Source organism: Struthio camelus, chromosome 5 (genome assembly GCF_040807025.1).
Source record: "Struthio camelus isolate bStrCam1 chromosome 5, bStrCam1.hap1, whole genome shotgun sequence".
NCBI lineage: Eukaryota > Metazoa > Chordata > Aves > Struthioniformes > Struthionidae > Struthio > Struthio camelus.
In genome coordinates, this window is record NC_090946.1 from 72,035,317 (window position 1) to 72,096,264 (window position 60,948).

The following is a 60,948-nucleotide window of genomic DNA, read 5'->3' on the forward strand; positions in this document are numbered from 1 at the left end:
TGCATGCAGATAAAATAAAGACATCTTCACAGCCTCATTTCAGGAAGAAAATTGTTTTGGCCACCCATGGTCATGAGATACAAGCCACCACGTGGGCATCCTGCTCCCATGCACAAAACAGCTCTCAGATAGGAATATTAGAAACATATTAGAGCAACTGAGGGAAAATGTGTGAAATGAAATGCTGCATTCACAGTGTGTTTGATAGTTAAACACCTAGCGATGCATCTAGTAGGACAACCCCCGAGTTGGGAGCAGTAACTTTCAGTTTTGAAGAGGTCTTTACAGAAATCTCTAGTCTCAGTCCTTGTGGTAGGGCAAATTTTGTGGTAAGAGAGTCACACTGAAAAAAATGGTTCTGCTGGACTGGATTAAGGTCTTGGTCTCCATTGTCTTGTGTCTTGTCTTTCACAGGGGTCAACCCTTACTTTCCAAGTGAACTCCTATGAGCCTCAGGTGGGCTCCATCAGAATAACATACCATGAAAGACCTAATCCTTAGGCAGGTATTGACTGAGACAGGGACTTCCCAAGAAGGGAACTCCCCACTGAGGTCATATGCACCCTGGCACCGGGCCACCTCAACATCCCCCTGCTCGCTGGGCTGGCCACCCCAGGCTCCAATCAGTCATCCTTTCCCACTGAGAAAAGGAGCAAAAGCAGGGTGAACACACATACTAACAGTGGGTACAGGCCAAGGCATCAAAAGGTAGTTATTTTTACAGCCTTCACTGCAATTAAAATGCCAGCCTCTAGCGATTACAATCGCTAAAGAAACTGTAATCGGTGCGGCCAGCTTTGCAGAGAGCCTGAAACAGAGTCAAGATGTGACCTTCCCCATTAAACAGAGGATAACTTTCCATCATTCTCACTATTTGACATTCCATTTGACTGCAAGGGAACTGTCACTCTGAAACCCATCCAGGCTCCCCACAGCAGAAGAGCACCCCAAGGTGCAGGGCCTGGTTGTTAACAAGGCGCCATGAGGTGAGATCATCCAGTCTATGTCATTCCCACATGACCCTCTCTTAGATCTATTATTTAAATATTGCTACTAGCTACTAAAATTATAAACAAATCCTAAGAAATCACTATCCTATAGCTGCAACATAATCTCAAAAAAAGGTTCTGTATCAGTTCAGTGAGTGACTCGTATGAAAACCTTTAATATTCAGTATTGATTGTGTATCATTCTCAAGTACACAGGAAAAGATTAAAGGAGTGCTTTCACATGGAGCCTAATTTAATCTAGTTTGAACATGAGCCCTGCGAGAGAGACCTACCTGGTCTGTCCCCTGAGCAGTGACCTATCATGAGTATTGAGCTGATAACTTCCAGAGCCAACGTCCCATGGAAAGACTGTTTCCCTTCCTCAATTTTAAGTGTGCTGCCTTTCAGTCACATCACATGAGGCTGATTTTTTCTGATTTGCCTCCTCTGTACAGGCCAGCATTCACCTGTTTCCTGCACTCTTAGCCCATTTTCAGACTTGCCGTGTGAGATACGGAAACACCCTGGGACACAGGGCAGTCTTCCAGCACAGACCTTCACCACCTCTGGAGACATTGTTTTCTTCCACTCATGGTCTCCAGAGGCTGGGCCTGGAGGGAAAACCATTGTGAAGCAGACCTGAAATAAACCCTATTTACCTTCAGGCAGCTGGTTAAGGTGCTTTTTTAGAAAGCACAGTCACAGAACTGCACACGCAGTTGTAGGCAAATGCTGAATATGTGTTATTTAATAGCATGATTATAGTCTTACTCTCTGGGAGTGAGGTATTAGCTAACAGTCAGGGATTCATAGGGTTATTTCCTCATTGGAAAAACTGAGGATCCAACTCAGCTGCATCCCTAATGCAATTCTGTTCATTTGTGGTGATCGAGTACAAAGCCTAGTTTTGTCAAGCATGGAAGAAAACAATGGAAAAAGAGCGAGCAATTTTCTTGCTCACGTTTTCCAAAGGTGTTGTTTCCGTGGCAGCTTACAGCCATCTAAACGGAGGCTGCTGCCCCCTGCCTTCCCCCAATTTCAGTCCCTGCTTGTGCTGTCCTGCCCCCTCGGCAGGGCCGTGGTCTGACCAGGCTGTGAGGAGTTTGTGAAGGAGGTAGAAAGGGTGCCTGGATGCCACTGGGGCATCAGCTGCAGCTGTCGGAAACTGCACGCTGTTAGCAAGCCTGGGTTCCCATCAAGCCTAGCCGTGGTGGTCAACAGGATTGCTTCTTTGGCTTTCTATGTTGTTCAACCGCAAGAGGCTACAACCAATTAATCTCTCTGACCTCACACTTGCGATCCCAAAGAAAAGCCCTGCTACTCGCTGCTTGCCCAAGTTTAGGCTCCCACCTGCCTCTGATTGACTTGCCAGGTTGCTTCTACTGGTTCAGTCTCTGCATCCTATAACGGGGTGTAATTGCACCATGCATTCAGCGGGCAAAAAGGTGCTCAGACTTTCATGAGCTCTGCTGCTCTGTGGTTAAAGATCAAAGACCCACTTGATTGCAGCCATTATAAACCCTGCAGCGCAATATTTTTTCCAGCCTCATTTTCCACATTTCTTCAGCAGTTTAATATTCTACTCAATGTTTCCCTGTTACGGCTGCTCAGAGAGCAGGAGCAAGCTGTCCACAGCAATACTCTGTTCTGTTTCCTCCCTGGGCTGTCACAGTTAATTGGGAACCCAATAAAGTATAAACACCTTAAATTAATCTTCCGAAGAGCCATTAGTTAGCCTCTGTCAACACCGAAATTCATCCTAGTCTTATTTGGTTTCTAGCTAACCTAAGCGCGGAGCTTTGCCAGCTCTGTCCTTACCCTCCGTTGCAGGTCACAAATAAATGTGATGAATATGAGTCTGTGCAGCACCCGCTCTCACTCTCCTGCCATCCTGAGTGCCATCCGCTCGTTCTCGCTGTGTTCTCAGGCCAACCACACTCTCAGCCCTGATCTTCTGAGGGGAATTGCTGCTCACCTCCCCTATTAGCCTCTTGTACAGTGACTTTTTAGTTAGAGCAGGTCAAAAAAAATTATTCAGTGAACTATAAGTTTGACATATTATGCTGTTCCAAACCAAAAGATGCTGAGGTCAGTTGATAGTTCCAACTGGAAAAAATATATGTTTTTTAAAAATGCCAGAACTTTACATCAGCATTTCCAAAGAAAAAGCTTCAGAATGGCATTTTTAGTTTGAAACTGATTTTTTTTTTCCTCTTAACAGGAGAAAGTCAACAGGTGAATAACCAAATGGTCAGACAGAAGTTTTCCTCCCTCCATCTGTCTCCACATCATGCAGCCTACAGGAGGGAGACTGGAGAATCTGAGTTACGCGTAAAAACCAAAAATTAATCAAAAATTGACAAGGCACTTACAGGCTCATGAAGCATGACTTTCCCAGCAAATGCTTTATTACTAGCTGTGGCTATTAAGGTTTGTCTGGGAATATCTCTGTCAGCTCAGGACATGATTTCCCATCAAAACCAGAAGAGCCAAGAGCTCTTCTTCAGGAAACCCAAATATAAGTTGCCGTCCCAGCTTGGGCAGAGGAAGGATTTGCACTACAGCCTCCTGTATGGAAAATCCCCACCACAACCAGACTTCTATCTGAGGCCAGGCTCCTCTCAGAGCTTTCCAGTCATATCTGCCTTTAAAGGCCTTGATTTTGTTCCATAGGGGAACTGTTTTCTCCAAGCTAGATCTAGTGTACACATCAGCTCTGTATTTTGGAATAGTTATGTGCATTGCTCTTCCACTTGTAATTAGGATAGATGAGAGGAAGTTAATAGTGCAAAGGTTAATGATAATTCGATCTACAGAACAACATGGGCTGCACAATAGCAAACAGATTGATGTAGGCATGCAGTCATCCGTCGTCTCTTCCACCAACCAGCCTGTTCCCAGTGCAGACAGGCATGCCATGTGATGCCCCCTTCCCTTAACTGCTCTGAGGTGCCCAGACCAGAGGCAGAATTGCCCTACATTGCTTCGACAGCCAACAGAGAAAAGCAGAAGGCCTGAGTCACCCCTCAGGGGACCTCTCTCTCTTCGTTGACTATGCAAGGCAACTCTTCTACCTCTGAGACCTCAGCTTGGTGCCTGACCTCCACTTTTTCTCTTCTAGATGAAAGACTCTGTATATGGCCGCACTGACGTAAATAAATTACTTCTTCAGTCTAGTGTACCAAGAGGTTCCACTCAGTGCCGGGTACTCTTCATTATTTACCACTCCCCCAGCATCTGTAAACTGTCAAGATTTTCTTTGTAAGCTGTAGAGAATGTTAAATAAGATAGGGCAAAGCTCCATCCCTGCACAACTATACTCCTAATATAGTTATCAACATCATTTCCAGAGAATTTTCAACTTGAAGGTAGCAGCAGCCACTATCTACTTGCAACCTCCAACCAGCAAACTGGAGCTTCAGAGATAGCATCTCTGAAGAGAGTCTCTTCAAACTGCCTTCGTGGCAAGGAAGAACGGTCCCATCCCTTGTCTAAACTGTCATTCGGACAGTTTGAGGATTTTTTGCTTATGCTTCCCAAAGTAATGGAATATCTGGAAGAATCTGAATGTTCAGCCTCCAAGCCCTAGAGTGGAATCTAAGTTGTCATGGCACTGGTTTGGGAGGTGTGTCATGGCATGTTTGGCAGGCTATACTCACAGAAAAGGCTACAGGAAAAGTCTAGCTTGAAACAGGTCTCACATGGTGGGAACTTGAGGTCCCAGAGGGGTATTTGGGGAAGATGGGAAAGAGGAGGAGATGCTGATATTTCATTTTCTGATAGTAGAAGCACTGAGAATTAGAGATGTGCTCAATTCTGGGATGCTCCAGGTTTCTGCATTCCCTTGCTTACCTCATGCCGAAGCTTTCATTTTGCTTTGCAGCTTCTGAAGACGACCTCTCATGAGAGTTTGATGGCTTCCTGCTGCTTCTTTAAGAGTTGACGGGAAGCAGTAGTCTTCTTCACCCATCAGCCAAACACCTGTAGGCAGTAGCCCTGTGAGAGGACAGTAACATGACAAGGAGATTGGAAGGCCAGTCTATAAGCATGGATCATAGGCATCTCATTCAAAAAAGCCTCCTGTGACATCCCACAGGACCTCTAGAAACTGAAGAGGAAGAGGTGGGCCCATATCTTGCACAGAGCAGCTCCGGGTTATCTGAGACTGTCCCTGCAGCTTTGACTGAGCAGGGAGCGCCTGCACAGCAAAAGCTAGCAGAGTCCTTGCTCACCTGTGGCTATTAAAAGCTTGGAAGAGGTAACAGCATTCCTGGGAGCTATGCTCTTGCAGGTAAAGCAAGCTGTGGAAGAAACCTTCTGGGGGTCCTTTCTGCCATCTTGGCATTTACATTACCTACATGTAAATGAGAGTGGAAATTAATTTCTCCTGCTTGGTAGGGAGGAATAAAGCCTGGCTGCTCTTTGTGGCTAGGAGACTCCAGTGAAGTTTCCCAACTGATCAGCAGGTTTTGGGAAAAGCATTTCTAGACAGGAAAGAGAAGCAAAATAGGTTAAGAGAAAGAATATTCTTGGTTCCGTGTCACCAGCTCTGGCCTGGTGTGTGTGGAAGAAGTTCCCCTGCAGACTGTTTGGTGGCCCTGGCATGGGTATCACCCACACGCTAGCTGGGAGCTAATTCCACAGGGCTCACTCAATTGTCTCAGCCGGGACCTCACCCACAGGCTGGCCAGGAGCCAGGTCCCCAGAGCCTGCTCCATTTCCTTTGTGTGGACCTTGCCCACAGTCGAGTGAGGAACCCAGTTCCCAAGGCCTGGGTGCAGCTGATTTCGTCTCAGCACCAGCCTCTCCCATATGCTGGCAAGTAATTGCGGGACCCTCTGCCTGCCACCTCCCTACGTCTGTCTGTCCTTCCAGCCAACCTCGGAAAGCCTGACCGCACTCAGCTTCCGAGAAAAGCCTCCACACCCATGAATAATATGTTAAGCAGTCAATGGGCACACAAACATGGACTACAAAGGAGACTTGTAGTCTTTACTACAGGCTCATGGGAATGCTAGAGAGCTCATCCTGAGCTGTCAAAGAAAACATCTTGTTTGCTGCCACGTGCTCAGGAGCTTGGGAACATCCCAGTTCCGATGGCTGCTTAAAGAACAGAGTCGCATCAGAGACAGCCTTGATACTGCTCCTGCCAGAGAGCCATAGCAAGGCTGGTGGGTAGAACATGCAGCAGAGTGCCTTGATCGCCTCTGTGAGAGTACACATTGAGGAAATATGTACAGGGAAAAAAAATTGGACTCATGCCCTGCTCTGATTCTTTGTGTGCGAGAGGCTGGAAGTGTTTTGTTTTTTGCTTTTTCTTATATAAAAAAAATTATCAAACATCAAGTTATGTTTTGGCAGAGGTCTCCTCGGAAGATCTAAAGAAGCAGAGTGGGAGGTTTTGCAGCTTCTAGTGAACAGGGGAGAGGAGGAGGTGTTGAACTGCAAAGATTTTCTCTTCCAACTGTTGGTTAGGAATGGGAGTTAGATAAATGTTAGCTAAATACAGACTGCTTAAAACGTTCTCTAGGAAAAGCAGTTCTACTCGAAATTCGTCAGTTTTTACTTGCACTGTCATAATACTATTAGTTCTCCAGTGAGGAAAAAACAAACAGGGTAGACAAGACCTGAATTGCTAATGTAAAAACAAGAAATAAAACCATCCTCCCACAGTTAAGAAGGTGACCAAGTGCCCATTTCTTCTTAGCCTTGCATGTTCTTGGCCACTTCTTCCGCTTACTATAAGTGTAAGAGAAAGGAGCACACGGGACTTCCACTTTATTTAATCACTATGCATGAACCCCCACCCTCCTCACACTCTCAGTACCCCTAGGTACTGAGAAATCCACCCTAGGACCCAGGGGGGTTTCCAACATTGCTAGTGGCAGTGATCTGAGAGATAAAAGTGCACAGGTGAAACAAAACTGATTCCTCAGCTCAGAGCCTAGATAGAGGGCAAGGCTTCCAACTCAACCTATCAGAAGATATTACTAAGGCAGAGGAAGCAGCTTGCCAATGTTTATTTCCAATCTCTGGTCATGCTCTACTGACCCATTCTAATCAGACTTTGCCTTGGCCAGAAGTCAGGGTCTTGAAGAGCAAGCCTGGAGCATTAGACTCATTGCAGATAGGTTTCCAGACAGCACCTACAGAGACGCCAGCTGGAAAAATCAGCTCAAGTCATAGGAGAGATGGAAAGAGGACAGATATGCTCAGCATGAGAGTGCAGATGGCCAGGAGCAGATTGCATTAAACTGAAGAACAAGGAAGCGATGATCAGCCCAGGAAGCCCAGCTGGAGCAGGAGAGGGAACTGCCCTGACTCAGAGCCACACTCTGCAAAAAGCTGCAACGTGTGTAAGACTCCTGACATGGGTTATGCTGCCGAAAATCATCCAGCACCATCCCTGAATGACAAAGCACAAGGAAGATGATAGAGACAACTGTTAACATGTCCTCAGAGACTCTAATATAGCAAGGTTTACAATACAACACCTTTCAGGGGCAAGGTGGCTGTGCAAGCAAGGATAGACAAGGATGAAATAAGCAATGTCACTGGGCTGAAGGGAACTGGTCCGTGCATTAGAACTAGAGACCAGAACTTTGCCAACAAAATCAAGTTATGTTTAAAATAATTCTTACTACTCCTCAAGAGAAGTTAAAAATACAACATGCAGATCCCCAGGTCAACTTTTTTTCAAATATATAGTGTTTGTGTGGGCATAAGGCACCTCTGGGGAGTATTGCCAGAAACCCAAATGTTTCTCTTCTCCCCCAGTAATTTTTTATTCAAAACAAACAAAAAAAACTAGAACAAACCAGAAAACTTGAACTTCAACCACCAAACACCTTATTCAGATTGGATCCAGTTCTCGATAATATATGTCAAGCACACATATGTGAATACTGCAAACAGTGTATTATGATTTCCTGAGGATAGGGGAGAAAAAAAAACAGGGAAAAAAGTGTCAGCATACTATAAGAGAAGTCTTCATGAAAATAAGCAGGCTGCTCAGCATACCCTCACTACCAACAGATAAGAGAAGAAAAATCCTAACAAAAAATGTATACCAAAGGAACCTGCGAAAGACTGGCTAAAGACAACAGCTGAACATTATTAACAGGCCAGCCCAGGAACTGGAGGTGGCAAGCCAGAAAGCATGTATGAAATCACTACTAAACCACAAAGACTTCTAGGCTGTAACTTACAACAACAACTTATAGTTGCAATTACAGCAACTCAGTCAAAACTGACATCAAAATATTCTCTCCAGCTATGAATGACAAAGAGAATATTAAGCAGACTTCTTATTCTGTTAAACAGATATTGCTTGGAACAAAACTCACCTTTATCAGCAGAAAGATTTACTTTGATATTAATCACAAGCAAATATCACCTTAGAGGGTTTCAAAACAATTGTCAACGAACTAAAGGCTCGGAGCAAAAAACCAGGGTAAAATTACTACCTTTTGTTTTGAAGCAGTTCTGTAAAGAAAGCTCAGAACACGGCTATATCTCCTCAGATGAGCCTGGGAAAGGAATCTACCCCTAAGGATGGGAAAAAAGTTCAAAATTTCCTAAACAGTGATATTTAAACTACCGTTAACAAACAGGATGGAAACATGATGTTGCCTGTTCCAAGGCAATTCTTTTTGCGTAACAGCACTAAACAGAACCCACAGTGCTGTCAAGAACAGGCTTGCAATACAACTTGGGTTTTATTCTATTATTCTTGCATGGACCATATTTTCACATCATTCAAAGAAATGAAAAAATAGCAGTTGTCATGTGTCCGTATTGCACTAGCTTTTAGAAACTCTTTGACAAGGCAGACAGATTTCTACAGCAGCTATTCTCAGACTTCATAGCAGTCATACTGGTCCTGCAGCCACTAAAGGTCCATTTAACTCTATATTCTGGCTCCAATAGCAGACAACAGCAGATATTTAGGGTAAGAACGCAGGAACAGAGCATGCGTACAGTGATTTTTTTTTTCCCCTCCCAGTATACTTTCCTCACATTCCCCACCCCAAAGTCCTATGGCTCAAGGGCTTACTGAGCCAGGAGAGCATCTTTGTGTTTAGTTGTGCTCAATGGATTTGATTTTCCATGTCTCTCTACTCATTTTGTGAGCTGGGGTAAGTTTTTGTCAGCTACAACATCCCCGGCAATGAAATTCACAGCAGAAATGTGCGTTGTGAAAAAAGCTACCCTCTCCATCATTTTGAACCAGCCACGTGGTAATTACACTTGATGATCCTTAGTTCTTGTACCATAAGGAGCGAGTGATCAACTCATATTCAGCTTTTTCATTGCCTCTCATAACTTCCTACACCTCTCTCACATTTCCCTCGTTTATCTCTTTCAGGACGAAGGTTTTGTTCTGCTAGAAATCTTTAGTTATCTAAATCTTCTGGAGACCTCATACAAACACCAAATGCAGTCTCCATTCATGATTTAAGAAGTGTTCAGTTCTATCATTGGATATAAAAAACAAATGCTCCTCCTTCCCTGAGTTGGAACCGATATTCACTTCTTTAAGAGAACAAACCTTTGGCATGGGAACTACAGGTCCAGGTACTGACAGCATGGCCAGAAATGCGGGCTCATCTAACAGTTATCTCCCAAGTACCTTGATAAACAGAATGCAACAGCATACAGACAGCCTGGTTTGAATGAGTTAGCAGCAAATGGATCTTAAAAATCAGAGGAAATAAAACTCAGTATATCCTCAGATTCTACCATCTCCTAGAAATATGATCCTTGAGAACTCCTAATGGACTTACTTACCTAGACAGCAGCTTTCATAAATTTGGTGCCTTCATCCACAATATAGTGGATAACACCTTTTTGGAAGATCAGCAAGGAAATTCCAGCACCACCAGCATGAGACTACAGCTCTTAAGCATAGGTCAGAGTCTTAAAAGAGAGGTAAGTTCAGCCAACAGCAGTTAAAAAGCTTTTATTGTGAATGCCTGCACAGATGTTCAGAATAAAATGGCCAGACATAATGAAAAATGCTGTCCACCCACAGCTGTACAAACAGCAGAGGAGAGGAGAACTTATCTAGGGTACGCTCAACAAAAGCTGGACAACAAGATCTCTAAACAAACCACGTTTTAGGCAAACCCCAAAATAAAGTTAGCCTAATGTAATCCCTGCAATATGGAAACAACTGAAGCAGTGATCTTGAAAGGGAGCGGTTCATGATAATCCAAAGAATTATGGGGCCAGTTGGCAGGGATAAGTGCTACCTCCTGCACCCGGCCAGCAAGACATGCATCAGAATGACTACAAGACGGCCTGAAGCTTCCCAGGAGCATCAGGACCACGCTGCCTGGTTTTTCTGGCTTGCTATAACCTTCTTGTTACAGCTTTCGGACTTTGCCATGCCCCAGGCCTGTATCCCGTCTCACAACACTACCATTAGTGATGCTGTAATAAAAAGTCTTAGCTGTTCATGCAGCTACTTAACACACATAGTCAAAAAGCCTCATTTTATATTAAAAAAAGCAGTACATTAATTGTAGTCTTAAAAAGCAACCTTTTTGCCTTTGAATAAGTGCATTGATATTAATTTGATTTGCATCGCATGGTATAACATTACCCTTAGGAAAGCAAAGGGATACAAGTTTTAAGACATTTTCTATCTGAGGCTTATATAACTTCACAAGGTAACGTTGCTAGACAACTTTATGTAATAGTTTACAGACTTGTAAGCTTTTTTAATGGCAATCCAAAATTATTGTCTCTTAACATTTTTTGACTTTGGAGGAGCCTTGCCAGTTTACATCAGCCAGGAAATCTGTTCTTTAGGCTCATTCACAGAACGTTTTAAGAATCTCTGGCAAAACATTGACTTGAGCAAGAGAGGAAGAAGTTACTCAGAGTGAAATGAATTCGAAAGTAAACATAGAGACAGCAGTTAGAAAAATTTGAGGGTAATCCAATTTTCATGGAGAGGGGCAGGCATCAGCTGACCCACAACTTGACATTTCAGCCTCCTCGCATCTGTTGACACACACAGACACAAAACATCTCAGTCTTCTGCAAATAGCCCTGGGACTGATAGTTTCTTGGTCCGTGCAACAGGTCCATTGTAGCAGCCTGAATGGGACATAAATCAAAATGGTTCCAGCACCAAAAACAGATTGTTATTTTTTTTCCCTTGAATGATAAGACCTTGTTCTAAAATAGGTAGATAGTGCACTTGGCTTGACGTGTCTCACTCATAGCAGCACAGGGCCAGAAACCTACTACAGCCACATCTCTGCTGTTGGTTTTACAGACCTTTGGGAGAGAGGAAAATAATTGCACGAGGCTCTAGAGCACTACCTGCCTAAAGGGAGACCTCAAAGCCCAGTTATAAAAACTTGGGATTTTCTTACATGGTCTGACATGAAGGAAGCAAGTAGACCTGCGAGAGGAGCAACAAAGCCACCCCCGCAGTACCTGTTGCAGCATGTGAGCAAGTCTACAGCAAGCTGCAAGTGAGGGGCTACAGCTGAGACACAACCAGGTTTGAAGCACTTCTGTGCATCAAGTATAGCAATTCCAGTATTGCCAACCCGAGGAGTCCAAAAATCAAATCAGCAGATGAAAGAAAGAATAGGCTTCTCATAGTCTTGCCTAATAACTTCAGGCCCGCTCCAACTTCAGGTTGCCACAGGGAAGATGTTTTCCCAGCTGAAGAAGCTCCTGCAGCACCTTTGCCCCGGCAAGGCTGTCCGCAGACTAGGAGGCCAAGGCATGACTCAGCCTAGTGTCACTTTCTCAACCCAAGACACTTTGCTCCAGCTGCCCTGTTACGCATGAGGGCTTGAGCAGCTTGGTACACTTGTGCACACCCACACTTGATTTCAGTTCCCTTCTTTCCAGCTTTCCCTGCTCCTCCAGAGGGTGTTTGCCCAACCTCCAAAGCGAGGACCCTTTGGTGAGGGTCTTCCTTTAACCCGGCACTGCAGGCACATAAGGAGCTCAGATAAACTCATTGCTTACAGCAGTGAGTAATGCTCACTGCCCCATGCCCTCTGCTCCTCCTGTCAGCAGGACATACGGCTGCTGGGAGCAGGACAGCCCCAACCGCAGGAGAGATGCAAGAAATCCTCTTCCCCAAGGAGCCTGTACAGGTTTCACAGGGGAGCCCTGGAGTATCCTAAGGGCCTTCCAGCTTCTTCCTCCTTCCAAGAAATCAGAGCAAACCGCTCACCATCTCACCTCACCCCAGTGCCCTCCCAAACCACACATTAAACGATTCATAGGAGCCTCTCCGGCTGGTTTGCTTTAGCAATGCTGCACACAGCTGTGGAGAAAATAGCAGGCTCTGACCGTAATTAATGAGTTTTGTTAGACTGCATGCTTCAGCTGCAAATCATCAGCTGATCAGCAACATTTATTTATCATTAATACCAATTGAAAAATAACCCTAAGAAGCTGTCAGTGATACAGGGTAAATCCTGGAGGTATTTCACTTGTTCTGTGAAATAAAAATAATGTGGCTTTAATGCCCACATGTCCTCTTCAGCGGGGCCCTTGGTTGCCTGCTATCAGTTTGTACTGTGGCGTTTTAAGGGTGTCCCTTGCCATGAGAATAACAATTTCTTGTTGGGAAGAAATGAGGAGTGAAGTGCCTCAGCAGTGTTGTTTCACGGGTTACCTGCACAGCAGAGACCTTTGCCAGCAAATCAAGCCCTTCTGCTCCTTGTAGCCAGTCTCCATCTCAGAGGCCAGAAACGTCACCACCTTGCGTGACAGCTTTGGACACATCTGTGTTACATAGCCTGTTCCCTGCTCTGTGAGATGGAATAAATCACTAAACACAGAGAGTCAAACTTCCTTTGTTTGCCTCCCACATTGCTGCTTTGAATCACCGTCTGGATGGTGCGTCGTGCCTCTTAGCGCTGTAATGACATACCGAGCCGGGAACCTAAACCGGGATCACTGAGGAGCATTCACAAGTGGCGGAAGGAGGCACCGTTACTCAGATGAGTCATAGCTTAAGATTTTTTTCTTTGCATTACTATGTGATCCCTTAAAGAAATATAAAGAATTCTCTCTGTCTCTCTCTATTTTTTTAAGCCCACGTTTTTCCCAGGGAGAGAAGCCCCGCACAGTTGACCATTTCCCAGGCACTGACTGAGCCTGTGCTGGAGGTATTGCAGGTTTCCCCTCTCTTCTGCTAGTCTCTTCCCCTAACGATGCGGCTGGACTGGAGGCTCTCCACGTGCAAGCAGAGCTAATCCACGAATAACGCGGTGCTGCAAAGCACACAGCGGTCGTGAGAGGCAGGAGCACCTCACAGGTGCTGCCGCTGGTGAGGTGTCAAACCCTCGAGGTCTTGAAATAGATGCAGGCCGGAAATGGAGGCCGAGAGCCCTGCATTTGCAAATCTCATTCGGAAATGCTGAAGCAGCTCTCAAAAATCCTTCTTGCCTCAGAATTTCTTCAGAGACTGGAAAAAGAAACATAGGCAGGAAGGAGAGTTCACACAGTCACTGCTGTTGCCTTTTGCTAGCCTGTTTCTCCAGCACAGACAGAAAAGATCAAAAGGGAGCTCTATGGGAAAGAGATTTGCACTGAATAGTATTTTGGGGTCACTGATCAGTGAAGGAGAGAGCTTAGAGCTTGTTGCTCACTTTAAAGAAAAAAAAATGGACCATTGATTTTACTGGGACTCCTGTAGGCAAGGCAATTACCTAAAGTACAATATCTTTTTATTGTACCATTGAGGACTGGCTGCTAATGCTTATAAATCTTCTCTGGATGAGGTTATCATTCAGCTGCTTTAGATAGCTTTTTCTCATATGAGAACCCTTAAACCACACACCTCTCTCTTAATTTAAAAGACAGCTGCAGGGAGGAGAGGGGCCAAACTGTGGAAATACACCACGAAGTCTCAGGGGTGAGGCCCCCCTCCCCAACACGAGGCTTGGGATGAGTTGTCCCTTGGGAGATTCCCAGCCCTGTGGCCGCGGGAGACGGCAGCCGAGCACAGCTGAGGCGGGAGGTGAGCAGGGAGCCCCGGGGGTAAGTGCCTCGCCAGGCATGTAGAAATGCAGTAGTGCAAGGTTACCTGAACCAGGTTTCGTTTGCTGTTAGCTAGGCTACTTATAGGAACAGAGTTTACTAATTTAAAAATAACTAGGAAATCTCTGCATTCACTGTGCTCTCTTTGGGATTGCAACGCAGACGCGCTACTAGCAAGAGATAGCTGTGTTAAGGTAGTAACGGTCTCAGGCTGCGAGAGGGGTTGGGGCACAGGAGGATATAATTTATGCTATTCTACCTGCTGATGCGTTGGAAAAACTGGACAAACTCTGGCCCAGAAAGAGTTTGTGTACGCTACAACTTGTCTTTTTCAGCTGTGTTAATTTATCTGACAGGGGATGGAGCCTGCCGAGGCTGTTGAGTGCACTTGCCATTTGGTACTGCTTCAACTGTGGTGAATTAAAATGGCGTCTCTAAAGCAATGTAACCCATTTGTCAGGTAACTCTAGGCTATAAAGGTGTCTTTTGATATAGTTTTTCCCTGTACATCGAAGGACACATTCCTTGTCTCTTCCAGCACGGGAACTAGGGGCACCGAGTGAAGCTAGTACCAGGCAGCTTCAAAAGAAAGCAAAAGTGGTTTTTCAGACATCGGGTGGCCAATATGTGGAATGTTTTGCTGCATAGTGTTTTGGATGCTAAACATCCACACGCATCCAAGCGGGGACAAGTTAATGGAAAAGAAATCCCCTGAGGGTTTCTACACGCATGCTACAAACCACATTTAGCTCAGAAAGCCCCTGAGTTGAAAGTGGTTGAAGGCTGGAGGAGTATCTGATATGTCTACTTTCTTCTTACTCTCTTCTCTAGGCACCTGTTAATGACTGGCCTCAGAGACAGGACACGGGATTGGTTGGACCTCAGGCTATATCCTGTATCGCCACATTTGTGCTCTTTTAAAATAAGCCATGCTAATCCAAGTTGTATTTACACTTATATAACAGTGTCTGTTCATTGGGATCAAAATAAACCATGTGGGACCCATGTACAGTAAAGGCTGAAGAATACAGGGATTAAAAACAAGAAATGCGAAGAGCCAGCTCCCAAGAACAGTCACATCACAGAAAGCAAAGCTTTCTCTGGATGCTTCCCCCTGCCTCCTCTTTCCTCCCTGTGCCTCGACGAGGACAGCGGCAGCTGTCCCCTCACCAGTCTCTGAATGGGACTCATATGTGGGGACCAAAAAATATAGCTGGGAGAGGAACAATTCCGTTATGCGCTGTAGGCCCCTTGTTCCCCACTTGGCACAGGTAGGCTTGTTTGTTTGCACAGTGCGTTTTGTACTTGTTTCTCCTGGAGTACCAAACCCAGGGTAGAGAAGCAGCAAGGCAGATGGGTGCGCAGAGTCCAACCATACAGTTAATCCTCAGCCATAGACACTGTCAAAATAAAGTATCAAGCTGCTTTTCTGTATATTTTGAAAATGGGTAACAGCAAGCATTTTCCACCTTCTGTCTCCTGTCTTGCCCCTGCTTACTAAATACAGCTGTGCTCTCCCCATCTGGGCACTTAGCCCATGCAGAGCCCCAGAAGGAGCATCGCTTGATCTGTGCCTCCTCGAGGGGTCTGTCCTGCACAGGGAAGATGGACCCCACTTGTCTGTCCTCTATGGGCAGGGAACAGGCCAGGAGTGGGGGTTACTGGGGACTGCTGTGCCAGAAGCAGCCTCACTGGGATAACAGGATGCCTGGAGCATCCCCACAAGTATCTCGGGGTATCCCCAGCAGCCAGGGAGGGGAAAGCACTTCGCTCCCCAGCGCCCTGGGCTTGGGAGACACGGAACAGCCAGCCCCGGGGGAGAACAGCACGTCCCTGGCTTCTGCCAAACAGCCCTGAGTCCCGGCAGAAACGGCAGGAGGCAGTGGGGAAAGAAACCTCATGGGTAAGCTATGGGTGTGCTCAGGTCTCAGACCATTGATCCTCAGAGACTGTTCATCAAAACCAAAGAATAACGGTAATTAAATTCTAACCAGGGCAGGAGGACGTGATCAAGTAATGCTGACCTGAAGGGCATAGTGGAGGAAGCCAGGAAATACGTATTCTAGTGTCAGAGCTGTGCAGGTGTGTCCCTGCACTGCAGTGAGTCTCACCAAGGCCACCAGCCGTGAGCGAAGGCTCAGGGCGCTCAGCACGTCCTGGGAACAGGCTGCTCCATACAAAGAGATGAAAACCACTCGGCAATAGGCAGTCAGTCACAAGAAAGCATCTTCCTGGGGGCTGTTGACATTATTATTCTAGATCAAGAAGCAAATCCTACGTGTTAGTTACTTAGTAGATGAAGTTACCATGCCAACTCATATGCTACCTTTTTTTTTTATTATTATTATTGCAAGAGTAGGCAGCGCTCCCTTGAGATTTCACAAAAGGGGAGGAAAAATGTCAAAGTGCCAAGAATATAATGGAATTTCTAGTCTCAACCCTCTTCCCCATAGATCTGTTTTTCAGTGCACATCCCTCTCCTGCTCATGGCAGCAGCGAGCCTAAGCCAAGAGATTCTCTTAATGGTAATTTACTGGGCAACCCACAATATTGTGGTGCTACGCTTCAGTAATCCACAGCTCTCTACCCCCGCTCTGCACAATTTTCAGGGAACTAATACAAGGTAAAGATGCCAAATGATTGCATAGTCTTCTCCCAACCTCCCCTTGACTTCTCTGCACTTCTTTCTTTGCTCACTGTTTCTCTCCTGCCTTCTTATCTATCTTATTTTCCTCCACTGGAAAGCTTTTTATTTCTGCTAGCTACCTTAATTTATTTCTCCTTTGTCTTTGGCTTCTTTCCTTCCCAAAACATGTTATATTCCTGCCTTTTCCCTTATTTGGTTCTGCCCCTTCTGATCTCCCTTTCCTCCAAGCGTCCCAAGCGTAAGGACCCTACAGCGGAGCAGACATAGATGCCTGTGGCGTGATGCTGGGATGTGGTTAGTTGTCCATACCAATAGCAATTTCAGATAAGCACAAGTTCAGCATAAACACAAAAAAGCCTTTGTCTGCCAAAACAGGAGCGCTGCAGTGCCCAGCCTTGCTGGCTGCTGCAGGCAGAGCTGAAAGTTTGCCTAAATTTAGTGCACTTTGCTTTTTCCTTGGGGACTAAAAGCTACCCAGCTGCAAGAGGTGGGGGGTGTTTTCCCCCCTCTAGGGGAAATCAGGTCATGCTGGAAGTATGAAAAGATAGGGGTTGCTGGGAAGAGATTTGAGGAACAGAATGGGGCTCTGCAGCCTGCAGAAGGAGAGTGCCGAAATTTCACGTCCCCCAGGGTGTGAAGCCCCAGTGGCTGTACCAGTGCAGCGGCATAACCTGACCTTCCGCAGGGTCGGCTTGCAGCTGAGCCCTGACTCCCACATTGCTTACCTTGACCTTAAGTAGCCCCAAAATAATGTTCACTTACTGCAGGACTGGGGAGCACTGGGGACTTACAGGTGTGGAGGGGCAGAGGATGGGACAGGTACAAAGTCGTGCCCTTAGAAGTGGATGCCTGACAGTGCACAATTTGCCCCTTCCTGAAGTAAACACTCAAAACGTCTTGGCTTTTTCAAGGTTATTAATATCCAGCTCTCTGCAGCTCGGACATCCCTGGTCCTGCTGCTCCTTTTCCTCCTTGCTCCTCACCCAGACCCCCTGGGGCCAGGAGGTGGCACAGCCCGCAGCTGCGACGCTCGCTGGCCCCAGCGGCACCAATGCCCACAAGCTGCCGAGTCACCTTGTTTCCCTAGCCGTTCCCTTCCCAAGATAAAGCAGGTGGTGAGGGGTGGCATGCATCCCTTTCCAGGGCCCATGGGAGTGCCGGGCTTCCCAGAAAACACAGCGTGGGCTGCCGTGGTGGTGCAGCGCCGTGTCTGCTCCGGCATCTGCGAGGGCCAGCCCACCGTGGGGCAGAGGCTGAGGTGCTACATTAATCCATGGTCCAGGCTGTGGAGAGAGAGGATCCATCTGTGGTTCTCTGGGAACAGGGCAGGGTGTGACCTTCAGCTTTCCGCACCTCTTCTGGGGAGCTGCATACGAGCTTGTTTGTTGAGGATCACAGCATTTAAGAGTCTATGGAAAAAAAGGTACATTCAGATAAATGCAGTCACTCCTGGCATTGCCTCCTGGCATCAGCCCTTGAGTTTTTGGCACAGCTCTCAGCTGGAACGGTGCAGGAGTAACTTGTGCCCATACACTCGACTGTTCGTTGTGTCAACATTGCTGTTTATTTGGAATACGCACAGTGGCGACAAGGAAAGGAAGCAGGCACAGATGCTCTCCTGCTACAGGTGAGCGATGGGGAGGGCTGATGAGCCCCCAGCACTTGCCACGGCAGGGGAGCCCACAGGAGGTCTGCGCACTCACCTTCACGGTAGGAGACGTGCCCAGAGGGACGCCAGCCACTGCATTCAGTTCTTCATCTGGACCTCACATCTCTTGTTGTATGAGGTCATTTGGATCCAGGATGCACCTTCACTGCCTATGAGTTAACGCTACCTCACAATAAGTAAAAGAACAGATACCTGGACTAATTTTGAACCCCATTTTCCTGAAGATCCTCATGTGAACCAAAAAACATAGGCACAGACATTCGTATCAAGTAAAGGTTCCTTCAGGACTTACCCTGAAGCATTTTCTGCTGCTTATCTACTCTCAGTCCTGGTCAATTAAGTTAAAGGATATGATGTGAGTCATGACTCAACAGCAGGCTCCAGCCAGCACCAAACAGGATACATTAATTTGTCCTGGTCAACTTCCAGGGCCAAGTCCCTGTTCTTATCGTATTAACTATCTTGACTCTTGACCATTTTGTTCAAACATGGTCAAGTGTAATGAAGACTAGCTGTCGAAAGGTGCTCCGCAGTTTTTCACAGGTGGTGTAGAAGGTAAAGGTGAAGAGTTAAATGCAGTTCTAACATTATTCTATGTATGCTGATGCCTGGCTTTGGTGATCAATTCTCATATATCTGTTCGACCTTTCCTCTTACGTTTGGACCCTGCAACATCCACACATAAAAGTCTGAGTTAATGGTGCATAAGGGGGCTTCCAAGAGGTGCCCAGTGGTACCTGGCTGTGCTCCCACTGAGGTTGGTGGGCTTGAGATGACTCCTCACCGACTTCACACCATCTGCTCCCTCCAAAACGTAAGAGAAAGTTTAGAAGTAGCAAGCTCAAGCGGGAGTAATCCTTAGACTTTGGAGAGGTTACTCACAGAAATAAGGACTATCTCCATGTTTCAGTGCTGCCAAAAGGGTGGAGAGAAGGAGGCTGCAGTTCTAGAAATTACACAAGTGCAATTATTGATTTGCGTGGAATGACCCAAACTGTGGTTTGTGGGGGGTTTATTTTCATCTCTGCACAGTGTCATAGCATGATTGGTTGTACAATGCGATGCAGTGTGTAGTTCATCTGAAACTGAACTGCACTTGCACTGAATAACTCAGAGCTTGTAATCACAGCTTGGCAAGAGGGTGAACTGCATTTCAGAATGTGATGTTGAAAAAAAACTAACAAAACCCAGAGGAGTTTAATAGGGAAATTTGAAAAGGCTTGTTTATTATATTCTTTCAGTCAATAATAGAGTAGAAAAAAGAGTTTAATAAGTCAAAGAAGAGGGAAAAAATGATGTTCTTCTGTGATGTGGTACAAAGATAACCACCGGGAGGGCAAACATTTTTCAGCAGCAATTTAGCAGATGAAGCCAGAGAGAAAATTAAAATGCAGGAGACAAATCTGCAATAGCCTCAGAAGCAATACAAATTTGGCTTCATTGTTTATCGTTTGATTTTTATCAGGCTGGGGAAGGCATTTGCGTTTCGATTTAAAATGGGATTTACCAATTCAACGGCTGTTTTGAAGAAACACAGAGGGAGGATTTATACTCCTTTCTCCCTTAGTATCCTCTTTTCCCGTCTTTATTTTCCCCAAGAAAAGGACTCTCAAATGGCGGGCTGGAAGACAAGGAACGCAGGGAAACGGAAGAACGGTCTTGGAGTTTCGTTAGTTAAAACAAGCCTGCGTTTGTTTACTGGGCTTTGTTCTGCAGGTTTGCTACAAATGGCCTATGACCAAATTTTCTGCTTAAGAGAGGGCTGAAACCTCCTTCAGATCAGGATTGCATAGCTTCAGCACCTAGGGATTCCCGGAAAAACCTGAGCTGTGTGGAAAACCGGAAGAAGGAACTGTGAGCGGGACCGCGGCGCTGGTCCCTGCGCGCGCGAGGGCTGTGCGGGGCGTCCTCGGGGAACAGCCAGCCTGCTGGCGGGGCGAGCTGGACCACCGCCACAGTGCACGTGAGAGGAGAGGCTGTGTGTTTTGGTTTAGGTAACTAAACCGCTCAGCAAGGGCTGAGGAGGGGCCGGGTGCGCGACAGAGGTAAGTAAGCTCTCAGCAAAAGCCGAAGCCTCTGTTTTCCAAGTGGGAAGCGAGACGGTTTTGTCTCTGTAGGCCCAAAGCTACCTGAGTTTTGATGCTGATCCAGATACAAGCAATTAAGAAGATGGTTTACTTTCCGGGTTTGGTTCCAACGTAGCGAGGCTTTGGCAAGGGCACCTTGGGAGACGATGACACCCACACACCCAACGGTAGCTCTGGCACCCCCGGGGGCACAAACCCACGGCTGAGTTGAATACAAACAATATCACCTTGTTTCACCTCAGATAAGTTACGGCTGCATGCTAACACATGTGAAAATTCAGACCCAGAGCCAGCGCCAGGCTGCCCCAGGCACCCGAGGGCTCTGCACCCTCCCGCAGGCGCGAGGCTGCAGCGTTTCCCCGGGGGTTCGTCCAAGGCTGCGAAAAGCTGGTTCCCGTGGAGGGATCTGTATCTCCGGTCCCGGGCTTTATGTTTGCCCTGCAAGCTCAGCTCCTGCCACTCTTTGGACCGGGGCTGCTCCAGCAGCAGGGGGAGGCAGGCGCTGTTTGCATCGCCGGCAGCCACTATTTCTTTCTTACTCTTTTTCTTTATACCCGTTTCTGCAAGAGATAGAGAGAGGAGGGGCCAAAATCCGCCAGCGCATGTGAGCGATTCATTGTGTCCCTGTCACCACTTTAAATCAAATTAAACTCTGCAAAAAAGAAAGCTGCATTTTTACAACGGCACCTGTTATGCTACCGCAATTAGGGCTCCACTATAGCCCCCCACACTAAGAGGTTTCAAAACATGGCTGTATAAATTCCCTCTGACTAAAAAAGAAAAAAGAAAAAAGAAAAAAGAAAAAAATTGGCAGTCAACCAGTCTGTTTTGAAAGGGCTGGGAACAAACACAACTGACAGGTGCCTCTCTCAGGGCAGAGTACTTCGGGAGTGCTAAAATTATATACCTGAGCCACTGAAATATAAAGGTCAAATTCAGGCAGGGGTGAGCAAGAGCAGCTCCCGCTGGCTTGCTCGGGAGCTGCACGCGCTTCGGTCACTCTCCGGAGGGATCCTGGCACCGTTTAATCCTGGCCTGCCCTTTTCCGTGGGGATTATATGGAGCACTGAAGAAAAGAAAGGACACACTCCTAGGACTGGTCTACAACAGCAGAATTAAACTGACTCCACTCAGCCGGAGGAGCTGTACGGTGTTTTGCATCAGCAGAAAGTGTTTACAAATGCTCTAATAACCAGCTAGAGCAGACAGCCTTCAGCGCCTTTAATAAGCAGATAAAGCTTAACCAGTTCACTCCGAACAAAACAGTATCATGATTTCAGTATTATCCCAATGCAGACAAGCCAAAAAGGTCCAAGTAGCCTCGCCACCAGTGCAGACGCTTTGCTGGCCAGGCAGAAATGATGCAGGACTCGCCACGAACTACGGGAAAGACGGAAACAGGCTGACGGATTGCAGCCGAAACGGTTTAGGGCAATTCAGCCGGAGAGCATGGCCGGACTTTGACGGCTGCACTGAATGTGGCTCAGTTATAAACCCTGCCGCTGTCTCGCCTCGGCCAGGCTCCCCTGCCATCGCAGGCCAGCAGCCCTTGCTGCCGCAGATTGCTAAGGGAATAATCCCCCCGCACCGGCAAGCCCCTGCAGGTATTCATTGACACAACAGACTGTAACAGTTTCAAAAGATTTATGGATTTAGGGTTTATGGAGTCACTGATATATGAATTAAGCACTGACTGACTGAGACTAACTCTTCAAAAGGAGTCATTATAATCTCTATAGAGATATAATGATTTCAGTGACAACATCTTCAGCAAAGCTTCAAAAACACTTATTTTAAAAAAAATTAAGTACAAAAATATACATTTAAATAAAGTGCTAGTTCTCAGGTTTTTCCCAGCCCCCAAAGGTAAGGAAATCTCAGCATTCAAGTGGTTCAGTCCTGGGAAAAGACATTCGTGCTTCATCTAGGGGTGACATCTAGGAAAAGCAGCTTCTCCCTTCCTGAGCACCACAGCTGCACTGGGCACTGCTACGGGTGTGCTGGGCACCACAGCTCCCATGTGGCGTAGGCAACCCCAAGATGTGACACCTGCTTCCACCAGTGACGGGAGAAAGCTGTGGACTCATGCTGTTATGTCAATAAGAGCCAGCCTGTGCCTTTCTCCCTTCTCCATCAAACCAAGCTTGATATTAACCTGGAAAAAAAAGTTCATTCAGGAGAAAGAAGAGGCCTATGAGGTTTCTTACAAGGCTGCTTTAAAGCTCTGCGGGTTTTTTTCCAAGGTCCTTATGCTTAAGAGTACCCTGAAGCAACTTAGCAAGTTCCCGGGATGGGGAGCTCAGAGGATGAGGAGGGCTGGCGTCTGCCCCTGCAACGTGTGACTTGGGACCGGGGAGCTGCCTGCCCTCCCTTCGCCTCGCCCTGGGACGGGGACTCTGCTGCTCTAGTACTTCAGATCTGCTTTCTGAAAGGTGCTGAATGCTGCCATGGAAGCAGCGAGGCCCCACATTTATCCAATCCATTATTTTCCCCTTTTTTTTCTTAAAAAACAAGACTACAGAGCTAGGCTGCAAATCCCATATGACAGCATTGCATGGGAATGCAATGAAATATTAACCTGGTATTGGTAGCCAATTTCCAAGCACAGCAGGCTGGAAGTTTTGGTGCAGTAAGACAAACCTTCACAATCAGAAAGGAGAAGCTCTTGCAGGCGATGACTTTGCCAGCTCTGCAGCAGGGGCAGCACAGAGCACTCCCAGCACTCGGGCTTTGGCCCCAGACGACACATTTGCCACACCAGCCATCTAGCTATGGTGACATACCCAGCAAGTAGGTGCCTTTGCTCTTAGCCACCTAATTTAAATAACAGAGTGGTCTAATTTTGCTTGAATTGCTAAGCACAGCTTTATTCCAGAGCACAGGCTGCTGGCCGTGGGGGAGCAATGAGCCTGCCACCACCTTAAGGAGGAAAACCTCTAGTGCCAAATGCGACGCCCCATCTCTAGGCATTGGCACTGCTTTTCCACCCCTGGCACTGGTGGACATCAGGCTCAATCCCCCCGAGGCCAGTGAGGCTGCACCACAGTGGAAAGCCGTAGTGTCAAGCCAGTATTTTTACAACACATAGGGCAAATTATGAAGGCGAGCACAATAATTTTGGCAATCTGCAATCACTGTAACTCATAAAGTGCTTCTGCTCTTAAAGCTGTGTTGGCAGCTCCTGTGATGAATGTGATGAAGGCACTTTGCTTGGTGGCAGAGCAGAATCTTTCTGGAGTCAATAAATGGACATTGAAATCTTGAGGGTGCTCCCAGGGCAGGGCCATGGACTCCCACCCCAACCTAACTGACCTGGGCTGCAGGTTAATGGCTAGCAGCAACAGAACGATAATCACTAGTTTCTGCGCTGCCATGACAAGCAATTACAGTCCAGTTACTCATCATCTTGCCGCTACTTAAAAACAAACATAAGAACATGCTCTGCTGACAGCACCACGATGTGTCTCTGATGGACCAGCTGAGTGTCGCCGTGAGCAGAGCTGCTCCACGGGGATGCGCAGGGGCAGCCGTGCCTCTGTCCGAGTGCAGCATCCCGTCCCATGTCCGGGCCGCACAGCAGCTTTGTTCAGGGGAGGCCTGGGAAAAGCTGGGCAGCGCCTGTCCTCATTCACCTTCTAAGCAGTATCAGCACTTGCTGACTTTTTGAAGAAATGGATGGTTTGCTTTTCATGCAACTAGGCTTGGCAAGTCCTTGCCATGCTAGTAAAACTTGCTTGCCGAGCTGTTTAATGGCCACAGATTTAGGTGAGGCTAAGAGGGGCCATCAGCCAGGAGCAGTCCCCCTCTGCAGTTTTCCAGGCGTTGAGCTGGGAGGGGAGGGTGGGAACCGAGCTCTTTTTTTAATGCGATATATTCGGAAAACATAGAAACACTCCTCCATTTGGCCACTGTTCAGTAACCGTACCAGAGTGGGAGATGCAATAGTTACAGTGCTCAGGGTTCAGGCTTTTGTGCAGATAAGCAGTCTTCCACCTACGCAGACAAAAACCAGAAACCCGCATGGGCTCCCCATGTCCTGCAAGCAGGATTTAGCCGCAGGGACGGGGGGATTGCCCCACCGGAGCATTGCTGCCTCGCGCTGGTGAAACACAGCAGCGGCGCTGCGCAGGGCAGGCTGCTGGTGAGAAACCCCCGTCCTGGCCTCGTGCTCGGTGATCCTGTCTGCTCCGGGCCGGATGCTGGACTTGGAGCGGATGGTACCTGCACGATCTGTAGGTGAAAAGGCCAGAACTGGGCAACTGCAGAAACCTTAGGCACGTAAAGGCAAAGCTGTAAGAAGAGGGTTAGGCTGGGTGATGCTCGGGTATCATCCCAGCCAGAAAGGGTTTTTGTGCTTTTTTCCCATCCATACCCTGGTGTTCCTAGAGATATCAGCACTCAGCTTTCTCTCATGCCAGCCTCACACAGGCCTATTTCAGATCATTCCTGGGAGAAAGGAAAGTAAATGTTGATGTTGGTCCTTGACAGGTGTGTAGGAAGGGTTTCACAGCACTAGGAGCTCTCATGAAAAATCCTCCTGGCCTACCTTTTGGGGACAAAACGAGTACATATATGTTCGTTCCTCAGAAGCAGTTGAGATGTGATGTTTATTAGTCATAGTGGCCTCCTTCTATGGCTGTAGAGAAACTGTGCAAGCCCCCTGTTGCACCCCCCGCCCCCGCAGTGGCTGTCAGCACCCTCCCCTCCCAGGCAATGCTCTCACGCTTTGCAGAAATGCATCTTTCAAACACCTCCGCTCAAGCCCAGAGCCAGAATCCCCCTTTCAAAAGCCAATCTCCAAATCACAAAATTGCCTCTTTCCTGGTAAAAGACTTTTCAGTTGAATGGACAGCTGCCCCCCACGTCCCCCCCACACGCTCCCTAAAAACAAGAAGAAAAGCATTGCAGGTGAACCAAAATATTTCACTTGACTGCAGACCACCCCCCCAGGAGGCAATATTTACACAGGCACACACAGCCTGAAGCGTACCGCTGTCTCATCCATCACCAGTGATGCTGTTATGAATACCATGCTGGCTTCTCTGCTGGAATAAATCACTGCAGCTCTGGGGTCCTCTCTGCCTGCGCCAGCTGCAATTTCGGCCCCCACACCTCACCTCGGGGTAGATGAAACCAGCGGTGAGGGAGTGGGTGGCAGCACATCCAGCTAAGCCGTGTCTCCAGGTGCTCCGAGCAGCTGGGATAGCAGGCTGCCGTGAGTGCTGGCACGCGGCAGCTCTCCCCGGCAGCCTCAGCTGTGGGTTTTTCTCCCAGCATTTGGGACTGAGGGAAGGATCAGGGCGGCAGCGGGGATGCAGGAGCTGTGCAGGGTACCAGGCTCAGCACTGATCTCCCTGTGTCACCCTCCCTGCCCTTCATCCTAGACCAATGATCACTGCACTTCTGGAGCCTTTTCGAAGTGCTCAACGTATGTCAACTGCAAGAAGTAAGCAGAATACAATCAGATGGCAATAAACACGAGTAATAAAGGTGGAGGGCGGGAGAGGGAGTAAGTAAGCCCCAAGCCAAATATTCAGAAGGGTAAGGACATAAAGCAGTAATGTGAAAGGCTTACAGAGATTAGTGGACACAGGCCACTACTGGCAGGTATTGGCCAGGAACATCACTGCAATTTTGGACCGCAGCTGCCCGTCATGCTGTGGCCAAAGGAATAAGAAACCCCTAGAAATACTCTCGTAGCTAGAGATCATCCAGCACAGATCATCCAACATAGCTAGAGTTATCTACAGGACGTGGGTCAGTTCACAAATGAACCACTCCATTTCACAGAGGGGGAAACTGAGGCACGGGGCACAGCAAGTCTGAGGAGTTAGCAAACGCGCTCCGGCCGGATCGTTTGCTCGGCACAGGGAGGGCGCGGGCTGGCAGGCTGCGTGGGGCGCACAGGCTCCACCACAGCCAGCACTGGCCTCCTCTGCTTTCTCGAGCTTTCTGCGACCTTTTGTCAGCACTGTTCTTTCCCTTTCACAATTACATCTCTGCGAGAGGACAAAGTCTACAGCTTTGTTTCCAGCTTATCTATCCTGCTGCACAATGAAGTTCAAGAGCACTTGTCAGCACTTGTCAGGATTTTCTTTGTTATTAGCACAGGACTGGCTTAAATTAAGAAGTTCTCCATTTTCGTCTGGGATTGGAGCTCTGCAATTTTGCCTATGCTTGGCTTTCCACTGGGGAGCGTTTCCCCGATGCCAGTGAGATTGCTGCAAGCCAGCCCTGGCAGTTGCAGCTGAGTCGTGCAATGGATGGTTTTTTTGAGTTCCAGCTTTGGGAGTCAGCTAATCACATGAGATTATGAGCTTTCTTCCTTTTTCTTTCCTGAATAGCTTTGCAGTTCTAGAAAGAAAACTCGGTAATGTGACCTGTGAGAATCGACAAGCTTTAAAAAAAGGGGAAAAGGAAATGTAGGCAGTGTTCCCCGCAACATTCAACCTCATTTCATAACGATAGAAAACTTTCATATGATTTTAAGCTGCACTTTAGTAATTGAATGTGCCTGAACACTTGTCCAGCCACCCCACTTCCAATAACTTTTGTGACTTTTGGTCATTTTCAGTGCCCCCAAACACTGGGGTTTGCTGGTGTGGAGCAGAGGTTGCGCTGCCTCCAGGCCAGGCTGCAGCTGGAGACCTGCTGCCTTGGCTTCCTCCATGGGTCCAAGGAAGTTGGCCCCGGGGACCTCCACAGGGTCACTACCGCTAAACACACAGCAGCCGGGAGCCGTCCATCCCAGCAGCTGCTCACAGATACTTGTCCAAATCTACCTTAAAGATCTTCAGTGACACAGATTTGACAGGTGGAAAATCACTATCCTCTCCCCATCGCAGATGGAGGACAATTTATTCCCTGCCTTTTTTCAGCAGAAATCTTTGGAGCTGAAACCTGTTGTGTGTCTTCTCTTCTGAAAATTTAAGCAGCTCTTCCCAGGCCACATTTTCTAGACGTTTGTAAAGCTAATCTGACCCCCTGCATGACTGCAGGACTGTGAATTTTTCTGCAAAATAAAACCCCTGCCATTCCTCTCCAGTCCTGTTTATAATTTTTTTACAGACTTGCAGGTTTGAAAAACTCTGTAAAAGCCATGTGGATAAACATGCTTGCACATGGGGGGATTTCACTGTTGCAAGACTCAAAGAGCATCATGGGTAAAAAGAAAATACTTTTATCTTGCTTGCACAGGGCATTCAGGAACACCAATAAGTTAGAGATTCTTGCAGCTTCAGTCGGGCCTTTCTTTCAACTGGGCAGACCTTTTGGACATGTCCACATGCTGCCACCTGAAGAAACTCAAAATATTACAGACCAGGAAGGAACTTAGTATTTATGTCTGCCAACAGCTCTGGGCCAGGGAAGAGGGAATCCAAATGACATGTGAAAAGGCACTTTGCGCTGCCAGCTGGCTCAAACAGCACCCCTGGAAGGACTGTGGTTGCAAGTGAGCTTCTAGCAAGTGATAGTTAAAGATTAGTAGCAATCATTTTTTTAGATGACCAGATTTCTTACTCTTCTCTTCTAGTAATCTCAGTGAAAAACTTTGGTTTGAGGAGGATCAGTTACATTTTCATTAAAAACTCACCCCAGCTACACACTTGAGTCCTATTTTACTGGAGTAAGGGGTGATCCACCATGTGAGGAGGAGTTGCTTTTGCGCTGCAGGGAAATTTCAGTGCTTTTGATCCCATGAGCCCTGCCACAGCAGGACAGTTACTAAGGGCTCTGCTTGTGGCCAGCATGGGATACCCGGGAGCGCTGGCGTGGGTCCTGCCCACGTGGCCCACAGCAAGCTTATCCAGAACAGTTCTGCAGCACCACGGTACGATCAGCGGTGGGTGACCTCCAAAGTTTTGGATCCCCTTAACACGTCGAGCTACAAAGGGTGGTGGGGAAGCAGTCACGAGCCATTGCTACAGTGGGACTGGAAACCTCAGTAGCCATGGGAACCCTTTCGTTGGTGACGTCGTGTGAAGCAGGAAGAAACATGCTTGACTTGAGGATGGATTTGCTGCGAGAAGGAAAAAAGAAAAATCGCTTTTCTTGCAAACTGAGCAAATTGGATCTGGAATCAGGCTGGGTCACCATGGAAACCCCCGAGACCCACTTGATTGTCACTTTTTGCAACAGCACCATACTTTGTAACAGGAAAGCCATACGTGTTTGAAAGCCTGTCAAGTGGGAGCGCCAATTGTGTTTACAAAGTCCTCCAGAAAGTGCACAAAGAACCTCCGTTCTGCCCCAGTCCTGGCCAGGCTCCCACCTTCTGCCAACATTTATAGAAATATCCAGGTATTTAGGGACATGCAGCTCGTATGTCATTCTCTGTTTCCTACCTGATGCCTGGATCTCTCCCACCACCGCAGCATGCCCATCATCCTGGCATCTGGACGTCAGCAATTCCTCACCATTAGCAGCTCCCAGTAATTGAGCTAACTTTAATAAGCTAGAGTGAAAACACTTTGATACCTCTGCATGATGAAGCAAGAGTCAGAACAAAGGAGCCAAGTTCATACAGCCGAGCAGCTGGAGAACAAGTCTGGTTTTCCATTAAAACCATGCTGCAAGTTTCTCATGGGACCTAGCTTGCAAATACTGGCTACTAGGTTGTGGCAGCTGCTTGCCACAAGATCCCTGGCCCTACTGCATTGGTGCTTTCACTGGATTTGCTAGCTTCTGTCTGACTCATTAGTTCTCACTCTATTTTTACCTCCTTTTCTTTGAGTTATCTTGGTGGGAAAGGCCAAGTTAAAGCCTGGTCACTCCAACCTGCTGCAAGAGGCCACTTACCTTAGACAGGCAGCACCCATATTTGAACCTCCAGACACGCTATTGATTAATCTGTTCTCATGACTGTGCCTGGAGGCCCAAAAGGAAATTAGGCTGGTGCTGCCGGGAGGAAGGTAATTTCACAATGCTTCCTCCAGATGGCAACATCTTTTTGAGAACGTTTGTTCCTGTGGACTGCAGGGCTGAGCAACAGTACGGAGAGCCACATGCTGGCTGGGGTATGAAGGCTGGCACAGCCAGGATGCTGTGCTGTTCTTACTATATCAATGAGTGGATTAGCAAAAGAGGAAGAGGAAACAACTTGGGGAGAACCGTCCGTGGCCATCTACCACAGGATCTGCTTTTCCTTTCAGTTCACTCATCCACTTCAAAGTAAGAGCATGGTTGTGAGCTCGGCAGCAAAGGACTGCACCTTCCTTGTGGCCAGGAGGCAAGCAAGAGTCTCGCAGGTCCGCTAAATCTTGCGGGGGTAGCTTGAATGCTCCATGGCTCATTGGGGATGGGGTTGTATGCATGTGGTACCCGTGCCACTAAGGACCGTGAGCTCTTCAGTGCAAAGTCCTCTGAACACTTACCAGCTCCAATGTGGGACTGCTGAGAGAAAATGTGTGTAAAAACAAAGGGCTGTTAATGAAGGCTTGTGAGGAAGCCAAACTTCTCAAGCAATTTTTTCTCTAGGTGCTAGGGAGAGTAGGAAGGGGTAAATGTGTTGCAGCATTACCAGGCTTCACCATTTTATTGACCCTTCCAACAGTCCTTCTCCTTTGAAGCTCCAGCTCCTGGAGTCAGGAGAGTTCAGAAACCCTCAAATTTCACTTGTAAACAACATTAACCCTCGTAGCTAGCTTGAGGTTTATGACCTTCTACCAAAGCTGAAGGCGAATGGAAAACAACTCCATACCGTAGTAAATTTTTAAACTCTTATGACTTTCTGGGGCCAAGCTCGTGGAGTCAGTCTTGCTACAGCCCCTGAAGGCATTTCCAGGAGCAGACAGGTTTGCGAGCCAGCAGCAGGGGGGAGCGATGGGAAGCAACCTGAGTCGTGGGGTGCAGAGCTCCCCCAGGGCTTGTTTTTTTAGCAGTCCCACAGGCCCTGCCACTAGCTGTATTTCAAGGGTAGTCGATGGCTCCTAGGAAGTCCAGGTCAGCTGGCACTGGCACCCCGGTAAGGCAAACCTGCTGCAGCGGATAAGCAGGATGGCTGCTGGGCTGTGGCAAGCCTGGCAGTGTACAGCAAAGCCCAGTAAATGGCTAGTGGGGGAGGAAATTAGAGCGCTGGTTGGAAAGAGGATTACTTGGATTTTGTGTCGCAAGGGGTTTTCCACACCACACCATACCCTCTGGTTATACACACACCAGCGTGCCTCTTTGTAAAAGGCTACCTGCCCTCCTTCTGTGCATGTTGTCACCTTGCCAGGGTGGCTGAAGCATAACCAATTGCAATTTTCCTTAGCATAGCAGGGGTGTCTCCTATTTAAACATGAATTTGAAAAGCTTGGCACTGGGTCCTGCAGCCTGGGGCCATGCAGCTGAGAGAGGCTGCTAGGCAGGAGCCCCTCTGCGCCTTCGTGTGAGCATCCCAGGTGATGGTCTGCCCGGTCTCTGTTTCACCATCAGTGAAACCTCCTTGTTTCTACTTATCATGATTATTCCCATCCCATGCTCTTTCTGTCTCCTGACATAAAGGCTCTCCCAGCCTCGGGTAAGTTTTTAAGCCAGCTGTTCTTCTCTGTGCAGCACAAAGTCCAAACAGCATAGGTTTTTATTGAATTGTCATACTAACTCCTTACTAAATCTACCCCCCTGCCCTCTCACACTGATAGGTAGAGTGTTGGCAGGCTCATAAAGCAAAAAAACACGCATTGCCTTTGGCCCTATGGTTATGTGGCACCTCCTGATTGCTCTTCTTGCTGTATGCTGGTGCCTCTGCTACCTGGAAGTGCCCAGTCTGCCCAGTCTGGTGCTCAACCACATGGGCACCGCAGGCTCCCAAGGGTTAAATCACTTAAATTGCTCAGTAACTAGCCAAGCGACTGTGTTTAATGCAGTTTAAACCTTCCAGGCACCTGCACATTTTTGTTCCTCTGATTTCAGTTCCCTCTGATGTGCCCAAATGCTCCTGGGATGGAGGAATCCAGGACCAATGTCCCTGTGGAAATAAGTGCCATCAGACAAGTAGACAGTGGAGAGGTGAATATGTAACAGCGAGACACACAGCGCTCCTGGTTCCTCACCCAAGTCTGTCAATCATTACATGGACCGAGCCGTCCGTGACCTCTGAAAATGGGGCAGAATGGTGTTGATGGGAGTTGAAATGCAGCAGTTTCCATGCAGCAGCTCTAAGCTGCTTTTGAACCCTCATATTCAAACTCCGTTGGCCTTCACATGAAGCAGGGCAAAACCAGGTGCTGAATTTCTTCTCCTTGTGGCTGACCTGGGACTGCTGAGCTGCAGCAGCAGAGCTCAGTGCCTGACCGAGGAGGAGTGTGGCTCCCCCCTGTGCGCTCTCGTCCGTCAAGAGTCCCTCATTTCCCCTTCAGTGCTGAGGTTACCTTGCCAGCTATACGGTAAATAATTAACCTGAAATCCTGGAACTCCCCTGGTGTTTCTCCCTCCCCCCCCCCCCCCCCCCGCCTCTTCCCTTTGTTTAAATACCCAGGACATAATGAAAGTGAAACAGTGCGTGAGCCCCTGTGGGGAGCACAGGGGGGAGGTTGCTGGAGAAGAGGAGTGGATGGGCCCTTCATCCATCTCCAACAAACCCTTTTCCAGGAGGCCAAGGAGAATGGAGGGAGGCTTCCTGCCCAGAGAAGGACCCTCTGCAGGTGCTGGCGTGCAGCCAGGAGCTCCTGCGAGCTGAGGCAGGTGAGTTTGTCTCGGAGCCGCTTGGCTGGGCTTCCCAGCTCCTTGCAAACCGGGGCAGCCTTTCTGCCAGGAAGCGCTCTTGGGGGGACTTCTGCTCAGCCCCTCTCTGGTGCCCACCACCTGAAGTCTCTCACAGGACTTCAGAGGGCTTTGTGCTGGCAGAGCCTTGGGAAAGCCGAACTGGACTACGTAGTACCCTGGGATTTCTTGCACAATTTCAGTTTCTTCGTTTCTGTGGCTCACGTATGGGTTATCCTGGCTTCCTGTGTAGATCAGTTGGGTCATCACCTGGGTCTGTATCTCCTCTTCCCCTGTCCTGTGGGTTAATTCCTCCTTCTCTGACTTCCTCCCTCAAATAACTTACATGCTTAATTGCTGCTCTTGTTCCACTTAGGCCACAGACCCACTGTGCAAAATTTGAACTAACCAGTCCCTTTCCTACTGAAGTCCCTGGAAAATGGGGTGCCCTTCTACCCATTCCCATGCTGCTGCATTGACTCTGATGAGGTAGGCTTCTGAGGCAGGCAAGCCAAGAGATAAGAATAATTCAGTACTTCCTCTGAGAAGCTGTGACACAGGATCTGAGCCCTGCTTTGCAAGGAACTCATCAAACTGATAGGAAGACACAATCTTTGCAGTTTATAACCTGGGGAATAAACGTGCACAAGAGGGTAAAAATCTGGCCAAACTCTGATCGGGGAGGCCTGTTTCCAGAGTCCCAGCATGTCTGTTCAGTATAACCCTATTTCAATCCCCTGCTCTTGCAGGCTGGACAGAACTGAGACAGGCAGCTCCTAGGTGACCTCAAGGAATAACTACTTAATGATTTAAACTGATTGCTGAGCTGCCTTGAGCTTGCTGTGGGGAAACGTGGCGTTTACCATTGTTACAGCTCTGCAACGCGCAGCGTTCCCCAGACCAGGCTACTTTAGCTGCCGACCTGGTTTCAGCCCTCGTGCAAGGGAGGGGAAAGGAGGCAAAACCTCTCCCACTGCCCTTCTTCCCAAAAACCCAGGCCAGAGCTCAGGGTGGGGAGTCAGCTGGTCTGTTTACAGCAGATGAGGAGCTGAGGAAGCCTAGGGGACCTAACTGCCACCCTAGGTGCGTACAGGGGCACAGTCATTTGTAGAAACCTGAATGCACGCACCTCTCCAGGGAAGCACTGGGCTCCTAGGTGCACAGGGTCCCGTGGCATCCCCCACCGCTCATGCAGGGGTTTCCTTGGGCCTTGAGGTAGCCGTTCACAGCATTATGTGACGGAGCAATCTATGGAAAGGCACCAGGCAACACTGGAGCCTGTTAACACAATGACGGGAAGTTGTTTGCAATATACTTGGAGTGGATAAGGGTCTGTGAAAGCCTGCAACAAAGAGTCAGGCTGTTGTCAGGGTCTCCTCTGTTTGCCCTTGAAGTGCTCTGAAGAAGGATAAGTGATGAATTTCTGCTGCATCGTGAAGCTTCCCTCACTGTAACCATAACAATTCGGAGTACAGAGATCGCTTTGATTTGGGGTGGAAGGGGCTAGAGGCGACCGGGGAGGCTTTGCTCAGCCCCCTGTGTCAGTGCAGTGCAATGGCTGTGACGGACTGTCTGCCCTGTGAACCTCGTTCCAGCAGCAGCGGGTCGGGGCTGACCTTGGCAGAAGCAGCAGCGTGGCTGTGGCAGAGCACAACTCCTCCTCCTCTGATCTCAAGCCTAGAGTGTAGCGGAGTGCAGCTCCCTTATCTCAGGCTCCAGCTGACTGCAAATAGCTGATAGGGCCCACGGCTGACCAGGAGGAACTAGGCAATACTGGTCGCAAATGGTGAGGCCAGAAACGGGCATGAGATCAGCCAAAAGGGCTATATTTTGCCCTACATGGCATGAAATCAGCAAAAGAGGGTATGTTTTCCCCTACCCAGCATGAGATCGGCAAAACAGATATCTTTTCTTCACACCAAGCATTGTATGACTATGAGTGAACCATCTTACCCCATAGATAGGGGGCAGCCCAAAGCCCATTGATCTCTCCTGCACGGCCACTGGCTGCATGGAAGAGATTCTCCCCTTGAGTTGAGATGCCTCTGAAGGTAACTCCTTGAGGTCGAGAGATTCCTTACCCATGACAGCTTCTCGATAAGAGACTAATAGCACGCTGAAACTTTGCAAACTGCTAAGTTGTGTCTCTGATTCATTGTGCACATAACCCTTTAGACATAAACCATTGACTACGTCTGGGACTAAGATTGAATCCACCTGCAGCTAGACTTCTCTGAGAAGGAGTTTGGAAAGCAAGAGGGTCCACTCTGAACCTCACAGCTCACCGTGAGGGTCTCCTCGACGATTTTATCTGACCTTGTCCTCCATGCAGTAAATAACCTAGTCTACCTTGCCATCAACCCTTGTTAAACCACTGTCTTATTTACCATTGAACTTTGTTTAATCACTATCTTATATCAATAAAACATATTACTGCTTCTCTCTTGCATGTGAAGTGCATCACTCATCCGCACCAACAGCCCAAAGTTGCCATGTCTGCATTAGAAAGTGGGAACACCCCAGGGGGTGTTCCCTTCAGGGTGGGAACACCCTCTGACCTTCAGGGATTCCTTGATGCTGGAAAAATAGCTGGTCACTCGCCTGATTTAAGGAGCTAGACTAGAGCCTTCCAGAGCTAAAAGCTGGCCAGCACCTAGTTTCTGTGGGTAGAGGTGCTGTTTCAGTAGCTACAGGCTGTAACAGACTTGCTTTGTCCTTGGATTAGGCATGGAAGCAGAGTGGACCAAGACTTTCAGTCCAAGACTGACTTTGGAAACACAGTAATAGTCTGTTAGGGTTCTCTCTTCTAATCCTGCTGTTTTCTTCATTTTAGTGATTACCATCAACATTTTTGGAAAACCTGTTGTTGAAAGACAAGAAGAATAAAAATAAGGAGTTACATCCAACAAGTGTAACATCAGAACCAGCCTCTCCAACAAACAGTATTGAAAAGGAAAAGATGGATGTTTCTTCAGAATTGAATGGCTCAACTTCACACAACCATGACATAGGGCTCTTTGAAAGAGGAATTAAAACAATGATAAGCATCCGGAAATCAAAACAGAACTTGAACAAAGATAAAGAAAAGGAATCTACTGGTGCTTTGAGAGGCATACGACTTTCTTTTAGATCCTCCAAGAGCTATGAGCAGCACAAAACCACAATCTGTAATGGCGTGGAGGAGATTGGAAAGACGATAGAATTAGAGCCCATTAAAGGAAAACCTCTTTCAGGTAAGAAGAGAAAACAACTAATTTGCTTGGCAGGACAAATGCAACCTCCGAGCAAATTGCACTTCGCAAATCTTGGGCCCAACAGAGGTGCTAAAAAAATGAGCCATCCCATTAAAGACACTTGGTCTCAGCCTGAGGGCAGGTCACCTCTCATTGTATAGGCCTCCAGTTCTGTAGCCTCCAGTATATTATCATAACTATATCAATCAGCCTACCTGCCATTAGCATATCAATGAGTCAGTCCATAAACGTATCAGTCACCAATCTGCTTAGCACAGTTTGGGAACTGTTGGTCTGAGAAAAAGAAACTGGCAGAAGTGCAATGTGGGCTATTCTTATACTATTGTTGGCATTGCACTTTTGGACAATTTCTGCTCTTCAGCTGTCAGGCTGATGGTCCGCAGATGGTACTCTGTAGATTACTGCAAGTGGTCCCATTGAGTAATGTTTTTAAATCAAAAATACAGATAGTACGCACATGGGCTGGCCATGAGAAATGCAGTGAATCAACCATATTCACAGATCCAAAATGACTGGGAGTTACTTTTGCTGAATACAAACTATTTATAAATAAGTGTTGTCAATTAGTCTAGTTAGATTTGGGAGGAAGGGTTCCTCCATGATGGGAAATTATTTGGTTGCTTGAGTGCAGTCTGAGCCAGTTTAGATCCTTATTTCCTAATCTGAGAGACTGACTCGCAAAGGGACCTCCACAGATGCTTTTGCTCTCTTACACTTTCTTTCCATCTATTTGTCTCACAACAGTGGTGTTGCAAGTATTGTTTTCCCTGCTTTCTCCCAAGCTGGGTCACTGTCATGCATTTTGTCAGCATTAGATTATAGGTCGTGGTCAAATCATAATAACTACCATCGGCTTAGCTATCACCTTTCCCCAAGTGCGAATATAGTGCAATGATGTTGAGTTTGATATGAGCAATGTTCTCATCTTCTTTTTCAAGTATTACAATTTTCAAGACGTATTACAATGCATCCAGGGGATAGACTGAGAAGAGTCAGTATGGCTTGACCTGTTGTCAGCCTAAATTCCTAGAGGAGAAGAGCTCTGGGTCTACTATGTGGCATGCTATGGGGATTAGATAGAATGGCTGATGTTGTCCCATTGCTGTAACATGCTCCTCTGTGCCGTAAAGTTATTTATAGCTTCACACTGATACCCTGTTGAGGTCAGCAAGCTGGATCTGAGCCCATCAGCTTTGCCAGTCCATTCAAAAGGTCATAGATCAGGAGCAACAGGAAATGCTAGGAGAAACTCTTTTTTATCTCCAAAATACACAAGCTGGTGAATTGCATGAATAAGACCTGTCCTGTGCCCAATAGCTAGTGACTGGCCTAGACTAGAGCAACTCTGTCAGAAGCACACCCCATCCTGAGATAAATATGGCAAGAGTTGGAGACTCCAGCATATGGCCCATTAAGCTGTATAATGGTTAATTGCCTTTCAATTGTTTTTCTTCAATTACCAGCTGGCTGATCTTGTATTACTAAATTAAAGATCCATTTAGCACCCAATATCATCTCCTTGAATAATTATCCTAGATGGTGATTAAATGGCATTTTCACTTTGATAAGCTGAACAGAATGTATTCCTTTAGTCTCTCACTGCAGGCACTTGGGCAAAAACAGGTTTTATATTTATTTATCCAGAAGAGATTAAGTTAATTGGCACAATCTCTCTTCCCTCTGAGTGTAGTGCAGCTGTAGCTCCATATAGGCACTCACAAACTCTATGCATTATATACTACGCCAATAGTTGGGTTATCTGGTGTTCTTCTCTCTTCATAAGATTATCCACACACTGTACATGGTGCATTTGGTATAAAATTTGTGTGCAGATAAACCCAAAAGCATAAATTCCGGGCTGTGAACCGTTCCTTCATCTCTTCTTTAAGTGCTCTCCAACCTTTCCGTATCATTTTATATGTGTCCACACATGCCTAAATAATAGCCCTTCCCTTCTCTTTAACATTTGTTTTACACACAGTATCGCAGTGGGATCTCCTGATCAGAGCATCTGTTACCGTGCAGGAGATGATGAGGGCTTCCTATGGCCTCTCAGAAGCTAACAGTGCTCTTGGATCCCCTCAAGCCACAGCAAATACCTCTTACGTTTCTGGCAGAGAGGCTGTGGGTCTTGCTGCAGCGAGATTTTGGAAAAGAAGTGGGAAACTCAGTAGATCTCAGCTGCTTTGGGGGCTGGAGGTGCTCCTCCCCCAGCCTCAGCCAACAACCAGTCAATACCCTTTGGTTCAACACTTGCCAGCAGTCTGGCCGGAGGAGGCACAACGTCAGCTCCAGCACAACCCGTCACTCTCTGAAGGCTGATGGGGGGGATTTATCAAGGCAAGTCAAACAAAGGAAGTGCCCAGGCCCCACACGAGACCTGACCACCAGGAAAAAGCACACGTGTTTGGATCCCCCTCTCCCAGTGCACACATCTTCACATGCAGGGAAAACAATGTCCACCAATTGGAAAACAAATGCTACTGGTGAGAGGCAGTACCTGGCATTTATCTGTAGGTTTATACTCGGGCTATAAATGATCAGCTCACAAGATTCAGAACTGCCCTAGGCCAGTGAACTCTACACACCACGCGTACTTTGATAATTCTCCATTTCCTCCCACTGACTTCCTGGGCTTTGCATTCCTGTCACCTCGGGGACTTCCTGACACCTTGGCTACCCCTACATCGCCTCCTTAGTGTCCTCCCACATAAGGGCACAGAATGCTTTTCTATTCCTACCTCTCCCTCTTTCTACTTCCCAAGACATAGCTTCTTTATGCCATGCTGCCCTTTTTCTTCATATACGGAGATGCTTGGGCCTTGGGCACCATCTCAGAGCCTCTTTTCTCTTCCCAGCTAAGGGGAGATTGCAGGCAACAATAACTGCAAAGCTGAGAACCTGTGGCTTCTCGTCCTTCACTCCCTCTTTTGGTTGAGAGCTGCTGAGGACCACAGCCATTTGCAGGACATCCTGAAATGTCTGGAACTGTTAAGAGGCATCATTCAGAAGCTATTTGCTGGGTTAGCCATGGACTGGAAATGCCCTTTCTAGCCCGTTTGCTGGAAAATCACTAATCTAATCAGTGATTTGGGCCCTGGGCTGGAAAGGGCAGCCAGCCACATATGGGCCAGTCACTGTTTTCTTACCTTAGCTCAAGGAAGCGCTTGAGCAATTTGGCACCTGCATCCCAAGGAGTCCTTGTAATACAAATCACTAATGATAACCTCTGCAGGAATCCAGGAGCCGGTTAGTCATGACTTGAGTCAGAAATGTCTCTCAAAAGAACTCAGAGTGGATAAGGTAGAAGGTACAAAATCAGTAGAGAAGGGGAGCGCAGGGTTTGCCCGAGGTTACATCTGAACTGCAGACGTTCCCAGTGTGTATCAGAAGCATCCCCACAGCAGCATCTACTTTCCTAGGCCCTTGGTCTCTGTGGAGGATGTCCTGGTGGGTGGACTGGGAGCAGGGATATGCGCTGCTGTGTTCCCTCCAGCTAGACCCCTGGCCACCCTTCCTACCTTCTCCAACAACATGCAGAAATGCTTTTGTAGCCAGAGAAAGCAGGGGCCAGCAGGAGCAGTACCGTGCAAGGCACACTGGTATGCTGAGAAACAAGAGTATTACAGCTAGTAGAAATCCCCGGTGGGAAAGTATATCAGCATCTGCCTCAGCTGCCAATTCCACTTCAGCCCCAAAATAAAAGAGGAGCAGAGCCAGACCCAGTTTTATGCTGCCTGAGACCCCGATGCCCTCTGTGCAGCCCTCATAGATATTGTGTGAGGTTTTCTTTCAGGGCTATGATTTTTTTTTTTTTTTGAATATTTCCTATCTCCAAAACCAGCCTTTTAAAGACATGTGGCTTTGACTTTACGGTGATTTTATATCCACTGCTTTCCTCTTCTGTGTCAAACTTGGACACAGAGAGATATGTCACTTGGAGATATCAGAGAGGATCAATCTTGCATGCACTGCTGGGATCTACCTACTCAGACCAGTCCTGCAAGCCCCCCTGTTTGGGATCTTCTGCTGTTACAGGCCTGTCAAGCACCTAATACCTACTTTGTCTTCTTTTTTTCTACAGTGATGGAAATAAATGAACTTATTCAAAAGCGGCAACTTTTGGAAGCATTTGCTAGCATCAAGTACCTGGAAGATGAGGTGATAGCTGAAAGGGATGCTGACAGATACAAAGATAATCCCCAAGAGTTTGCCAGGAAATCCAAGGATGTTAATTTGCTTTACAATTCCATCACGAGTACAATCCAGTCCATCGTGGTAGGAACACTGGAGCATCCCACTGTAGAGGAGACCATGCTGGCATCCTTGGTGACTTTAATTGCCAATGAAGAAGCAGCTCATCCTAATCCAAGGGACACCTCTGGTTCTGGGTCAGACGTGCTTGGCACACCCAGAAAGTGGAGGGAGGAGTGGAGGGAAGCTGTCAATGAGAGCGCTAGAAAGAGAGTCCTGAGCGTGCCCATGGCATCGAAGGAAGAAGACAATTCTTGGCTTGATCTCCACCTTGGTTTCCTCAGGAAACAGCTGAGTGAAGATTTACTGAAAGTCAAGTTTGCAGTAAAAAAGTGCTATCCGGAGGACTACAGAGTGTGTGACGTGTATGTGGAGGCTTTTCACAAGGCCATTGCCTCCCACTTGCAAGATCTCTCCCAGAGACCCTTGGAATTCAATGAGTTCTATGCCTTGCTTGACTGGCTTGCTAACACCTACCTGAGGTAAGTTGCTGTTATTCACTGCACTGTCTTGGCCACCTCCAGAGAATAACAGAGCCCCAGGGTGCTTGGTTTCCTGTGTGAGCAAAAGAGATGCAATCACTTGTACAGTAGAGCCTGATAACTAATCTACTAATGGATGGGGACAAAGGTTTGTGGATAAAGCACATGCTGTGTTTCACAGATGTCAATTACCCCCTTTCTCCTTCCCTTTCTAACTTGCTCATCTCATAAACCGGGAAGCTCCCCCTTCAAGTGCTGCATTGCAACTCTAATTTAAATTCCTGCTCCCTCTGTGGAAATGTTTTGCAAGGTACAACAGCTGCTCGGTGACTTTTCCGGGCGCGGTAAGTAGCCTGTGGGGGAGCCCTCTGTCCTTCCCGTTTCATTAAAACAGTGACGCATTTGGAAACAAGACACTTTACCCCCCCCCATCCGCGGTCACTGGTCGCAGTCAACTTAAGGAGGTGCCAAGGCATCTCTGTATGAAATTAGCACATTAAAACAAAGGTTCTGGCTCAGAAGTGCCCACAAGTTGAATGAGAGATAAGTATTTTAGGACCTCTTAAAGCTCCCTGTAATTCACTGATGACCAAAATATTCTAGCAACTGGATTGGACAGATGTATCAAAAATTGGGGCACTCTGTGTGTGTGGGTGTAAAGGCAGGAAATTTTCACAATAGCAAAAAACTTGTGCTGCTGGTCATTGCCTCCTTTTAGAGCCAAAGAAAATACCTAAGATAGGCACCTGTAGAAGATCCAGACGCTGTGTGTCCTAAATTGTTCACTGGTTGCTTGTGTTTAGTTACTAAGGCCTACACCGCAGCCCCAGCCCCAAAGAGCTCACAGAGAAAAATCCAGCAGAAATACACAATAGGAGGGAAGGAGGAGAGAGACAACATCCACAGGAGGTGGATTTGTTCATAAGCACACGAGAACAACCATAGCAGGCCAAAATCACATCTAGCTCTGCAGCTAGTCTCCAGGAACGGCCCAAATCAGATGCCTAAAGAAGAGACAAGCACAAGCCAGCCAACATCCCTCAGACAAGGGAAGAAGTAAGTGAACGCAGGCATATCAATGCCGTGTCAAACCAAAGATCTATCTCAGAGGACAGTGGTCAAAAATGGACTGTGAGGGAAGAGTGGTGAAATAGGGCACCCAGTAGCAGTACTTCCTTGGGACACTCCTAGCCTGCAGTAACTTTTGGCTCCATCACGTACATCTATCTTGTGAGTTTATTGAGAGCTTACAGCAATTTGGGGCACAGCATCCGATCATCTTGCCAGGTTGGGACATTTTCATTTCTTTTTTCTATTCTAAAAAGCTCTATCCCCTCTTGGAATCCTTCCCAAAAAAGGAGGAATTGCCTGGCCCAAACTTATTATCAATGCTGCAGTTCAAACGAAAGGAAGAAAGAAAGAAAGAGGAATAAGCTGCTTAAATATACATTTGAGTTGGTCCTCTCAGCCATAGCAGACAGTTGATCTTTAATTTTGTGCAATCCTTTTAAATGAACAGCAGATTCACGCAGCAGCTGGACTATATAATGCTCCCTATGTACAGATGTACCCCTATGGAAAATGTAAGCCGTGACCACAAGAACATCGACTCCGGGACACTATCAGCAGGCTGAGCTTTTTTCTGCTGAGCTGCCACTCTGCACCTGCCTGACCTTTTGCAGTACAATCCTCATTTACCTTGGATCTGAACCTAGCCGCGTGCTTGGTGGTGGTTTGAAGATGGGAACCCTGTGGGTGGTTGAGTGAAAGAAAAGGCTGTTTATAGGATACTGCCTTTGCAGCTCTCTTCCTTGCTAACCAGGTGACTGCTTGCAATTTATGTCCCACATTCATCAAATTCATGAATATTTTCCATTTTCTCCCCTCAGCATTCATCACACTGAAAGACGCAATGCTTCGGTAGTCCGCGGGCAGGTTGCGGGGTAGCACATGCCATCAGTTGTACAGGCTAATAGCGGGTTTCTTGCTATAGAGCGAGAAACACAAGCATTCCTTCTCTTTCCCTGCCTCCCCACTAATCAGCTGTCCTGGTTTCCTGGTAATCCAGGGGAAAGTGAGTGGTGAAGTCGCGTGTCAGCTGAGCGCGCTTTGGAGTTAGACTCTGTAGCTGAACGTCCACCCACCACTTCCATATGCGGAGGAAACCATATGCGGAGTTGCACTGCAGTTCCCCCTGTCCCAAGCACGTGAGCGCTTTCCAGACGCTACCCTTCACACTATGACCTGCTCCGGGATCTCACCTTGTTATGGATAACACACAGGAAAATATAGTGGACTAACAGAAGCTGTAATGTGATACATGAGCAGAGCAAGGGAGAGCAGCTAACTCCAAAGAAACACACTGTTAGAGGAATTACCTTGAAAGGCATTTCAGGCTCATAGTCAAATGAATCAGCTTCATGTTGTTTATTTAAAAAAGTAAATTCTCATAGCACTTTTCATGTCCAAACAACTCAGAAGTCTCATGATTTCTAAGGTGGGCTGGAACCTTAGATCATTTTGATTTTGAATAATTAGGATTTTGAATAGCGAGGAAAGATTTTCTTGTTAAAGCTTGAAAACAAGCATCGCAATTTAAGCTTTAAGTATATTTCTCACAGCTTAATAATTATGTAGCTCATACCACATGAATATTCCAGCAGTTTACTCATACTCCAAGGCAACATAATTTGTTCGTTTGAATCTTTCCAGTGAACTCCTTCTGGGTCATCCTGATCTCAAACCAGAAGTTAAAACAGAAAACCTTTCCCTGTTGTTAACACCAGCTGATTGGGATAAACTGAAAAATGACTACATTAATTCTATAAAGGTAAGATTTTTGACCACACTATCACCATGTGCCTGTGACACAGGAGGCAGGAACTGCAGCCTCCAAGATGGAGGTTCCTGATTGCTGTATTATGTTTTCTGGCCCTGTGAGATGTTGAGTCCTGTTAGCTCCCACTGGTGTTGAGCACTCAGCACCATGCAGGGGGACCTTTTATTCAAAAGCAGAGAAGTCCTGAACAATGCGTTTTGGACCAAAGCAGCCATCTAAATGCTGGGCCTAAACCTGATAGTTGTAGGCAGAGAGATCCAAAGTTAATTGTTTCAGGCTCATACAGTTACGGCCTAGGTCTACCAAAAGTTCAGAGCTGTGCTTTATCAGATCAAACCCAGTGAGGATATTTGTAGCAAAATATTAAGTTAGAAATATTAGCTGCTAGTTTTAGAGCATGTGAGGTTCTTTGGCACATCTGAACCATGATGTGTGCTATGAGCAGACAGTTTTGGGTACAGCTGGGCATCTCTCCACCAGAGAACATCCCTGTGGTCCAGGGCCTTGGAGGAAGCCCCATCAGCAGATGTCTTTCTGCCTATCCTTGGCTAGGGTAAGGCTGTCTAAGGGCCGTGCTAACAGCTGTAGTTCCTTTCCAACACTACAAAGCGTAGCTGCTTTCCCGGGTCCTTGAAGGGCTCAGACGTATTCTTGAAAATCATTTCTGAAACAAGACACTTTTCAAAGTGAGCTCACGGTATTCAGATCCATAAAATTGGTATTGCTCCATCATGCTGGAAAGGAGCATTTTGTTTCACCATCAACAAGACTGATTTATCAGCTGGGACTGAATAGTGCTCCCACTTACACAAGTAGCTGTAGAGCCAGAAAGGACCGGTTGGGTCTTTTAGCCTGACCTTGTGCATAACGCGTGCTGGAGGACTTTGCAACCAAGCAGCGAAACAGCTGACTGAGCCAGAGTGTAGCTGTAGACAGGCAGTCCAGATCTGCGGAAGTAAATTACTCTGAGAATTAAATACCTTCCCTGTAAAGGAATAGCACACATTTTCCTGCTGAGGGAGCTATTCTCCCTTGATTTGGGAGTAATATGTCCTTACACAGTACAGCTCTCCTGATTTTTCCCTGAGATCCTGTGTAGTCCAGAAGAGTCTGGAACAAGACCTTTGGTTCCGCTTATCTTTTTGCACTGCACACACGAGTCTTGCATGTGTGGCAGTTAAGCAAAATGCTGGATGCCAGCTCCATGTCTGTAGCTTTGGGCATGCTGCAGGCCCTCATTTGCCTCCCACGGAGCCATCAGCAGGGGGAAGCCCAGAGGAAAGGAAAAGTCCTCGGTTACAACATGCCAAACTCAACGTCAGAGAGCACACAGCCCACAGAGAGTCTGGCGGAAGCCAAGGGTATTTTGCACCACCACCAGTGTCTGCTGCTGCTCCTGCAGCAGCACGATGCAGTCATCCAAGGACTCCCCTGTGGACCCACCTCTGCTTTCCCATGCACTGTTTTACATGGTGTAGCCTTACTCATGCTTGTTTTTTATCCTGAGCTGCGTGTTTTCTTCCTACGTTTAACATTTAGGGGAAAATCAAAAGCTATTTTGGAAACATCCTGAAACTGGAGATCACAGAAAAGTGGGAGAAGCAAGTTCAGCCGGAAGTGAGGGAAAACCTATACAACTCATCGCTGTCCTTTGATATTCAAACGGTATTTAATTAACTTGTGCAAAGTGTACGGTTCTCTTTGATTCCAAGGAAACTGAAACGTTACCTTCTGGTATGTAGGTACTGCCTCCTGTGATAATTTATGTTAGTCACGCACTCGTAGAATACATTAGCAGAGAAAATGCCATTTATTACAACTTTTAGCTCTACCGTTTGCCTTCTAGCTGCAAATTAAACCTGCTGTCAATTGTGTCAGCAACATAATAGGCAACTGATTTTAAAGTCTTTAAATCTCTTTGATTAGAAAGAATAAATAAAGAAAAAAAGACAGAAAGAAAAGGTTTGTTAGAAAAGCCCCTTCATTGAAAGAGCGACTTTGCCCGAGGCGGTGGCAGCCTCAGAAAGGCTGTAGGCAGTGACAGCCACTCCAGTTTAAACAGAACAAAAAACCAAAAGCTCCTACTAGCTTTAGGGACTACAGGGTAATAAATCCAGGAGGGGTTTGTACTGAGTCATTTCAATTAAATAATACCTCCCCCCCCCAAAAAAAAAAAGAGGGAGAAAAAGAAGGAAAGAAAATCAAAGAGTTTTGCCTGCTGCCATGACTCATTTTCCAATATTATACGTTTTCTGATCACTCAGAAGGCAGATCTGAATTGGATTAGCAGATGGGAAGGATGTCACAGAAAACACAGGAACGAGATCGTAACTGGACCAACTTTTCAGCGGCAGACGAAGCGGTGTGGTTGGGATTGGGAAGGGCTGGGGTGGAAGGGCTGCAGAAGTGTGAGTGGGAAGCGGTCTGGGTGCTAGCAAGATTGCAGGGATCTCTTGTGGGATTGCTACAGAGCTCCTGAGCAGGGGCAGCATGGCCACGAGTAGTTGTGCAAGACCCCAGTGGGGCAGCGGTTATACACACCCACAGCACAGGTGTCCGGGAGAGAGCGGATACAGGTCCCCCTCATTTGCCCCAGGTACCCTCTAGGCATTATTTTGGGGATTGGGCCCTCTCGCAAATCTCCAGGAAGAAAATGACTGCATCAGGACAGCTCAGGGCTCCAGCTGACACCGCTTATAACTCACTCTCAGACAGCACAAGGCTACTGGTACATTAGACATGCATGATTAAGCCACAAATCAGTTTGTGCCCCTTGGCCCATTCTGGATTATTATTTTTAAAACTGCCATAGAATAATGAAAAATGCAGGCAACAAGCCTGCTTTTCCGCCTTTGTTAGGCGAGTCATTAATGTTTTTATTAACCAAAGCTGCAAAGGAGGTTTCTTCCAAGCTTGTGCCATTCACTGGAGTCTTGCCTTGCCCTTTTCTAGATCATCGCAGAGCACATGAAGGCATCCAGAGCGATCAGCAGAAGCCTGGAAATGAAAACACTTGACCTCTGCCTTGCGGAACTGCACGAATTCATACCAAGGTCATCACTGCTCTGGGCAGCACATTCCTTCCAAATGGGTACCATATTTGTAAAAAAAAACCAAGGAAAAGGTCCGTGCACTGGGCCAAATGCTGGCATTGAGCAGGCATGGGCCTGCTCCTAGGAGAATTAGAGATCACAATAAGCCCAATAAGGAGCAAGCTGCAAAACAACTTAGACAGAGTCATAAACGGACCCAGAGGGGAGTCTTGTGAGTTGTGAAGTCTGGGGCCAGAGCTCCAGGAAAGAGCTGCTGGCTGGAGAGGGATATCTGCCACCTCTGTTTAGGAAATTCGCTGTGCTGGACGCTGGTCACTCACTGTGCCAGCCATGAGCAAGCAGCACTTGATGAGGACACAGGCCCAGGGACTGCTCTGGAGACTAAATGTCCCCTTCTGAGGCTGCCGGTTTAGGAACTAAGTCCTACCTAGAGGGTTGTCTTGCAGATCCTGTGACTATAGGCAGAGAAATGGCTACTCAGACCTTTGTCCTTAACTCTCTGTTGCACCCAGGTCCAGAATGCAAATTATGTATCGAGACTGCCTTCTGAATCTTTTCAAAATTTACTCAGTTCCAGAAGGACACGTTACCTCTTTGCTGAAATAATATTTTTCAGCTTGGGACTCGTCCCTGAGTTACTGCTCCAGACCTTAAACCTAGTCAGATACTTTGGGGATGCTCCCAGGAAAGGTTTTTGGCTTGTAGATGAAATAATCCTGTCCTCATCTTGAGACAGCTACAAACTGCCTCCTCCACAGCTGCTTCGTTGTGTTTCGAGGGGGGTTGTACCTGCTCTCTGGAGCCGCACTTTGCAGAGAAGAAAGGACATTCAGCATGAATCAACTCCGAAGCGAGACTAAAAATAATTTTGCATTAACCTTTGAAATTTCACACCTCCGGAAGGCGCTGAGTGGGTAGTTTGCTAATAGACGTTTTACAGAATCGAGCGTGGGGGAGAATGAACACGGCTTTCTGAGAACGTGAAGTTATGGAATGACAGGTATTTAAGATATGTGAAAGGCAATGCTTTCCTGTTTAAAAGTTCACCTTTAATATCCAGACTAGCTAAGCTTTTCTCAAGTATCCTGGGTGAACAGGGCAGTTCAAACCAGCTCTTTGGCTTTGAAGCCTTCTTGGTTTTTTAGAAGAAATGCAATACTTATCAATGTTCCTTTCTTTCCTTTTTGTATAACAAAATTGGTGTAAAGTACAAGCCTTCTACAAGGGCAGCAAAAACACCCGGGTGAAAGGGTCACGGAAACTTAAACTTTCTCTTAAACAACAAACACAAGGGCAAGTGGCTGAAGCCAGTCCGAGCAGATTGCTTTGGATCAATAGAGAAACCGAGCACCAGAGACTCAAAAAACCCCTGCCAGAACATGCCCCCTCCTGAGGTCTGTATGGACCTGGCTATAAGACGACTGTCAAAACCATAAAAGCTGCAGCACACAGAAAACGGGTACCTAATATATCATGCTGGGAATAAAGGAGGAAAGTGTAGGTGTGTTGCCTCATTCATATTCAGCTTCTATTGTAAAAGGAGCCCTGAATTAAATCTCCTTCTTGTGAGCCTAAGAGGGCATGCATTACATCACCCCAAAAGCCAGAGAAATGGCTGGTCAAACTTATGAGACTGAGTATCACTAATGCACTTAATCGCGCAGAGTGAAGAAAGTCAGACATTTCACCCAGGAGCTTTCATGTATAAAGATTACTGGAATCTCTCCAAAACTGTGCTGCTTACACATTCAAGCAAGCACATACTAAACCGATAATTATCTACTATATATTCCCCTCTAATGCACATGCATGTTAAGACAACTGAAAAAAAATGTCCGCATACACCGAAGACAGATTGGGCCAGCACTGAATGTCTTTTGACATTCCCATGTACACAGAATATGAATAATTATGTTCTGGCTTGTTTCTGGTCTTGCCACAGTTAGTCTTACCTGCATTTCTGTTGCAGATTTGGGGAGGAATTTATGGAGTGGAACGCTTCCCAAGACAGTCCAATATTTGCTCCCTATTTTGCTGCCTACATCAACAGCTTCCATGACCTAGTGTAAGTCTGTCTTCCCTTGTTAAGCTGCTCTGTTTCTGGGGAGGAATTTGGATGGGTCTCAGCGTATCACAAGGAAAAGCCAAACAGTGCCATGCTGGAGTCGGCAGAAAAGAATGTCCTTCAGTGTAATTGCAGGGAAAGAACTGAGTTGTACCAAGGATGCATTTGGCTTTTTAGAGATGGGTCTGTGTTGCTGGCTAAGCGCAGATCAGAGCTCATTTTCTAGTCCGCCCTCATCTACCACTTAAATGTGCCCTGCAGCCCCATCTGCCAGCAATACCCCAAGCTCATGTAATCCTAGGTGCGGTGTGGATGCTTTGGGCAGCCTGCGGTGGGAACAGGAGGCTTGGGAACCATCGGGTACTGCATGCAGAGGCTCTGTCTCTAGCCCATGCTTCACCTCACGGTGGGGATGTTCCCTAAGAGATTCAGAGTAAAAAAGAAACAAAAAATTCATTCTGGGAATAAGGATGAAGAAGCAGAAGTAGGGAAGGATCTAGTGCTTGAATGAAAACTTTCAACTCATTTTCAGCCTGTCTTTTTCAGCTTCAGAGGGAGTTCTCTCATTTCTTGTTTTTGAGGTGAGCAATACAAAACCAGCAGCACAGTCTGGCTGCTGTTTTTGGCACTGAGCTGGAGGAAATTCTGTGAAAGCACTCAACCTGCAAATAAACCCTTGCCGTAACTGCTGGCAGTAGCAATTTCTAGGGCTTTGCATATGTTAAGAATTAGCTATTTAATGCTATGCTTTCAAAAGGCCTGTGATACATGGGTATGCCCACTAGCTCTAGCTAAAGAGTGCCTACTTCCAGGAGAGGGCAGCTCTCCCCATATACAGGAAGGTACCAGGCAGTGAGTGTCCAGGGGTCTGGTCCTTCAGCCCAGTGCCGTGGCACAAGGCAACCCTGCATCCTCTCACCCACAGCTGCTACTGCCCAGGGTCTGCTGGCACAGCTGCCAAGGCCCTTCAGTGCCAATGCCATAAGGAACAGAGGACATTGATATAGTAGCTGCCCTAGGAAGAGGGTGTGCAGAGATGCCAGGACACAGCACGCTGAGGCTGCCTGGGTAGCTTTGCACCAGCCCTATCTACAGCTACAAATGGTTTATGCAAATCTACCCCAGAGGGCCTTTGAAAACAGGGCCAAGGTCGCATCCCCATTTACCCAATGCCTCAGAAAAGCTTCAGTGCCACTGCCCCAGAGGTGACAAAAGATGGGGGCACGTCAAATCCCAGCAGGTCTATGTGGTGTCCCTGGGACCACAACAGGTCAGGAGGGTTACCACCAGCTACATGTGGCAGCTGGGCTGTGAGAGAGTTGAGGAGCAAGCCCAGGGGTGCTTCAGCCTCCAGGGCAGTCCCAGCCATGCAGATGTGCCGCTTCCGTGGCGGACCTGGCCAGCGAACATGATGTTAATTCATGGGATCACATGCTGCTCCAGGCCCCAGGAAATGATTTTTTGCTGAACCTCTGAAAAAGGTAGTCATCTCCACTCAGGAGGTGCTTCCTCCAGGGGATGAGCCAGCAGCTCCCAGAGGGATCTGCAGCCAGTTACCCAGACCCAGGGCTGGCCACTGGCAGGACCAGCCTTCTGCCTCACAGTCCCAGCCAGGCTGGAGAGAAGAGGACGGCTCCCTGGCTGGCCCCACTCTGGCAACCGTCAACCATCCCTCCCCTTTCTGGCCTAACTGAAAATGTTATCTCCAGCTCACACCACTGCAGTGGTGCCTGGCACCACCGGTGACAAGGGGATATATGCCATATATTGATCAGGCTGGTGCAGGGAGTTTCATGTTGCAGTTGTTCTTTTCCCACAGGGTATTGCTACTTCAACCCTCAGTAAGTACTACCGTAAGAAAGTCTCTAGATGGCACGATCTCTCCAGAAATGCTGTTCTCTCCCCCACCCCGCTGCTGCTGAGCAGCTGACACCTGCACGGTTTCTCTATGCAAGTGCGGCCTCCTTAGGAAGTTGCTGTCTAATTCCCTGCTGAGGAGTTGTAAAGTGGCAAAGGGAGAAGCCAATGCAAGGCATAGAGCTGGCAGGCGTTTCTGTGCTCAGTTAGCTCCACTGGATTTATTGTTGTGTCGAGTTGAATATAACAGCTCTAGTGTTGGGTCACTGGGATGGGACAAACAAGACCACACATGTGGGTGCCCCGACAGCATTATATTAGGGATGCTGGATGCGAACTTCAGGTGTTCAGCATTAGCATGGCTTTGGTTATGGATCTGAGCCCCCAGCTTGGGACAAGAGATTTGGTTTTGCATGTTTTGAAGTCAACTGATTCAGCTGGGAGCAGAGCCAGGCCTTTCCTCTGCAGAGCAGAAACAGAAAGGAGTTTCCAAACGCCCCCTGTTCAACCTGTGTCTGCACTAGCCTCTTCCCGACAAATGCTCGCTCACCGTGACCTTTTCATTTTCCCCAGGAAAACTGGTAGAGGGCAGAAATTTCCCGACAAAACTCTTTTATCAGAAATCACCTATTTGTCAAAATCAAACCTTTATGCAGAAACATTTGGCCAGTGAAACTGAATTGAGAAAGACCCCTGAAACTGTGAGCCCCAACACAGCTAAACAGGGAGCCAGCAGCTCCCATATGGCCCAGCTGCCATGTCCTCTGAGATGGACCCCTTTGGGTTGGGTTGGTTGGGTTGGTTGGTTTCCACACAAAGCTTCACAGGATCAGAGGTCCTCCCAGGTACACAGTAGAAGAACAACTGAAATCATGGATACGTGCATAGGATGGGGAAACTGTGTGCCTGTTTCACCTGGAAATTAGAATTTGTTTGGGATTTCTCCACTTGTTCACTGGAGATCATACTTAATGGACTTCAAGTTTCTCATCCCTTGGTTAATCCAACCGTTCCAATTGATGTTAATCCAGAAGAAGAGTACAGCAAAGTTTTTGTGCCTCATATTTCTCTCTAATTTTGGAGCAGTTTAGTTAATCTGGGCAGTCTCAGTATGAAGCATATGAACTAGTAACTGAGCAGCAACAGGGAACTGTAGCAGCAGTGCTCTGTAGTAGCTGTTTATGGACACACTGATACCTAGCAGCATATATGGTACATCCAAGGGAGCGCAGCCTTCTTCTGCAGGGAGATATCCTCACAAGGAGAGAGGGTGCACGCAGAGAGACATCGCCGAGCCCAGACTGGGATGGCACAGGCAGGGATGTGATGGCAAGTGAACCAGTGTACCAGCATGAAAATGCAGGGGCTGGGGTCCCCAGGAAGTCCACACCTGCCAGGCTGAAAGTGCAGGTTTGCATGGGCAAAAGCCCCTGATAGCAACTTGCAGCGTGGCCTTAGGGATCTCTGTCATTTGGATGCCACTGCCTAGATGGAGCATGTTACACAAGGGCAATGATATAAAGTGAGAACAAAGCCAGGAACCTGTAAGTGCCCCAAGAGTCTATACATATTGCTGAGGATTTCATTAATTGGTCAGAACTTGTATTTTCTTCCTCATTGGACAGTGTGAAACCTTCCAGAATTGCACACTTTCCGTAGGCATCTCCATGAATTTCCACCTCTAGAATTCACCATCCAAGTCACTGCCGATAAGATACTGAGTAGAGTGAGTCAGCCTGGCTCATGGACAGGGGGTTTTAACAGTTTTTTTTTTCCCTTCACTGGCTTTATTTACTTGTCTCTTGCACCATAAGCTTGTTGACTTTTTTCAGGTATTATTTGGAGAACATTTAGCAGAAGTTTTACTACAAGTAAAAAAGTAACAGGCCAGAGTTATTACTCCTTGAGGTTGAACTGCCCTATCTGATGAGGAAATAGGTGTTTTCTTGAGCACGGTTATTCAGTTCTGAATCATTTTCAGTGCATAGGATTGTGCAAAAAGAGTCGTTATTTAAACCCATGAAGTCTTGCAAGAGGAAGTACAGGAGATACGCAAGTTTAAACTAAAAAATACCCAAGATACTGGTTTGGCTAAATTGCTTACAGAAGGATAATGGTTCACTTTCTAATGTTAAATCAATGGTGTTCTCTCTCTCTGTCTAGGTCAGGCTTACAAACAGTGTTTAAAGTCAACACTGAGAAACTGCAAAATGTTTTGGCAGCTTTGACAAAGAACTTCAGAAACGATTTTTTTCATAAATTAAGAACAAAAACAGAGGTAAGAGGATCCTGGCCACCTTATTCCTTAGACATAAGAAGTATGTGCAGTACCACTGCAGAAACAGAGGGCTGTTGACCTTTCTTGTCTCTCCAACTAGACCACATTTTACAGTATATGAAATTATGGTACCTTCAAAATGCATCATGACAGCTTCATTGCAGACCCTCCTTAATCCAAAGTCATGCTTCCGGTATACTGGGAGCTTTTCACTATAAACAGTGATACAGTAGTCAAGCTGTTCATTTTAGTATAACAGCAACCGAAAAAAGTATATTTAGTGGCTTTCAGCATCTTTGCCAAGCCGGAGGGGGGAAACTTCACCCCTGGTGAAGCACCAGGGAAATCAGCCGAACAGCTCCAGTGAGACATTTTTCCTTCCATTAAAGGATTTGGATGTTTTAGGACTTCTGATTTCTGTTATTTATTCATAGACCTGCCACCATGGTCTGTTATTAACTCCTGCCCAGAAGCTATATGACAGCCTCTTCAGACAGAATAGAGTTTATTCTTACAGGGAAATTTTTCCGGTATGTTTTCATAGTGAAAAAAGATTGGTTCTTTCATCATGAGGAAGATAAAATTCTGGTATCAGCTGGGCTGGGCAAACTTGTGGTAAGAGACCTAAAAGGCAAGGTGTTATGATGCAGTTTGTGCTTCACAAGTGCTGTAGACAAGGCTTCCCACTTCCAGCCAGCTGGGGATCCACAAGCTCTAGCTAGTATAGCAAGAAAGATGGGAGAAATTAAGGTTTTGGTGCCACTTCTTTTAACCAGTCCTAACTCACTTTCTAAATCATCAAGCATGACTTTCAGAAGCAGAGACAGTCACGGAACAAGAGCCCTGCTCCAAGCCCCTTGGCCAAGGGGACTTTCCATTGACTGCAGTGTTTTGAATCAGAGCCTAAGGGGTGGGCACAGAAGGAGCTGAGCCAAAGCATTGAGCAAGAGGGCTGCAACACTGTGAAAAGTGAGAGGCAAAGCATTTATAAACAGTCTTTCAGAGGCCTGGGAGCACAGTGCAAGGGCACGGGCAGGAAATAATTGGGAAGAAGATTGCAAGGAGAGACAGCAATTCTGAGAGCTAAACTGAGAAAAATACAAAGGAGATATGCCAGAGAAGGGACATTTTGAACGTCATTCCTAGGAAAATCCCTTCTGGGTACCACCAGAAGTCTTTACCAGATAATGATGTGCTTCAACGTGGAGGCAGTTTAATTCTGGGGGAGCCGGCAGGTAAAAGGAGCCCAGCAGTCAATGGACACGCTTGATCAGAGCAGCTCATACCCAGGGCACATGTGAAAGGGTGCAGTCACTCCCAGGTCATCACTGACCACAAAGCATCAAGTTGGGGATGTTCCCAGTTGCCACTTCCCTACCACCACATCAGTGCAATGAGCAGAAGGAAAATCTATGTGAGACCTCACTCAGACTCTCAGATCTGCAAGGAGAAGAGGCAGACCCCTGCAAGTCCCATGAGAATAGGAGCTTGTTTTCCTAGTGGAGAAGGCTGGAGGGGTGGTGGATTACGGGGATAATTTTTGACATGTTCAATACCATATAACATTTCACATCCATAGCTGGTGCAAACCACTATGACACTACTGATCTCATACATGTCTGCAAGCCACAACCTGCTCTACCCATGCCTGGCTTTCCCCCAATTAATAGTCACATCTATTTCTTCATCCCTACGGTATGGACACTATAGTTTATTTACCAAAAGAAATCTAGCTGGTAGATTAGAAGAAATGAGCTGTCCCAAGTAAGCCTCTAATCCAACAAAGTTTAAGTGAAAGTCTGCTAACCAGGACGCTCAGCAGTGGCCTGCTGTCATACCTTGCAGAAAAGTAGCTGTGTCTAACTCCCAGTGAAGAGTAAGACAGATTTTTCACAGATATTTTTTAAAGATATTTAGATTTAAGATCTCTTTGATATTTAGACCAAGACTGATAAGATATTTAAATTTAAGATTTTTTTTATAAATGTACAAGGAGATGGCTAGCGTCAGAATAGGCCTGAGATTACAGCACATCTCCTCCCTGAGTGAGTGTTGAGTTAATTCTGAAATATCTCCTGCTCCGTAGAACAGCCCCAGTAGGAGTGATACTTCCCATGCCTGCAGCAACACACTCGTGCAGAAAGCAGAAATATGGGTCTGAATTCCCTTGCGTGAAGAGATTGAAGCTGGCTCCCTACACTCTTGTTAGGCATCAGAAACACAGAGCTGCTGCTTGAAAGATCTCCCCTCTCGTTACGAAGAAAACATTAACCATGATTGCACTGCGTGTAGATTGGGTGCACACTTAGTGCTCTGGCCATATGTCTTGGCTCAAGCCCCTCAGAGAAAGCAGGCAGACAGGTACTTTTGGCTAGTACATTAGTTAGAGCCATGGCCACTCATCATCGTCAAGGCGATCAAAGGGCCCGAGGAAATTTGGGCATCTCCTGGGTTAGGTAGGTGTTTCTCAGGGTTATAGTTTGGGATTTAGCTGCTTGTTTTTTACCTAGGTCCCACCTTCTAGTCAAATGGCCTGTTAGCATCTAGCCATTAATCATTTTGGAGAATCACTTATGTGACCTTGTGTATTTGCCTGGAGACCAGGGTTTTCTCTGGGTCCCATTAAACAGCATTAGCAATAGTCTGAATATTAGCAGTGACATCAGTGCATTGGTCTTTTTCAGCCACTCTTTAAAAAAATCCTTACCAAAGACTGGATTTTAGCTACTGAGAAGCCAGACTCGCTGGCGTCCGCTGTGTCACAGTTCTCCGAACATCTCCAGCACATGAAGGAGCCTGTTGGGCAGGTAGGAGGCTGTCTGTTCCAGTGCCCTATGTACAGCGCAGCAAACCAAGGTCCTGCCACGAAAGAAGGACCTGCAGTCCAGCCTGGAAACGCTCCTCTCCAACAGCAGCAGCTATTCATAAAAGTGCGGGTGTTGACATCCGGGATTTTAGTTATTATCTTACTTTCACATGAGAATAAGTAACGTCTTTTGTTTTCTGTAGTTTAAATAGGGGAACTGGTTTCATTAAAGAGGAACAAGCAGCTTTGGTGAACATTACCACTGAGCTTTGTAGTTCCATAAATTGCAGGCTTATATGCTTACATACCTTTATGTGCTCCTTCCACATCTGTACAGTTGTGAAATAAATGGGTAGGTAACAATAGCTCTATATTTAAAATCTGCAAGCACCATCAAAACCTACTATTAAAAAGTCCCAAATATCCCTTTTTGCTAGTGGAGACCCAAATTACCAATAGATAATCATGGCCCATTTCTGGGAAAAGAGTCATTTTATGGCTTCCCTGTGCTCATTGCCTTAGCCCTGTGCCTTGAAAACGGGACGTGGCCCCTGTGCTGAGCCGTTCAGCGCTGGCCTTGCGCAGCGTGTGCTGGCTGGCGCACAGCATTCATGCATCTCCTTTATACCTTCTGCTGTTGATAAAGACTCAAGGGCTTCCCCTGCCCTCTCTCACTGCCATAAATTTCCATGGGATTTGTTATCAGTTTTGCTTTTTTCAACAGGAACTTCTGTGTGATGTTCATAAGTACGTGGTGAGGGAATACATCACACAGGTCATCAAACCAAGACAGAAAATGAAAGGGGAGAAGCGGAAACAAGTGAGCGAAAGGATGAACCAGGAAGCCAAAATCCTTAATAATATGCTCATCGATCAGGTATGCAAACTCCTTCCGTGCACCCTCAAGGTGCACCTTTCCCAGAGGTACCATGACCCCATGGGCGCATCAGCCCTTTGGCTTCCAGGGGGACTGTGAGAGTACAGCTCTCACGGAGGGCAGCCTCACGTAATCAAAAAGTGCGTAAAACAGAGCAGACAAGGGGGTTCCTGCAGAGGAAGTGACCACGTGGGCACAGAGCCTGGCAGCTACTCTGCGCTACTACGCAGAGTGTGTGCATTGTAAATGCACTTAGCCCGTGGCTCCCTGATTGCACTGCCTGATGTTTTAACCCACTTTCAGGCCCACGGGCAGTTTATGTAGAGTAGTTAACGTGCTCTGGGATCACACCCATCACGAATACTTGATCATGGGCCTGTTTCCTTAAGACATTGGATGCAATTTGCCTCTATAAGATTCCTACCACGGGTACAGCTCATAGAGATAAACAGTGAGAAAATCAGTAACTCTTCATTGTGTGTGATGGGGAGAAAATTGCTGCTGTTTGAGTGTTTTGTGGCTAGGCAACATCAGTCTGGGATCCTCAGTGGAGCCAGCGTTGAATTCAGTTCAGTTCCCATTCAACCTGGAGGAAAGTCAGGTGTCTAGGACTTTCAGGTACTAAACCCCACCAGGATGGTTACCTACTCAAAGTTGGCACATGAGCTGCTTTTGAGTGCTGTAGCCAGCCCAGGGTGGCCCAGGTTGAGACACCTCCATCAGCAGCATCCCAGCACCCTGCAGGCAGCCTGCCCAGGCTGCCCATGAGCGCTGCTGCCTGGGTAACCTCCTAGGTGCGAGCGTGGCATGCAGTCCTGCACTCTGCTTTTTGAAGCCGCTAATGCCTTGGGCACTTTCCTGTCAGGTTTCCAGCAAAAATTCCCAGACATCAGCTCACAGCCCCCAGTGCTGCTGCAGCAGCTACCAGTGGGGTCATTTTTGCAATAGTTACGCTGGTGTTTGGGGATGCGTACGATAACTTCTCTGCAAGTAGGGCCTCAGATAGATAGGCAATTCTGAAGAAAGTTTCCCTACCAGCTTGAACGAAGCTGTGGTGAGGTTGGAGAACTGTAGAGCTTCCCCTCTTTCATGGGACTGGGAAGAGCCAATAGGGGTTACTTTCCTCCTAGTTGCCCCCTCTTCTTCGGTTACTCTGCCCCTGCTTTGCACATGGTACAACAATTAAAAAAAAAAAAACCTGTAAAAAGCACTGTTTTACAGCAGCAAAAACGACCTTCTGCCAAAGCTCTGTGCTGCTTTATCCTAAGCGTAGACAAAGAGGTGTTTTCCAGGTGTCATGCTTTCCACTGAAATCACCATATATGTAACTGTTTGTAGGGGTCTACCTCTGACTGGCTGCTTCCCGCCATACATCACATCGCTAACATAGTTGGGGAGAAGAAAAAAGACAAACTCAAGGCCTACGTTATGGAATTGTGTCAGGATTATCCAGATATCAGGTATGTGAAACTGCTACAGCAGCTCTGTGCTGGACTTCACCACTTCACTCCTGTGCCTTGGCCAAGCTCATGAGCTTCTCTGACCTGGACGTATCGGCACATTAGAGGCTATTCCTCAGTGCAAGGCGCCAGGAATAGGGGGAATGCTCTTATTTTTCTTGCTCAGTGGTTATATTCCTTCTCTTCCCCCCCCCCCCCCCGCCCCAATGGATCCTATAATACACACAAGTTAACTCAAAAACCTTTTTGTGTTATTGCTCCAAAAAAGTCTTGTCTCCAAGTCCAGTCTCCAGGCTGCTTTCAGTAAATTAGTAGTATTTGCACAGCTTGCCATTTTGCAGGCCTCAGCTTTGGAGCAAATATTTTGTCTCCTCTTCCCCAGATCAGACATCAAAGAGCAGGAGACAGTGAAAGAATTCATCTGCAGCTTCTGAAAGGGACTCAGCACAACCACTAAATTTTGCTAGAACAAATTGCAAATTCTTTCTTTTGTACTTTCCATTCGCTGTTCCAAAGCAGCATCTGCAAAATTTAAAACATTTTGCTGAAAAAATGAACAAGCTAATTAACTACTTCTGTGCATGGATGAGCAGCTGCATGCCAGAAGGCACCCCCTGAGCATTGAGAAGGAATATTAGGAGTACAGTTCGCCAGAAAATCCATTTCATCAGAGTGATCTCAAAAAAAGACCAAATGTGTTTACATTGGGTTATGGATTTATTGCTACATAACATTTGTGTAATCAGTGTAAACTGGGAATTTAACAGGTTGCTCAGAACACTGAAGCGGACCCTCAGATATTCAGAAAAAAAATGAAACTAAATCTATTTCCCTCTCCCAAAATGGAGGCTCAGAGTGCTTCATAGGTGTATTTAACTTGAATGGATAAGACAGGGTTTATCTGAGTGGGAAAATTCAAGACATGGACCTAAAAAAGAATATTGTTCCTAAGTAATTTTCTAGGCGAGCACACTTTTTCCACAAAAAGAATGCCTTGATCCTAATTACCAGATTAAGCTGATGAAGGAAGCAGTGCCTGTTCTAGGAGGGATGGGGGTAAATGAGAGCTGGTCAAAATTAGCTCTTTGAAAATAATTCTCCAGGCAGAAAAGTCATTTGCAGAGCTGGGATTTGTGGTACTTTTTGTAATTATCCTCAAACCCAGGTCAGGTTCTAAGGTTCATCCTTTTGCTGGAGCTATTTTCTGCCTTTGCATTATTAAGCAACATCATTTTTCAACAACTAAATTTGGAAAGCGAGGCGGAACCTGCCAGACCTGCACTGCTTCCTCTTCATGCCTTGTTACTGCCTCCCTTGAGCTCTCAGAGATGTTGCTGAAGCTATATATACAGAGATTACTGGAACAGGGCAGGTTTGCATGTTCTCTTTCCTATCTCTAATCTAATTAGTGCCTGTCAACTTCCTAAATATTACAACTTCCACTGTTTAACTCACAATAATTATTAAATAAAAGGTCTGCCGCCTCTCAGGAAAACCTGCAAAAGATGTTGCTTGCATTTACAGATGGAGGAGGAAATTCCCACTGGCACAGGCAGCAGGAAGGTGCAGTTTTCCCTTTGAGGGTTGGGCAAGAGCTCAGCTCAGCTTACTGGGCTGCCCCGGTGGCTGCAGACCCCCTTCCCTGGGGTTGCTCACACTGTAACTCACTCTTCCCCTAAGGCGAAGGGACTCCTCCTGGATAATGCATTAAACAGCTGGTTCGAGGCAGGATTTGCCTCCTTGCTCACAGGTGCCCCCGAAATGCCCTGCTCCCCCAACTCTCTGCTCGCCTATGGGACGGAGGCCAGGGAGGGACAGGAACCCGCCACGCACTTTGCTCTTGCCTCGTCCTGTCACTGGTTGTCACTTATCTCTCGGCTGGCTTTTGCTCTCCATGGATGAGCACGGTCTTGTTTGGCTTTTCACAGAAAGGAGCACATCATGGCGATTCTCAGACTCCGCGGCCTGGGGCAAGCCAAGAGAGAGCTGATCATTCGGCAAGGATACGGCCCACAGGAAGACCCTGACGGTGGGGCCAGCAGCACGCTCTTCGCTGAAATCGATGCTCCAACAGTCATCTGCTGCTTCTAAAAGACAATCAAAACAGAAATCAAAGTCCCCCCTCTTCCTACACTGCCTCTACATCGTGATCCCAAATCCTCCTTGTTCCTCTTCAAAAACTTAACTGATGTGGAGGAAGGGGCTCTGAGCTCAAAAGCCAAAGACAGCAGAGGTGCCAAGACCCTGACATCGCCCAAAGACCTCCGAGCAACACCTCTAGCAGTTTGTCCTCCCTGGGCTGAATAAACCGGTTATATCACTAGGAGGCTGCCTTGTTCTTTAGTCCAAGTTTAAGTCTGTTCTCAGCGAATAGGAGAGAGCCAAAAGGAGTTCACTCAGCGCTATATTACGGCCTGGGCTGTGTGTCACATGATTATATAGCAGCAGAGCAAGAGTTTCCTTCATAATTATCATCTCTGAGCAACAGAGGAGCAGAGTTTGGGCTGCGATGTGGTAAAGCCCCAGTCTTATTTCCTCCCTTGTGAGCCAGCTGGGGGAGCTGGCATGACATAAGGTCAGTAACATTGTGATCTGATGCCACAGACCACTACCTGCCTGAAGAGGGTACCAAACCTTGAAGGGTAACCAAACCCCACAGCTGAGATATGCAGTGTATGGACCACTACAAGACAGGACCCATGGCCCTTGTACCTCTGTCATTTCAGCAGATTTTCTTCACTGGCAGGCTCCCTTGCAAAATTTATGTTTGACCCAAGACCTGCTCATGCCATCACATCCTTTCTGTGGGGGCAGATGTCTCAGGATCAGACATGCCACGCCTCAAGGGAGGCAGGCTCCAGGTCCCCTCTGCCCTTGGGAAAAGGGCAGGTGGCAGGGGTACTGGTGGCAACTACACTTGGCTCCACAGCTATTTCCAGGCAGAAAAGGCACTTCTCTCATCACACAAGCTAGAGTTGTGGGCCATGCTCAAGCAGACTTCTGGAGCGGGCCAGGGAGAGCAGACCTTTCTTTTTGCTGTGGACAGGGTTTCAGATTTGGCGCAAAACTTCCAACTGGAGAGTAGAAAGTAGGTGTTTTACATGATGTTCCCTTAGTCCTTGTTCTTGTACATTTGAACGTACTTTAACGAAGCTGCTGCAATCTGTCTGCAATATGAAACTGTAAATGTTAAGGCAAACAGGCGTAGTGCTTTGGATCCGATCCTCACCTGATGTAAGCCAGCATCCCCCCATTGACTGCAGTGGAACAACACTGATTTAATGCTGTGAAAAATCCAGAATATTGCATTCGGCATCTGCATGGGAGACTTTACGAAGAGACATCCAACAGATTGTGGCTGCACAGAGCTGATTTTATTTAACCCGATTTATTCTTTAGGTTGCCTCTGCAGGAATTAATCCAAGACTCTGTACAGAGACATTTTAAAGGCCTATCAATTAACATGATAAATGTGGATGCGGCACAGTCTTGAACACTAATTTGTCTGCTGAAGAGACCAGGAGTTTAGAGCATCAACAGTGATTCTCTCTTGCTTCCCTTACCCCAGTTTTAACCTGAACAAATTTCAGCCCATGCGAGCAGCAGGCACCGATGACAGGCCA

General features: G+C 47.1%; 1 protein-coding gene across 2 annotated transcripts; it reads left to right on the forward strand.

Annotated features, from left to right (window-relative positions):
* Positions 1–31,469: 31,469 nt before the first annotated feature.
* Positions 31,470–59,648, forward strand: EXOC3L4 (exocyst complex component 3 like 4). Of its 2 annotated transcripts, XM_068947143.1 has the most exons (13): positions 31,470–31,784; positions 31,990–32,082; positions 34,934–35,333; positions 39,439–40,090; positions 42,803–42,920; positions 44,469–44,594; positions 45,882–45,982; positions 47,952–48,047; positions 52,068–52,182; positions 54,867–54,989; positions 55,713–55,865; positions 57,204–57,325; positions 59,254–59,648. In XM_068947143.1, exons 3-13 carry the CDS (start codon positions 35,060–35,062, stop codon positions 59,414–59,416), a joined length of 2,043 nt encoding a protein of 680 aa, XP_068803244.1. In that variant the 5' UTR covers positions 31,470–31,784; positions 31,990–32,082; positions 34,934–35,059; the 3' UTR covers positions 59,417–59,648. The 2 variants fall into 2 exon arrangements, with proteins under 2 accessions (XP_068803244.1, XP_068803243.1); XM_068947142.1 differs by lacking the exon at positions 31,470–31,784 and having other exon boundaries at positions 31,875–32,082.
* Positions 59,649–60,948: the final 1,300 nt, after the last annotated feature.

Bases quoted from the DNA above. Each gene is read 5' to 3' on its own strand.
- EXOC3L4 (XM_068947143.1), top strand. From the start codon at position 35,060: ATGGATGTTTCTTCAGAATTGAATGGCTCAACTTCACACAACCATGAC. The intron at 44,595-45,881 runs GTATTTAATTAA...GCCCTTTTCTAG, and splicing joins TGTCCTTTGATATTCAAACG to ATCATCGCAGAGCACATGAA. The intron at 48,048-52,067 runs GTAAGTCTGTCT...CTCTCTGTCTAG, and splicing joins AACAGCTTCCATGACCTAGT to GTCAGGCTTACAAACAGTGT.